Raw genomic sequence first — 72,089 nt, 5'->3', positions numbered from 1 at the left:
AATTACTAAATAATTTAATTTTTTTAAGGTAATTATATGTAACCCGTGATGATTTTAGTGTAATCAATCAAGTCAAGTTAGGTCATATTATATTTGATCCGTGTGTCTAAGTGTGCAAAAACTTAGGATCATAAGAAGTCGAGTGAAAGATACAGCTAGTGAAAAAGATGATATAGGAAAGAGTTGACGGGCTCGGTGTGTCCGAGGGATGAGGTGTTGCGGAAGAGTACGCTAACGAACGAGAAGGAAGCGCGCGACGTTTCCGAGGGACTACAAGCCGGAGCGAAAGATTACTCGAGGAGAAGGCCGGAGTTAGATTCGGGTGAGATAAACTGTGGAAGACCGGAGCATCACCCAATGAAGATCAGTTAAGGAGTTGATTTGTTGCAGGAAAGGCGCCTTCAATGGTTTGGAAGGCGCCTTCCATGAACAGTGCTGAAAACATCTTCCAGCCTATTGAAGGCGCCTTCCAGTGACCATTAGCCGAAGAAAAATTTTATCTTCGGCGCTAAAACTTGTCTAATTGAAAGCGCCTTGACCCATATTAAAGGCGCCTTCCAACTTCGGATAAAGTTTCCCAGGGGCTATAAAAACACCCCCTGGAGCTAGAAAATATATAACAAGTTATGTATTAACTTTTTAAATTATTTCTGAGCTGTCAACGCATGTATGAGGTTTTTTCGCCTTCAACAAAGAAGATATTTTTAGTGGAGCTTTACAATTATCTTGGATTAACAACCACATAAGTTATAACTAAGTAAAAATCTCTGTCTCTTTTATTTTATATTATTCATTTATTTTACGTTAGTTATCTAATATTTGTGTCCTTACTAAATTTCAAATAAGAGAAATTTCTAACTCTTTTTTTCTAGGTTATTTAACCCCGCACCTTTAGCCGGTCGCACCGGGTCCATCAGTAGTGTTCAACATAAATAAGACTTAGATTAATTTTAACTTTGAAAAAAAATTGCTATACTAATAGGTATGATCAGTAGTTGTCGATAAACAACCAAGAGCATCAAATGTTTTCAATCAACATTAAACATTTTTAGGTAAATTAAGCACTAGAAAATCAAACAGTAAATCCCAAGTTATCTCTTTATAATAAAGCAATCTATTTTGCACGTTAAAAAAACAAAGATCGGCTAGCCCTAGGATAATTGACCCGACTTGTATTTTTCCACTGATCGTCCGAATAAATCTATTTTACAAGTTAGATATTATGGCTAGTAGAAATGAACGCCTAACTATGGACCTTTAGGCTTTATTATCCGAACTGTAGTGGACATCGAACTAGCTAAGTCAAGCATATGAATGACCAATCAGATTGGATTTATTAAAATAAAATAGTTCAAAATTGCTACATAAAAATTACTACAAACAAACGTAAAATAACACCTCCACATATCTGAAATCCTTATAAAACACACGGAAGAATTATGAATACTCTCATGATAGATCATTTATAACAAAAGTACAGAAATAAGTATTGATCAATCAAAGAATTGTCATTTACTTGAGTAAGTTATTCATGGTCAATAAGAACTAGTATCAAAGAAACATTGTAAGCCTATACTACTTTTAAGACTAAATGAGATAATAAGATTGACCATGTAATACATGTACATAATTTTCAACCTTAATACGGCTCGTGTAAGACTAAAAAAAATTACAAAAGAGTACAAAAAAAAAAAAACAACACAAACAAAGACAATAGTGAAATTAAAAATTTCATGAAAACTTAAAAAAAAAATAATTTGATATTTAAAAAGATTAGCATTCTACTTCACGATGTATGATTAAAAAAAAATTTATTCACACTACAAAAAAATCTCGGATTTATCAATGGGAGTATCCGTCGGAATTCCGTCAATAAATCATTATCCCGACGGATTACTGACAGACAATCATCGGTTGTGAGAATATACGTCGGAGCCTTATTTTCCGATGGAATTATAATTTCATCGGTAGATCACCTACGGAATTATAATTCCGTCGGAGAAATTTGTCGGAAACACTGTGCAGCCAGCGCCAGCTTCTCCAACGGAATTTCAGTTTCCGTCGGTGACCTACTGATGGAAATAGACCATTCGTTGGGAATAAGGTTCATTACGGGTTACCCGTATCGAAACTTGCCGACGGAAATTGAATTTCCGTCGGTAATCACCGATGGAAATCGTAATTCCGTCGGTGATTACCGATGGAACGAGAACTTCCATCGATAATCACCGATGGAAGTTCAATTTCCGTCGACAAGTTTCGATACCCATTTCCAACGGAATTTGTTTTCCGTCGGTATTCCGTCACAAAATCAAAAAAGAACTGGCAGCAACCAATTATATTCGGAATCAACTGTATTTACAAATTACATATCCATATAAAACCATCACAATTGATGATATTTCATACATCAAAGCATCATATTATACAATCCATACATACAATCATATTTTACATGTACTAACAATTTATACAATCACATTTTACAAATCCTAACAATCCATATATACAAAACATCCATATATGAATCTAATCATTTCCATATATATGTCTAAACATATAGAAACAAACACTTTATAAACAAAACATCCATATATAGGTGCAGCGGAGGCCGGCAAGAGGGGGGTGAATTGCTGAAAACAAAAATAAATTATACCCTCCTCGTGCTTTCAACTCAATTAGTGCAATAGTAAATAAAGCAGTAAAGTAATAAAGCAGTAAACAGAAAAGAAGCAGGAATTTAACCTGGTTACAACCAAGGAGGTTGTTAATCCAGGGCAATGAGAAGCGCACTAAAAAAAATCTCCTTTACTGAAGGTGGAGAAACTTTTTACACTTTGGAAGCTTAGAACTATTGCTAGGAATGGCTGCACAATTGATTGCTTGAGTTGTTTTGAATTCTTAGCTCCAGGGGCCTTTAAATAGCCTCTAGAAATCTGATCTCGAAGGTCCAAGGCGCCTCCAATAGAGGTCCAAGGCGCCTCGAACTGAGTCAGCGGATAAAACTTTATCTGCGCTCAAACGGTCAAATTTGACCAGTTGAAGGCGCCTTAAGACTTGTTGAAGGCGCCTCCAACAAGCTTTAAGGCGCCTCCGGTACTTGTTGAGGGCGCCTTGAGCTTGTTTTCCAGCTTGTTTTTCCTTCGCTTTGATTTCCAAAGCTCCGTTCTTTTGGGTGATTGCGGTCAACCAGAATAGGGCTCACCTGAACCCAATTCCCGGCCTTCTCCTCGAGCAGTCTTCCTCCCCGTCTTAACGTCCCTCGAACTCCGCGCACGTTCTTCTCGCCCACCGGTGTACTCTTCCGCAGCTGTCTCGTCCTTCGGACGCACCGAGCCCGTCGGCTCCCTTCCCGTGCCGTCCTTCTCGCTAGCTGCGTCTTCCGCTCGACTTCCTGCGCTCCTAAGCTCCTGCACACTCAAACACAGAGATCAAACACAGCAGGACCTAACCAACTTGGTTGATCACATCAAAACACCCATGGGGACCAACACCATATATGAATCTAAACATTTCCATGTTCAAATATATAAATTCATATCATGAAAACAAATACTCCAAAAACAACTAATAGTGTAAAATCCTGCAAAAAGTAAAATACAATAGATTATAATCAAATTAATGTATGATTCAAAATATTGGATATATGTATAATGAATTTTACATGTAAAAAATAAATACCTAGATAGGATGATGATGATGACGATCATGTTGAATATGTACACCTTGACGCCTGAAACATATAATAATATAATATTTTGAAACATATAATAATATAATATTTAGAAATAAGCATATTAGAATAAAACAATCTAATATATTTTGCATGTAACTGATAGATCGTTTGAAGCGATAGAGGGGGGTGAATATCGCGCTTTTTAAAAATATTCTTTTCTTTTATATCAAAGTCGTGCACAACGAAAAGTAAAAAGAGACAGATTATTTACTTCGTTCGGAGCCTAGCTCGACTCCTACTCGAAGGCTCGCGGTCCTTGGCCGCACCGGTGAACAAACCACTATAACTCTTCTTTCTGAAATTCTTCGGAAAGAAGCAGAACGTACAATGGAGCAAGATAGTAACACCCTACTATCTTGCTTAAATGAATTACAAATGCAAGCTTTAAAATAAATTTTACCGACTAATAAAATGGAGATGTAGCTTAGGTCGGCACTTCCGGATGATGTAGCTTGCTGCACAGATGAGGACGAGACGATTACAGAGCAGGAATTATGATCAGAAAAATTGTTCTACTGGCCTCTGTCTTCGAGTCTGAATTTATAGGTGTACTGGAGGTTCGGTCGACCGATCCCTCTGTTCGGTCGACCGAACCAGCTTCGACCCCCTCCAGCTGGAGTCTGACGCTGGCTCAAATCTCTGGCATTAATTGGTCTTTAAGGGTTCGGTCGACCGATCCCCTTGTTTGGTCGACCGAACAGGCTCCTTCCCTGTTCGTCGAGATTTGCCATGTTCTGCATTTACTGCGTCATTAATATTGATGGTTCGGTCGACCGATCCATGGGTTCGGTCGACCGATCAGCTTAACTTGCTTTTGCTTCTGATCGTTGCTGACATAACTGATCTGTGCTGAGTCAATCTTGGTTCGGTCGACCGATCCCTCTGTCCGGTCGACCGATCCGGCTATACCTACAACACAGAGTTAAGCAAAGTATCCCTGCAACACAAAGGTTAGAACAGTAATATATAATGCATGAGTAATATAAAGACAGTAGAACTGTCTTGATCTCAACTTGGAAACCTTCCCGGTTTCTTCAGTTGGATCAGCGACCTTAGGTTGTTCCCTTTGGGAACCCGACCTCATTGTCGCTCCTCCAGTTGTTTACCTCAACTTACCTGCCAAACACAGTCCTCCAGACCTGCTTGGACTTTTGCCTGCTCAGTGTCTGATTGCCCGATCTACTAAGACTTTTCCTGCAATACTACATTGGCCAACAGTAATAATAGTAATACAGAATACAATGATAAACCTAAACCTAGATTTACAGAGATCTGCTGGTCCGGTCGACCGCGCGTGGTCGACCGGAAACCATCCGATCAACTTTGCTTGGAGTTCACTCCTCCAAGACTTCTCGTTACCTAAGGTTACCACCCTTAGGGTTTTCTCCACTTGGCTTCACTCACCAAGGCTCAGTATTCGGCTACCCAGGGATCAAGTCCTCTAGACCTATCCACCTGGCTTCCACGACATACCGAGATTTCCCTTACCTAGCCTACAACTAGGACTCAGTATTCGGCTACCCAGGGATCAAGTCCTCCAGACCTATCCACCTGGCTTCCACGATATATCGAGATTTCTCTCCTTGCCTAGCCTCCAACTAGGACTTCCCTTGCCTAGCTTACAACTAGGACTTCCCTAGATCAAACTCCATACTTAAACATACTTAAGCATACTTAAACATATTTGTCTGACATTAAAACCTTGGAGGTCGATTGCACCAACAGTAACTTGTATGATAATTAAAAATTTAAAGTATAGTTGAATAAACCTCAAAACATACTAATCACCACGGTCTGATGGGTATTTATTTATTTCATCAGAACCAGATTGAGATACTGGTAGAAATCCATAACTGTCTATTTGTTCAATGATTTCTTCACCTGAAGTATGGAATGTTGGAGGAGGTTTTCTGACTACAACATTTTTTAGGAAATTTTGTTTATTTCACCTGAAAAGGTGATCAACAAGTAAAAATTTTCGATGATTATCAAACCAAGATACTTTCTGACTACAAGATAAGGAAAATGCATCAAAATCTGTCATATAGTGCGGACAAGCTAATTTACCCACCGTGCTCCATCCTAACAACATTGAATATGCTGGAAAATCACTGATCGTCTATAATAATGCAGCATGTAATCTAAAATTAGTTTGACTTGCAACATCATAAGTCACCGACCCTACATTCCATAAATCTTTTAATTCTGCAATTAGCGGTTGCAAGAAAACATCTATCTTCTCTTTGGGATTGGTTGGACCAGGAATAAGTACAGTAAGGAACATAAATTCATCTTTCATGCACATCCATGGTGGTAAATTATACAATGTTAATATAACTGGGCAGGATGAATATTGCTATCCCGACTGACCAAATGGTTGAAATCCATCTGCAGAAAGTCCCGATCTCACATTACTTGGTTCTATTGCAAACGAGGGAAATACAGTATCAAGATGTTTCCATGCAGAGGAATCACAAAGATGACACATAATTCCTCCTTCATGCTCATGTTCATGATGCCATGTCATGTGACAAGCTATAGCGACAGATGCATACAAGCGTTGAAGTCTAATAGTTACAGGAAAGTAATACATCACTTTCCAAGCAATATTTTTTTCTTCTTCCCTGGTATGCGAGTACGATGCTTATAACGAGGGTGAGTACAGATTTTGCATTCATTCAGTTCGCTATCTTCATTCCAAAATATCATGCAGTTATTTACACAACAATCAATCTTCTCTACAGGGAAACCTAAACCTCTAACCAATTCTTTGTACTGTAAAAATTATTTGTCATTATGTTGTCAGCAGGAAGCAACTCTGACACCAAATGATATATATCATCGTAACATCTTTCAGAAAAATGATGTTATGCTTTCATATTCAATAATCTTGCAGTAGATGATAATTGCGAGTGACCTGAGGGAATGCCTTTCCACACTTCTCTTTCTCTAGCCTTTAACATTTCATATAGTTGTTGATATTCAGGTGTTGGTCTTTCGTTTATATTGGAATAATCAACTACGGCATTAATTGCATCGCGAACCATTGATTGCATTCCAATATCATAAGTTGATGAGTCAGGCGTAGTAAAGGTTGTGCCAGATGATGAACCAACAGAAGGCCCAATTGGTTCATACAAATAGGGTTCTCCGTGATAATACCAATTGTAGTAATTTGACACAAAATCATTTCTACATATATGCATTTTTACAATATCTTCATCAAGGAAAGCTCTATTTTGATATTTTTTATAATTGTATAGACACTTTAATTCGGCACCATTCATACATTCTGGATGACATTTAACAAAGTTGGCAAACTCTTCAACTTCAGCAATAAAATCATCTCTAATAAATCTATTTTCTAATTGATTGTACAACCAAACTTTGTTCATAGATATTATCCCATAATGAGAATATAATTTAAAATATTATTAAACAAGCATCCCTTACACAAGCAATCTAAAGCATGTCGATAACTAAGTAAGCCAATCAATTAAAATGTTTAATACTCACATTATTAAAATCAAGATGTTTACTATCTAAAGCATAAATTTACACAAGTATAACAATTATCATAAACCATAACAATCACCATAAAACATATATGCATTATTAACCTACAAATCTATTTCAACATGTCAACTATTTAATATAGCAAATATATAAATACATTGTTTAAGAAAAAAATACCTGAAGAGAGTGGGCTAATAGGAAAAGAGCAGCAGATGCAGTTACCTACAAAATATAAATTAACAATTAGCTAAACTTAAACTGAAACAATCATAATTAAAAATAGCCAAAATAAAAAATATAGCACGCGGTTGGCGGTCGGCACAGCTGCCAGCACGTGGCTGGCGGCCGGCACAGCCGCTAGCACGCAGCTAGCGGCCGACACATCCGCCAGCACGCAACTAGCGGTCGGACATGCTGCTGGCAACAGGATAGAGTGCCCAGCTGCCAGCCGCGTTCTAGCAGCCTACACAGCTGCTAGGCGTGTGATGGTGGCCGGAGACGGCGCCAGCCGTGTGCTGGCGGCCAGAGACAACACCAACCGCGTGCTAGCGGCTGAAGACGATGATAGCCGCGTGCTGGTGACCGGAGATGGCGCCAACTGCGTGCTAGCGGCCGAAGATGCCGCCAGCCGCGTGCTGGCGACCGAAGATGGCGCCAGCCACATGTTAGCGACCGAAGTCGCCGCTAGCTGCGTGCTGGCTGCTGGAGACGCCTTCAGCAGCCTGCTGGCGGTCGGAGACGCCGCCATCCGCGTGCTGGCGGCCGGAGATGTCGCCAACCACGTGCTAGCAGACGGAAACCCATGGAAGAAGCTTACCTGGAGAAAACGGAGCAAAACGCAGCATGTCGCCGCTGCCGTCGGATATCCACGCGTGCGCGAGAGAAGGAAAGGGGATCGGGTTGCCCTAATAATTTCGGGCTTACCGAGGGAAATCAAATTCTGTCGGTAAGTATTGACGAAATCAAGATTTTCGTCGGTAATTACCGACGGAATTTGATATCCGTCGGTACTTACCGACGGAATTTGATTTCATCGTCCTAGGATTTACCAACGGAAACCTAATTCCGTCGGTAAATCCTATTTGTTTCAACGGAATTATTTCCTGTCGATATATTCCATCGGTAAAAAAGAAAATTTTTGTAGTGTCATGTTCTTATCAAGAAAGAAAAAGATCAATGAGATAGATGAAAAACATATTATTAGTTAGAGCCCTAGAGCCAATCATTTGATGATTGTTGTATGGACCATTGTATCATATTCTTGTATATAAATAAAGGAATTTGTTTTTAGTTATTATACTTACTTGTATTGGTGCCAAATAACTAAGTATAATAGCGTCCTTGAGTAGAGGGTTCTTACCTATATCAATCGGTTAGTTGAATCGATAGTGAGATGATATAGGGAACACTACTCTTAATCATTCCTAGTCAAATATTAACATTCAGGGACAATGTTAATGCGACGAGACTAGCATGTAGGTCAACTCGATGACTTGATCTCACAAGTCATGGATATGGAGATATCAAGTTGACACATGAGTATGCATTGGAGAATGTATACTGAATGACCCGCCATGAAAAAGTATCATGGATCGTTATATGAGTGTCATATACTTTCTCATGTGGCTATTAGTATGACTACTAGTCCTTCGACTTGAAGTCACCATGGTTCCCTATATAAGGAGTTACGTACTTTGGCTTCGTCAAACGTCACCCGTAATTGGGTGGACTATAAAGGCGATTACTGGGTATGTAATAAATTATGCGGAGGGATGTGAGTGATGTAGATGGGATCTATCCCTCCTATATGACGGGAGTGATATCGATATTCTTGATAGAGTGAGACCACTAAGTGCATGACCATGCCCAAATGAGTCAATATGAGATATTGAGCTCATTTGATTGAGTGAGTCTACTTGGAGTTCAAGATTTTGATTGATTAGAGGATGACACGGTCTATGCCTCATATTGATCAATCTAGATGTCTAGGATAGAAGGACACTTGTCATATATTGTGAGGAGTCACAATTAGTAGTCACAAGGTGATGTTGGATCTCAACATTCTTGTAACTTGGGTAGTAATGATGTGTTGCTAGATACCGCTCATTACTTATGCTTCTTAAAGGGTTTAGGAGCATTGCCAACGTTACAAGAACCTATAGGGTCACACACAAAGGACAATTAGATGGAGATTAGGTTCATTTGATGAACCTAAAGGATTAGGTTCATGTGATGAACCAAATTGGATTAAGAGTAATCCAAAGTAGGTTAATTGAGTTGGACTCAATTTGGTTCATGTATTAAATGAGTCTAATTTGGACTTAGACTCATTGAATCAAGTTAATTCAATGAATAGAGATTCATTAAATTAAAATTGACTTGAACCAATGGTTAGATTAGATCAACCATGGGAGAGAAGTGGTCAAGTTTGACTTGACTTGAGAGGAAGATGAAAGATCAAGTTTGACTTGACCATTTGCCATCTCATTGGTGAGTTGGCATTGAGTAGACCAATGATGATGCTCCACATCATCATGGTTGCTTAAGTGGGATGCCACCTCATGGGAGTTACCAAGAGTTGTGACTCTTGGCATTCTATGGAGGTTACAACTCCTCTTAATGTGGCCGGCCACATGAATTGTATGGTGAGTTTTCATTTTGAAAAAGTAACTCTCATCTTCTTCCTCCTCTCAAGCTCTCATATTCTTCTCCCTCTCCTCCACCTCCTTGACCGAAACTTCTAAGGGTGCTAGCACACCTTTTAGTTGTTTTCTCCATCATTTGTTCGTGTGGATACACATAGAGGAGTATCTACTTTGATACTCTCGAGATCCGGCGAACCTTGGACGAGCGGGATTACGCGAAGGGCTTCGCATCAAGGGTAAACTCTTCTCCTTTGTAGATCTAGTGTAGATCTAGGTTAGAAAACTCATACTCGAGGTTTTTACGAAATTTTATTCTTCACACGGATCCGGTGGCGGGGGATTTCGGGATTTCCGTAACGCAAAAAATGATTTTTACGGCCCGAAAAACCCAACAAAACGTCCTTTGAGAGTATTAGTGACGAGAGAAAAGAGGAAAACGTTATGAGATCATCGACGATTACGATTTTTAAGAGATATTGATTGTTGGGATTGAAAGGTTGTAAACATAGTCCCACATTTAAAACACATGGGAAAGATCATGAGTTTATAAGAGAAAGGTATATCCATTCGCATGAGGCCTTTTGGGGAGAGCCTAAGAGAAAAGCTATGAGAGCTTAGGTCCAAAGTGGACAATATCATGCTATTATGGAGATATCTAAATTCTTTTCAATCCTACAATTGGTATCAAAGCCCGGACTATCAGAATGTTTAACCGTCGACTGTGCACAAGAGCTATGATCTGATTGAGTCATGTGGGTACAATATTGATCTCTAACAAAGAAAGTGGGGGCTCCTATGTTCGGATTAAGAGGACCAGACACCAGGTAGGAAGTCCTAGTAGGTCGGGTGGATCGAGCAGCAGGAAGACCTGGTGGGTCGAGGATCGAACATAGGAAGCCTATGATACTTTATTTGAGGGAGGATTGTTGGAATTGTAAGATTGCAAACATAGTCACATATTAAAAATATAAGGGAAATATCATGAATTTATAAGAGAAAATACCAAAAATAATAAGTACACAAAATCTAAGACAAATGAAATAAAAATAATTTAATATTAAAATTGATTTTTTTTAAAAAAAAACTCTAGAAATAAATTTAAAATGTTAAAAAGAATGATCCCAAATTAAATGTCTAAGGCCCTTTAAATATGCTTCTATTATAAATTATTAAAATATGAAAACTACATCATCGTATATCTTATCTCAAGAAATTTATATATTGATAGTGTAGTATTTTATTTTTTTATTTTTTATTTTGAAAAAGATAGACGTATTGTCATTGAGTCATTCATTTAATTCCACGTGTAATATCGTCATTGCATTAAATACTATGATTAAAAATAATAGACCTCAATAGAATTGGGCCTTGGGCATAAGCCGGGCCTGTCTTAATTATTTAAGTTTAATCTTTGTTCAAATAAAGAAGATACATAGAACGAAGATGAAAATAAAAATTATAATTCTTTGCTGATCGCTAACTGTCCGCCATTTTCTGTACCAACAATGTGATTGGTTCAAGCATGGACCCGTGGGAATAACGTCCGGGGATGCTTTGAAGAGGGATGCGTTATGTTTTGCATATAACAATTAACAAACACACTTTTAAGTTTTAGCTACTTTTGGAAATAACTTCGAAATATGCGGGTTAGGAGTTCTATAATTGTGTTACTTGAGTCTCTCATGATGCCTCAAAACTCATATTTGACTTCTTTATTTATCAAATATTATATTATATTTATTTATTAAAATACTTTTCTCCTCTCCCTCCTTAAAAAAACAAAATTTAAAAAAAATCCATATCGAGCAGAAGAGGATGAAATATAAAATTATGACTAGACAACTGCTGACATCGCGAATGATCATAGTTAGATAGCCGTGAAATCACAACCAGTTAGTCATGAACTTATGGCCATGAATAATCAAGGTTTGACTACGAAATTATTGATGTTGTAAAATTATGACTGTTGTGAGTTCCTCATCAAAACCCATTGACTTTGAAATCACACTTTGTTTTTAATGGATAATTGATCTAAAATATTAAATTAATGAGTTGCTCATTATATGACCGTTTTCGATTTATTTTAATGATTGATGAAAAATATTAATAAGATTGGACTAGTCATTTCAAAATTAGTTGGCGTAAATTAAATATCTAATACTAACTAAAATTAATAATAAAACAAATAAATAAATTTAAAATCACTACTAGCAATCTTGGTCTAACTACAAAATCACGACCATCATGAGTTCTCTAAAGTTACCACAAGAGGAGAGGGTAAAAGATAGAAATTCATATTAGAAAAATGAAGTAATACGTGGAAGGCTATTTTGGAAAATTATAAGTATACTTTTTCGGAAGTAGATGATCCCTAGAAGTGTAATTTAGGTGACAAGTGCACAAGTTGTTAATGTGATAACAACAGAATGTGGAGTCATGGGTAGAGATCTTATGATCAAAATTTGATATGTTCGAGTATATCTTTCCTCATGTCTTGACCACCTACAGTAATGATTAATAGTCATCTGTGATTTACTTTCTCGTGTTGACTTAGAGATGAATTGACAGGAGCAAAATCGCCTTTTATCACATGAGATAGCTTACTTTAAACACATGTGCTACCCCCACAAGCTAGCATCTTAATTAGTTCCTACAATAACCAAGACCACGACTTCTGTTAATATCTGAGTGTGTAGTCATTAGGAGGATTAAGTTTAGCATCGGCCTAATTATACGAAAAGGATGATCATTTTGTTGTTTTTTGGGGTCTCCTAATACTGGAGTTGAGGTTCTTGAGTATCACCTCCAACTCTCAAGTTAGATTTACCAAGCAATCCAAACAAAGACCTAAAAGTGAAGGATACAGCTCAAAGTTTCCAGCTTGCTGCTATCTGCCGGATTAGATTGGTACCCTTGTGAAAGGAATAGTTGCTGGCGGTGGCGCTACACTTCACATCTACATGTTCTTTTATATTGACAAATCATTCAATGAAAAAAATGATTTGATTTTTTGTTTCAATACAAAGTTTGATGGATTTTTTTTTCTTCAGATGTCTAGATTTTACTCGACTACTAATCCTAAAGGTAGACAATTTCCCCCCTGCTATATCTACCGGATAAATCTGGACTATGCCACTTTCAAAATATTTATCTCTATTAAAATTCGAACTATCTACTTCTTATTTGTTTCTCTAAGTGCTTTACCACTCCACTGCATACACGGGGACAAATTTTATAATTATTGTGATATGCTCATGTCCCTCCAAACACTTGCTTAAACTGGACCCCTTTCAATTTCATTCGCTTTTTTGCAAACCTTTTGTTTTTTGTAGATACCTCACTTATTTTGCTTGCCTGCCTGTATTTGACAATGATAGCTAGCAAATTCATGCCTTCCACAACCTACCTGATAAAATTTTCAAGGTCCAGTGCCTTTCTACAGGCTGGCCCTGGAAGGGCGAAATGCAAGTGTGACTGGAAATATGCTTGGGACCTTATAAGCTCATGCCTGTTATCTTACTTTACTAATTTTTTTTAAATATATAATTCTATTCAATTCTTCGAACCGAATAATCTGGGAGATAACCGATCTGTGTGATCTTATAAAAATCTTCCACCGACTACCAGAACAAATAAAAAAAACGCTTGTGCAGATAGCCAACATTCTTATATCCATTTCGGGAGAGAAAAATCTCTCATAATATGTCGTGGCTCAAACTCAAACCTTAATTTTTGAGTATTCATTAGAAAACCTAATCATATACCATTATACCATTGTCTGGGGTTATCTTACTTTATTAATGCTTTTATTAATGTATTTATTTCACATGGCTTTCCTTTTATCTGAGTCATCAGGCTCCAGTTTCCTTTTTCTTTTTTGGACTACTAGCTTCATGTCAAACAAATGGAGTTGCAGAATGTTTGCTTGGACAAGATTCAGCACTTCAATTAAATCAATGATCTAAGATGAACAAATTTTCAGCAGGCAAACTGGATGCCAAAAGCATAATCAGGAAAGCATCAGCTCAAAACCAATTAAAAATATCCCTCTACAATCAGCATAACAAATCAAAGAGCTGTTACCTTCGGAACTGCAACCGGAAAATTTGAAATTTCGTCCATCCAGGGGTTCTTCTCCTTGCAAGGGTTCACTTTCTTCAATGCTTTCCACACGGCGCTGTTGCATTTGAAACCAGAGCCGAATGCGATTTGCCAAATCCTGTCTCCCTTCTTGATCCTCCCTTTCCCTTCGATGTAGGCCAGTTCGTACCAGAGCGAGCTGCTTGAGGTATTCCCGAACCTGTACAGTGTCATCCTCGAAGGCTCCATGTGCCAATCCGAAAGCTGAAGGTTCTTCTCCAATTCGTCCAGCACAGCCCTGCCACCGGCGTGAATGCAGAAATGCTCAAACGCCAGCTTGAAGTCAGGGATGTAAGGCTTAATCTTCATCTTCAACACTTTCTTGGCCACCAGCGTAGCAAAGAAGATCAATTGCTCAGACATGGGCAGCACCAGCGGTCCCAAGGTGGTGATGTTGGTTTTCAGGGCTTCGCCGGCGACGCCCATCAGATCTTTGGAGAGAGAGACGCCTATGTTTCCGTTGGCGTCCTCCTCCTGCGTCACGCAGCCGAAGCACTTGTCGTCCGCACCCTTGTGAGTGCGAACCGTGTCGACGAGTTGATACTTGGAGCGCCTCCGCTCCGACCTCTTGTTGGAGAGAAGAATGGCGGCGCCGCCCATCCGGAACAAGCAATTGGAGACGAGCTTGGAGCGATCGTTCCCGAAGTACCAATTCAAGGTGATGTTCTCCATGCTGATTACGAGGGCGTAGGAGTTGGGATGCACTTGGAGTAGGTTCTTGGCGAGATCGATGGAGATGAGCCCGGCGCTGCAGCCCATTCCTCCCAAATTGTAGCTAACGATGTTTCCCCTGAGCTTGTAATGGTTGACGACCATGGCGGACAGGGAGGGAGTAGGGTTGAACAAGCTACAGTTCACAACTAAGATCCCAATGTCCTTGGGTTTCACGTTGGTCTTGGCAAGGAGTTCATCGATGGCGCCGAACATGACATCCCTGGCCTCCTTCCTCGCTTCGGCCATGCAGGGATTGGGAGGAACACTGAGGACGGCATCGGGGAGGTAGGTGTTCTCGCCGAGGCCGGATCTCTCAAGGATCTTACGCTGGAACTCGAGGTTCTCTTCCGTGAACGATCCCGTGAGCGTGGATCGATCCAGGAAGAGCCTCCGGGAGCACTTCCGGCTGTCGTCGGGTTTGTAGCAAGCGAAGTCGAGGAGGTAGACAGGGCGGGGGCGGGTGAGGAAGTAGACGGTAGAGAGGAAGACGAGAAGGGTAGAGCAGACGACGACGGAAACGAGGTTGAAGCGGAGGTGGTCCCAGAGGTCGCGGAGGTCCGCGAGGGAGAAGGTCGAGAGCTGGGCGGCGACGATGAAGACGAGCGGGGTGAGGAAGAGGTACATGCCATGGGTGATCATGTAGTGATACCCGAGCTTGACGTATTTGAGTTTTACGGATTGTTTGAAGTCCGGGAGACCGGAGGAACGAGATCGGAGCGGCGAAGCGTCGCCGCTTCGCTCTGCCATGGTCGGAGCCGACGAGATGCGATTGGAAGACTAAAAAAAATGGATCTTAGACCTGAGAACAAAGATTCCCAATGAGATCAAAAACTCCTGAAAAACTGGCAATGAACAACACGAATCTGCCACAAACCCTAAAAATGCAGTTCAAACCATAGGAATTTCTCAATCGAACATTTAGATCTCGAGAAAATCTTCAAAGAAACTAAGAACACAATGGCAAAGAGGATAAAAAACCTAGGTACCAGTCACCCATAAACCATCGTTTTTTTTCCCTTTCAAATTGTGAGAGACATCCAAACTTTGCAGAAAAAGAACAAATGTACAATCAAAAAAACAAACCGAAAAAAACTTATCACATGTATCGAGATCGAAACATAAAGTGAACTACTTACTGAGGTCAGGCGAGAAAGAGATTGATCCGGAGGAGGAAGAGAGCACATTCGCAGACGAGAAGCGAGAGCACCGAGCCGAGAAAGGATCGATTATAAAGAAGACGAGTCCTCTGATCCTCTCTCCCTCGTTTTCTCTCTGGTTCAAAACCGACACTGTGTCGATTACCCGAGCGTCCACCTCTCTGTCACTGGGCTCTCTTGTGGGGCCACATGTAGTGCAGGGGCAAGGCAGAAACTGCCAGGTTTTCTGGGATGGCGTTGATAATGACCAATCTGATTGCAATATTAAACATATTTTTTTTCTTGACAAAAATTAAAAGGGTGACCGTTAATATATTTCACTGTATTTCTTATATTTAAAATATTATAAAAAAATTTCATTTAGCCATCTATAAGCATGTCTTCTTTCAATTTTTTTGATCATTACATTAATGGCTATCTATCTATGATTTATTTTCTTCATATCAATATAAAGATAGATTATGAACGAACGAATTACCTTTGATCATATTAAAATTATTTATTTAGCAATCTACTAAATTTATTTACCATATTGAATAAGATAATCATGACACCAATCATATAGGACGTTTACCGTTAATATATGATCTTTTACCGTACTAAACTTATCAAATCATTTTAACTTAATAAAAATTATTTTAAAATAATTATATCAACTACTAAATAGTTATTACATTATTATAACAACTATTAAATATTATACCAACTATTAAATAGTTGTTTGAGTAGTTATTATATTATTATAGAAACTAATAAACAACTATACAATCGTTTTAATCAAATTTAAGTAATTTATATGAAATTATTTTATATAGAGTATTTTGATCAAATTAAATTTAAAAAATAATATATATTATAGTAGTTATTATAATAACGGTACAAGAAATATGAGGAAGTGTTGTTTTGTTTTTTTTATCTTTTTTTACGTTGAATTTAAATTAAACATGAATAAATTGGTTAAAGATTACAATCATTTACATTGCTACAAGTGACTATAACTGTAGTCACCATATACATACATCTTATTCTTATTTGTCTTCTCTAGGGCTAGTGCGCGGAGCCGGGAACTAAAATTTGATCGGAGTAAAAAATTTCAAAGAAAAACAACAAATGACATAATTTGATTTGGAAATTTAAAATTGAACAATTATATATAAAAAATAATTAAAAATGACTTAAAGGTGCCTCCGGACTAAAGCTCAGATACACTTATAGATGACTTCGACCTCGTCTACGCCAAGCCATTTACATCAATATCGACTTGACAAATTAAATTAAGTGATAATTTTTTAATCATGTTAAATTAAGCAACTCATAAGTTGATTCAGGGAGGTATATATGTGTCTTTACTAATAATGGTTGACCATCAAACTTCTTCCATTAAATTACGGCAATCAAACCTGGCCACGCCGCTCACCCATCACTATTTTTTTTTTAAAAAAAAATTGCCACGGAATTTCTAAAATTAATTAAAATAATAGCCTCAAGGATCATGAAAATTTAATTAACTTACGCATGTGATTTCTAGAGAAATAAAATTAAGAATCGTTTGTTTGTACCTTTTTGTTTTAAACATATAGTTTCTTAATATATATATATATATATATAATTTTCACCCAATAGAATAATGGCAGCTGGCAAACGCGCCCACAGTAGATTGGGACCCTTCATAAAAGTATATTATTATATATTGTGAATGTGTTTACAGATATTATTGAAATTGATTACAGAATAAAAGTATAAATTGAGTTCGGTTGCCCTGCTGGATGATAATTTCTTCGTAACAAAGAATTTGATATCCAATCCGAATAAAAAGGGATTATCAATATCTAATCTGAATATTTAATTATATATGTATTAAAGAAATATTTTTCTTCCAAAATTTACAAACTAAAATTTTTATATTAAAAGTAGGCTAGCTATATATATATATATATATATATATATATATATATATATATATATATATATATATATATATATATATAATCTTATTTTTAATTATATATATTTAATATGATATTAATTTTAATATATTTTTTGAAAGGTGATAATTAGATGAAAAAAAATATTAGCATAGGAAATATTCAATTCTTTAATCTTATGAATATCTGATATTTGATAAATATAAAAATAATGAATATAAAATCGGATCCAAACATAACTCATTATTTTTCCTATCCACTAGTGTGCTTAAGTTGACCTAACACGACTGATAAGATTTGCATCATCTCATATTTTGATCAAATTTTTTATATAAACTAGTATGATAGTGCACATGCATTACTTGTGTAATATAATAATATATAAATTATTTAGGTCTTTGAAAATCCGAATTGTTTAGATTTTCTAGTGTCACCCTTATGAACCAAGAATTAATTATTTGGGTAAGATTCGTCAGACTCATATAATAGTAACACTCATATAATAGTAATGCTAGAGAATCCACAAACTATCGTAACGGGCTTCCCTATGTAAAAAAAATTATTTTAATTTAATATTATACTTGTCTTAGTAAAAAAAACTAAGAAAAATATATTTTTTAACAACATCGGTCTAAAATACTTATAGAAGTTTCTTTGATCATAGTGTTGTCAATTCTAAAATATGGGACTAAAGAGAACTATATTTTTTTTATATAAAACAATCAGAGAAAATTAATGATTAGAAAAATTCATAATAATACGCTGTAGCTGAGTCTCAAATTCTAGATCACTGGTTGTTTCGCTTGTGGAATTATTTTTAGTGTAAATAGAAAAAATGACATTAACGTAAGTGCATTTTAGGTTTCACCAAAGTTAGTTAGTAAAGGGGGGAGATTTTTAATAAAATAGTAAAATTTAAAGTAGTCAAAAAAAATTTAAAAAAATGATTTAATAGATTCTATTTATCTTGTGAAATTTGATTGTTCCTGGATATGTTTTGGTAAAAAAAATTATTGTTTGGACTTGAGGAACTGAAAAATATAATCAAAATCTTAAACCATGCCAAATTTTATTTTTATTTTTATTTTTTAACATTGGAGAATCATCAACAATTTTAATATCGTACTACTGACATTGGAGATTAAAACAGAAAAAAAAAAAAATGAAACATAGAAACTAGACATTATCTCAATTGAGTGGTACGGGAGAATCATCAATTGCGTGTTTGTCTCTGTTTTTGCTTGATTAAGAAGTTTATGGAATTGAGATCATGAACTGGCTGTTCACATGCTCCATGTGAGTTGCTGCTGAAACACCCACATGGTCCCTCCTATCTGTTTCCTAGTGAAGGTTAGGATTAGAGAAGCCTTGATGTTTAAATTTATTTATTAAAATAATCAAGTCAAATCTAAAATGAATTAGGTTTTCAAAATAATTATTCAAGTTTAATTTATTATTTAAAATTTTTATATTTTATTAATATATTTGATTGATTATTGACTTAATAATACATGACTTAATAATACATATTTGTTTATTTATTTTAAAAAATATTTATTTATTTATCCCATTAATGAATATTTATTAATAAATATGATCTATAAATTTTATTCATAAATATTATTCATAAACACTTCATCTATTTATAAATATTAACGAGTTGAATATATATGATTTTAAACTTATTTATATAGTTGACGAATTATTCAAATTTATTTATTTAGTTGACCTTATATATATTATATAAATATAAATAATTCTTATTAAATTTAAATTTATTTATATAGTTTGACGGGTTATTCATATTTTATATATACTAGTGATTGTGCACACACGTCGCATTTGAATTTTTGAAAATCCAAATTGTTTGAATTTTTGAGTATCACCCTTAGTTGGATAAGATTCGTTAAACCTATGTAATAGTACAATAATGCGAGAAGTAACGGACTTCCCTATGAAAAAAAATTAATTTAATTTAATATTATACTCATCAAAATTAATTATTTGAGTAAAATTCATCAGATCCATACAATAGTACAAGGGTGACGTTAGAGAATCCCAGCAACAAATTACTATAACGGGCTTCCTATGAAAAAATTTAATTTAATTTAATATTATAAAAAAAATTAAGAAAAGTATATTTTTTAACATTGTCGACTTAAAATATTTATAGAAGCTTTTTTGATAATAGTGTTGTCAATTCTAAGATATAAGACTAAAGAGAACTATATATTTTTTTTTATATGAAACATTCATAATAATACGTCAAGTCTCGAACTCTAGATCACTGATTGTTTCACTTGTGAAATTACTAATAAACTTTGGAATTATTTTTAGTGTGAATAGAGAAAAGGATATTAACGTAAATTCATTTTAGGTTTCATCAAAACTAGTTAGTAAAGGAGGGAGATTTTTAATAAAATAGTAATATATATATATATATATATATATATATTTCTTATCAAAATTACTCACAGAAATTTGATTCGTCATGCGATCCCATTGAACTAGCATCTTGCTTCCAAATGCTCATGAAGTCCAATACAGACATACAGTAGACTGCAATAGTGTGGTTAAAAGGCTTTCCAACCTTGTAAATTGTATATTTACTCCAATACTTGTACATTATTATGAGATCATATTGAGCTTTGTATACGATGAATTTGTTGTCGTGTTTTTTTTTTAAATAATATACTCTAGATTTTAGATTTAGTAAATAAAAATAAAATATATAAAATTTATATTTATGAATATTAAATATAATAAGATAATTATTAAGATAAAAAATAGTAAATTATTATATATAATTTTGATTTTAAGTATTTAAGTTTTTTTTTAAAAGGAAGGAATTGACAATGTCTTATATAGAACATGGTAAAAATTTTTTAAAAAGAGTTTAACAAAATGATAATTAGACCTATGTTATATATAATTAAATATTACATTAAAAAGAGTTTAACAAAATGTGAGAAGTGCGATGAAAATATAATCATATAAGAATGAATAAGATAAAAAAAAAATAAAAATATTAAAGAAAAACCAATTAAGTTGTATCTATTAAAAAAACTCGGAAAAACATACTTACTTGAGATGGTACAAAACATTAGACAACTAATAAATATTTCAATTAGACGATATAAAATTATAATAAGTATTCAAATTAAACAAGGAAGATGAAAACTAAAAACAATCAGTTAAAAATAATAAAATAAAATAAAAATTAAATATACATGATGATATAATAAAAAATAAATTCTAAAAGCTTAAAAGATTCATAAATTATTATTATTATGCTCATTCATTGTAGCTCAACAAAATCATCTACTATTTACCTCTTACGTAGAGTAGTTACAATATTAGACATAATGACTTGATTTGGCTCCAATATAACGAACAAGAAGAATCCTCTACCATCCAAGACATAAACCATTCTAGATCTAAGGGAAGAAAGTTTCAGATTATTAAAATAATAAAGTTTAACAGAGCCAAATGCAAACTAGTATCTACCTACTAATGTAAAGTCGTCATCATCGAGAACCTGCACATCCTTGTCGCCGACAAAATTCTCACGTCCGAGTGCTTCAACAATTCGCACAAATTCTAGTCTACTTGCAAGTGGAAGAGGAACATATGGTAACCTGAAAACAGGTCTAATCACACCTAGCTGGGCAAGAGCAGTGTTGAGACCTATGGGATTAGGCTCCTTGAACAACCATTTCATGAGAGGCATCAGCTTCGAATTCAATGAAAGATTTTGCCCTTGGACCATCAGCTCCTTCATCAATCCTGGAACAAGATTGCTAGTCACGGATATTACTCCCGTAGCCCCAAATGTCCACCTAGAATCGTGACATTCATCATCGTTTCCGCTCCATATTACAATCCCTTGATCTACGTAGCCTTTGATCCTCTCATTTCCCATGCATTCCTTGACGCCTGCCATGTTGGGATTCTTTGTGATTGTTTGTATCACCGAAGGAGGAATGTCTTGCCCAGTCCTCGAGGGTACATTATATATGATAGTTGGACCCATCGAAAGAACTGATTCAAAATGTGAGACCAATCCTTGCATGGATGTCTTCCCATAATAAGGATTAATATGAAGAGCTGCATGCATGCCGACTGCAAAGCCTTGTTCGGTCGCATGGATTGCCTCTCCCGTTGAGTTACTTCCTGTGTTTCCAATAACTTTGATCGTTGTACCAAAGCAGTTGACGGTATGGGCGATGAGCATGATATGTTCATCCCAGCTCATTAGTTGGCCTTCTCCGGTCGTACCTCCAACTATCACACCTTCAGCACCATTGTAAATTTGCATTCGCATAAGGGAGTCATAAGCTTCAAGGTCAAATCTTCCATCAGGTAAATAGGGGGTTTTGACGGCTGTTATCAACCGTAAGCTTCTAATGCCGTCCACTGAGGTCCTGGAAATGACAGTAACTCAAAATAACATAGTACAATAATGAAACAGAAATAGAAAATTGTGTTTGACATAAACAGAAAAAAAATTGATAGCATTAATACTAGAAAGATACTATAGTATAGATTTTAACATGAAAAGAACATGATGAGAAAGAAGAAACACACAAGTATAAAAGGTGGAAATGTGCACCTAGGCAGGTTAATGCTGAAATAAATGGAAAGAAATATAAAAAAAGGAAAAGAAAAGGAAATCAGCAAAAGGGATATAGAATTCAGTAAATTTTTTCACATCCATCATGCGTATCACAAGAGTACAGATTCAAGAAATGTACTGTGCATTGTATCATACTGTTTTTGTAAACTTGTATGAATCTGAGGTCATGAACCCTTCTGACTTACACAAAAATAACCCACTGTGGTAACTAAATCATTGGCTGTATTTCAACAAAGCAATAATGCAGGAGAGGCTTATACCAATGGCCAATGGTCAATGGCAGCAATTAATAGCAACCATTTCACTTAGCCTAATGAGAGGAGAAGGAAAAAAAAACCTGTTTTTAACTTCTAGACTACGCATAGGAAGATGAAAGTTTTGAACAAGAGCTGCTACTGGAGACCTCCATCTTCTAGTTCTGCATGTTAACACGGATTGAGTATTAGGGATGATTTGCATCCAAGCCAAGAGTAATTTACACAATTGCAAATTGGAAAAACAAGAACTCAATTTTACTTTGGAGGGATGCAAACACCCTACTAAGCAGCACTGAACCATATTGCTTTAAGAATAAAATGATTTAAGATTCTTTTTTCTAGAAAAAACTTCATAGTGACAACACTTTCTGGCATTTAAAGCCTGCTTTAGGAGCAAAAAAAAAAGTAGACAACACTCACAAGTTACAAGCACTTTGTTAAGAATGATGCAGATCAAACAAGAACGCGATCAAATGTTGGCCAGTGTGGCTAATTTAAATTAAATTACATAGGATCTGCATGTTGGATATAAGTGAATGGAAAAAAGGTGGAGAGGAAAAATGTTTCATTGTGAATGGTACTTTAATTCTATATTGGGAATTTAAACACATTGGTTGAGATTTACATTGACTCACAAGCATTGATGTTATGAATAAACGCATAGGAAGAGACTCTCTCTCAGGGGGTATAAATCCGAAGCTCGGATTGCACTAAACTAAGTTGACTTGGAGGCGAGTACGACATACGCGCGTCGAATGCCGGACCGATCAGGACAAAATTTGCCTAAGCGAATGAACTAATATTTTGCCACCTGAATCATTTTATTTGCTGCTCAAATGTCATAGATGCATTAATTGATGATTAATGGAGAATCCGTAACTGCTGATTTCAAATGGTCACTATTGATGATCGAGCGGGAGGCAATGAATGCCCATTACTCGATCATTCAATGTAGCAAAGACATGGAGCTCCTATAAGAGGAGGCCATGACCTTGAGAGCAGATGGTTGCAATAGCAAAAAGAGAATCCGCCACCTTCGTTCTCCATCTTTCTTCTCTGTAGTGCACTCGCTCTATAGCTCTACTCGTGATAACGTTCAGGTACTCTCTTAGTTCGCCACGAACTAATGCTTGGTTGTCGACGTGGTCTTCCTATTGTATCCCGAGAGCAGGCGCCCATCGTAACCTCGAAGCACTACCGAGGGGGACAAATCTGTTTTAAAGGCGCAGGCCTTGATAGTCATCTCGGCTTCATGCCTTGGCAGACATCTCAGCCTCATGTCTCGATGGACATCTTAGCCTCGTGTCTCTGCAATGATCTCGGCCTCGTGTCTCGGCAGATATCTCAGCCTCGTGTCTTGACAGACATCTCGGTCTTCTGTCTCAGCAGTCATCTAGACAGATATCTCGGCCTTAATTCTCGGTAGACATCTCGGCCTTGTGTCTTGGCAGACATCTCAGCCTCGAGTCTCGGCCAAGTCTTCTAAGCAGCCCAACCATCTAAGCAGTTCACCCTTCCCTGCTTGACAACCTAAGATTATTAGCTCATGTCATCTCAATAGGTCAAAAGTTGAATTTGAGTTTATTTTAATTTAGCAACTAATCCTATAATCTCTGACGAGCAATCTTCATTGTGGAAGTTGTCTAACAATCTTAAAACAGATTCGTTTATATTAAGATGACCATAAAAAATATTAAGGTGCAACAAACTCATCACACAAAGGCCCCTCTGCCCGTACTAGAAATGTTCCAATCAACTAAGGGGGAAGACAACAGAAGTTCACTGGGTTGAACTTCAAAAGGTGGTAGCAAAAAATACTCTTCTACTTGACCATTCTAAATCTGGTTCGGTTCTTGACCAAGAAACCTCCCAAGCATGTGCAGTAGAGGCATGGACTCATTCTAAGTTTCTCAGCCGAAACTACATCCTCAAATGTCTTGCCGACTCGCTATATGCAGTGTATAGCACGAAGAGAACAACTATGGAGATATGAGAGTCGTAGGATAAGAAGTATAAGACGAAGGATGCGAGGGCCAAGAAATTCATTGTGGGTCGATTGACATATATGCTACAATAAGGAGTTGATCGCATGATCCACAACTTTGAAGAAATTTAGGATGAAGAAAAATTGTTCAGGGGAAACTCAACAACCTCAGACATTATTGGTCAAGGAAGAATGGTGTTGATGATGATCTTGAACAAGGAGTTGACTCTCAATAATATATTGTATGTTCTAAAGATTCAGAAGAATCTAGAGTCTGAATCACTATTAAGCAATAATGACTTCCACATTATTTTTAAGTCGGACAAAGTTGTTTGGTTTAAAAATAAACTGTTTTTAGGAAAGGATTATGTAACCAATGGCTTATTCAAGCTCAATATAATGGCTATTAGGCCTAAGTTTAATAAAATTGAAAACTCTTCCGTTTATATGCTTGAGTTTTCGTGTTTGTGGCATGGTAGACTAAGACATTTAACTATAATATGTTGTGTACATTAATTAGCATGCAAATCATACCTATATTCCATCTTGACTTGAAACACAAGTATGAGATTTGTGTTAAAGCGAAAATGACAAGGTTATTATTTCAAATGTTAAAAGAAGCAATAAGCCACTAAGTCTAATTCACGCTAACGTGTGTGATCTAAAAGGTACACCGACATGTGGTGGGAATAAGTACTTTATCACTTTTATAGATGATAACACAAAATACTGTTATGTGTATCTTCTCAAAAGTAAAGATGAAGCTATAGGAAATTTATTCTTTATAAGAACGAGGTTGAAAACTAACTTAATAAAAAGATTAAGGTGGTTCAAAGTGATCGAGACGATGAATATGTATCATCGGTCATACGTGAAACAACATCTTTTTATACTCAGTAAAATGGAGTTGCTGAGCGAAAGAATCACACTCTGAAGGAGATGATGAATGCTCTTCTATTGAGCTTTGGACTGTCAAAGTTTATGTGGGAGAAGTTATATTAACAACTAATTACCTTTTAAATAAGGTACCCGGAAGAAAATAGATAAGAGCTTTTATTAGTTGTGAAATGGAAGACAATCGTCCTACAAATATTTGCGAATGTGAGAGTGTTTTGCCAAAATTTTGGTGTCTGATCTAAAAAGGATTAAAATATGACCAAAAATTATTGATCGCATATTCATTGGATATGCACATAATAGCAATGTGTATCAAATTTTGAGTAAGAGTCACAAATACCAGATATACATAAGAACTTGAAAAATAAAATCGAGAAATATCTTGTTTTTCGAATATGTGTTTTCGTATAAGACTCGAGAGAAAGCAAGTTCCTTAAAATGGGCATTTGAAACACTAGAGAAAAAAGATGATGAACCAATTAAGGTTAAGCTCAAACGAAGTCAAAAAGCTCGGGTGGAAAAATCCTACGGAATGAATTTTATTACTTCCATATTGGAAAGTGAGCCCTAAAATTACTCAAAAACAATAAGCTCTGCAATTACATCCAAAATAAATTCTATCATGCAAAATTACACTTGGCAATTAAATCAGACGACACGATTGATAAATACAAGGCTAGATTGGTAATTAAAGATTACCGACAAAGAGAAGACCATGATTACTTTGATATATATTCTTTGGTGTCGAGAATAACTTCCATTAAAATATTATTAGCTATCGCTGCTCTATAAAATCTAGAAATACATCAGATGGATGTAAAAATAACCTTTCTAAATGAGGATTTAAAAGAGGAAATTTACATGAAATAACCTGAAGGGTTTTTATGCTAGGACAAGAAAACAAGGTTTGTAGATTGGTGAAGTCGTTATATGGCTTGAAACAAGTATCAAAGCAGTGACATGAAAGATTTGATAATGCCATGAAGGAAAGTAGGTTTAAAATCAATGAATATGATAAGTGTGTCTACATGAAAGCCACAGAGAATGACTATATCATCTTATGCCTATGTGTAGATGTCATACTTATCATTGAGAATAATGATAAGATAATCAAATTCTCTAAAGAAATGTTGAACTCAAGATTTGACATGAAGGACATTAATGTGATTCTATGAATCAAAAGTCTCATTGACAAGATTCTTGAGAAATTCACTAAGGGTAATACTACGTTGGCACAAACGTCGATAGATACGAGCCAACATCTATCAAAAACTCGAGGGAAAAGTATCTCTCAGATAGAGTACTCTCGAGTGATTAGAAGTCTGATGTACTTAATGAATTGTACACGACCAAACTTAGCCTATGCAGTAAGTAAACTGAATAGATATACGAGTAATCCCGGTGTTGAGCACTGAAAAGGAATAACGAGAGTACTAAGATACTTGAGGTATAATTGTGAATATATATTGCACTATACGAGATATCTTGTACTATAATCAAAGGATACAACGATGCAAATTGGATATATGACATGAATGATTCGAAATCTACAAGTGGATATGGATTCACTTTGGGAAGTGCAGTCATTCTATGTAAACGGTCATAACCAGATCTACAATGGAATCTGAGTTTGTAGCTCTTGACAAATCTAGTGAAGAGGTTGAATGACTACGATAATTCTTAAAAGATGTTCCTAGATGACTAAAACCTATGCAAAGCCATCTGTATAATAGTAAGTATAGAAATATATATCGTAGAAACAATACTATTAGACAACTATTCTCAACGGGAGTTATCATCGTTGACTATTTAAAGTCAAAGGATAACCTAGCGGATTCGCTAACTAAAAAGTTAAATCGAGAGTTAGTTCCAAGCTCATCACGAGAGATGAGCTTGATACTAATAAAAAATATTGGTGCACATAAAATCTATCCTATACAGATTAGAGATCCTAAGAACTATGTTCAATGGGAAAATCTAACTGTACCGACTTAATGAGGGAACTACCTAATGAAAGGATAGAGGTTAAACATACAGCTTTTAATAATCTAGTGGAGTAATATGGAATATTCCTACAAGATCATCTATATGAGAAAGAAGTGTGGTCGCTTCGAAGAGAATTGAATGTATAATTCTTAAAACTTCTCACTAAACTAGGCCATGGCTAAGAACGAACACACTCGTGAGAATTGAAGTATATCAGGAAAGTCCTGGGTGAGATATGTCAATCCTTACACAGACGACATAACATTGTAGCAATAAAAGGTGGAAGCGGCTAGGGGTGTAATCGAGCCAAGCCAAGCCAAGCCAAGCCAAGCCGAATTCTTAAATGTTTGAGTTTGGCTCGTTTATAATTTGAGTCGAGCTCGAACTTTATTTAACGAATATATTTATGGCTCACGAGCTTATTTGAGCTTTTATCGAGCCTAAACGAGATTAATAAATATAAATTATAAATTTAAATATTCATTAAAAAATTAAATTATATATTTAGAGAAAATTATAATATTCTTATTAAAATTTACAATTTTATTCTAATAAATAAATTTAATATATTTGTTTATATTTTCATAAGTAGAGTATAAAAATCTATAAATTCAATATCAAAACTATTATTTTTTTCATTTAAAAGTTGATTCATGAGCTTACTAACAAACATGTTCACGAACTAACAAGTGGAGTATTGTGAAGCTTGAGCTTGGGTTGTTTATCTTAACGAGCCTCATTAAACGAGCTCAAACGAGCTTTTATCAAATCGAGCTTTAAATAGCTTATGAGTGGCTCGGTTCATTTACACCCCTATTAGCGGTTCACATGGCCGACCCCAAGGCCATCTGTGAGGAGGTAAATCGGAAAGCTACAGTTGACCACTGCAAGAAGGGTGTTTTTCTAGACTTTGCTGAGATTCGACGCCTTGCCCATTGTAGCAATATTTATCCTGCAATAGCCACACAGACAACATAACAGTTCAAAGACATCGTGTTTACTATCAGTCAATAAGTAAACATATCTTCACAAGGGAAGGTTCAAAGGGTAAAACAACAGATCTTCACAAGGGAAGATTCAAAGGGTAAAACCTAGATATCCTATACTGGACTCAACTGTTGAATACTATCATATACCCTGGTTCTATTCATGTGGGGATTATTGGATATAAGTGAAAAAAGTTCCATTGTGAATAAGACTTTAATCCCACATTGGGAGGTTCAAGGTATATTGGTTGGTTTATGTTAATTCATAAGCATCGATGTTGTGAACAAATGCATGGGAAGAGGATTTCTCTTACTCATGGGCACGTAGGGGTGCAAATCCAAGACCTGGATTTCACTGAACCAAGTTAACTTGTGTACAAGCACGACCTGCGCACGTCGAATGTCGTTACGGTCAGGGCAAAGTTTGCCCAAGCGAATGAACCAACATTTACCACCTGAATCTTTTTATTTGCTGCTCAAATGTAACGGATATATTAATCGATAATTAATGAAGAATCTGTAACTGTCGATTTCAAACGGTCACTATTGATGATCGAGCGGCCATAGGAAATTGAGAGCAGATGGATGCAATAACAAAAAGAGAATCCTACACCTTCGTTCTCCGTCTTTCTTCACTGTCATGCAATCGCTCAGTAGCTCTACTTGTGATAGCATTCGGATACTCTCTCAATTAGCCATGAATAACCTGTGATTGTTTGTCGACGTGGTCTTCCCATTATATCATGAGACACAGACGCTCATCGTAACCTCGAAGCACTGAAATTGCATCTAATGTAGGCCTCGACAATCATGTCAGCCTCGTGTCTCGACAATCATCTTGACATATATCTCAGCCTCGAGTCTTGGCAAACGTCTCAGTAAGGTGGAAGTAGGTCCAACTATAGCTACTATGGAACGCCAAGATTATGCAGTTGGAATCAACAACGGATATAGCTCAAAGAAAGAACATTTTTTTTTTGCGATCGTCGACAATTTATAAATAACTTGAAGATTTCTGAGAAATAAAGTTCTAACCTGACGCAAGCACCACCAGCATGACGAATAGACTTAAGGCGACGCCCCAGCACCGGCGGACTGGGCGCCGCAAATGCGTCAGGAGACGAAAGTATCTGATTCATCAGCAGCACGGAGGACGCCATAAGCTCGGGATCCGACAAGATTCAACAAACGGAAAAGAGGCGAAGAAACGACGCAAGGAGGAAGAAGGGAGGCGAGGAAGAATCCATGGGAGAAAAAGGGCGTGGACGAAAGGCGGCGCGAGTCTCCCTTCCCAACGGTCGCATCAACTCCAGCCTAATTTCGTAATAAGATCCAACCGTTGATTCCTCCATCACTTTCAATCTGGGACGTCGAGGTTTTAAGGTGGAAGTTGTTTATAACCCTAGCCCTAGAAGGCATTCATAGAATATTCTACGGACTGTTTTATATAAATTTTGTTCCGATTGAACAGTCGAGTCCACTTTGATTTTAAATCTGGATTAAAGTTGATCTTTCAAATCCACTTTGATTGACATGAAGAAAAGGGTTAATAACAAAGAACCGTTGAACACGCATGATGAAATTGCCAAACAAATGCATCCTCCCTTCGTTGGGTTTGAGTAGTCAACTCAAGATCTTAACTACGATTTACATGATAAGTACTCTGAAGTTTTAAATATATGCTTCATAAATTGGGGATTTTATTGTTGAATAAAAGTCTGTCAGAAATCAGATTTAACAAACATATCGAACTACTGTTTTAAGTAGCACCACAAAACATGATCAAATAGAAGCAGCAAGTGGAATTTTCAGATGCAAGTACTGTTCTTCTCTCATGCAGACAACAAATTAACTCATAGATGATAAATGATAGAAGGTTCAAATGTATTTTATTTAAGAATGTAAAGATTTCAGACAATGTCAGGCATTACAAGAATAATATCGTGCAGTAAAGAAACAAAATGATGCAAAGTACAACGATGATCAATAGCTCTAGTATCGCCGAATAAAGCTCATCTTAAGATGCCTCATATAAGCTTTACTTCTGGATAAGAAGAACCACAGTGTGTGCTGCGATGCTTCTGTTTTCTCCGAGACTGTCAACCTTCTCATGGGTTTTTGCTTTCAGATTTACGACTGAAGGGTGTGCTCCGAGTAGCTTACATAAATTTTCCCTGATAGCTTCTTTGTGTGGGCTTAGCTTTGGCCTTTGAAGAATTAAAGTAGCATCCAAGTTTCCTAGCTCATAACCAGCTTCATGCATCAGTTTCACCTGTATGGAACTCGTATTAGTTATCTAGTAAAAATTTTCAATTAGTTATTTGATTACTCCTGAAATGAATAGAGGTACTACAGGATACACTCCCTTTAGCTACATGTTATAACATCTATTTTTAACAGGCCGTCCATCATGGCAGAAAATGAAAATAATAGCCGAAATTTAAATGAGACTAAGCATATAAAATTGGCAATGCTGAGCATAGTGACGAAAAAGGTTGAGGATTGTGTTGGGCTAAGATAACCAAAGTTGAAACATGAATATTACCCTATTCTTTGTGTAACCCTACTTTTGGTGATGCTAGGTCATTAAGTGTTGTGACCTCGCATGGAGTTCAATGGAGAAGTAAGATTATTGTAGCAATCCAAACAGTTGGAACAAACATGCTTAATAATGACGACGACAACGATGATGTTAAAAATATTTGTTTGTGATGGCTGGAATCTATTGTTAGCAAAAATATAGCAGGAAGAATGAAAGGTGGCTCATACTCAAGAAGTTTGGGCTTCAACAATCAATTGTATTGAATCAAACTATCTTCAAATGCTTGATGCTCACATACATCGCAAATCTATCTATACAAATTTATTTTGGGGATAACATTGCATGTAAATTTGAAATAGCTTTTGGCAACAATCTATGTGCGTGGCCCTGTTGTCACTCCACTCCATATCCAGTGGGTAAATTCATCAAGGCACAGAAACTAAATAAAAATATGCCCGGCGCTTACGAGCTTCCTTGACGATAAGAAGTTGGCTGATCTCCAGGCCGAAAGATCACAGAGTAAGTTGCAACAATGGGTATGCACAATACCCATCACAAGGATAGTCATGAACACCATCCATAATGGAAGCCTTAAACCCACAGGTGTGCATTTCTTTGTCGACAAACAATTTTGTAAGCTAAGTATGACCTAATAAGTTAAAATAGAACCCTGACATTAGGTGCCAATCAGATATTATATATCATTCTGTCTTCAGGAGATAAAACAAGGGTGCAAAGAATGGGTATATGGATGCAAATGATCATCAGAAGATGATATTCAAGGAGGAAGACAAAGGACAATGGGAGAACAGATAGGGAAAGCAAACAAGGTGATAAGCAAATTGTAAAACGAGAGTGAAAATAAAAACAATTTCTTATAATTTCCATCTCAACAAGAAGGCAAGTTAGATCCACCTAACTATAACTTTTAGAATCCACTATTTATGTCTGGTGTAGTCCAACGTAGCCAAATTTTACATCCAATCATCTTAAGTTTCACAACTTTTCTTGAGTGAAAACAACCAAATCTAGATAGTCTCATTCAACACAATTGGTAATCCTGAGTTTGCTATAAACCCAAAATAATGGTAGTCACTGATATTATAATAATATTACAAGATAGATCTTTCTCATGTTATAGGAAAAGCAACAATTCCCATTTTTGAGGTCCTGTTTCTTCAGTGTGAACTGGAAAAGGAAAATGGTAGGTAGCTGGAGGATTCAAAAGAGAGAGAATAGTCTACAAGAATGAAACAATTTGAATGAACAAGTAATTAAGTTTTAGGCAATTTTTCATCTAAAAAAGCATATAAAATATAGGTTTCTGCAAGCATTAAGTTTTAGGCAATTTTTCATCTAAAAAAGCATATAAAATATAGGTTTCTGCAAGCATGCTGGACTTTCTGTCTGAGAAGGTATGGCACTTCCCTTATTCAGAACAAAAGTATTTCAAGATGAAAAGGGATGTTGCATTTACTTGGAGAGAAGAGAAATGAAAAGAATGAGGGAAATAAATGAAGAGGGAAGTTTGGTGCTGCTTCCTATTTTTATTTCCAACTAGATTGAACTGAATGAGAAAACAAAGTGAGGTTGGCTTACAAACTTCCCTAATCTTTCAACTTCTAATCGGCCTCCCAGGAAGTATTGCTCTGAGTAATCAAGGAACTGAGTCTTTTTTTTCCTTTTCCTTCTATTGATTTTCCTCAATTTAAAAACATTTCCTTTCTCTTCAATTGCTCTCCAAATAAACACAGCATAAAATAATTTTACATAAACACCAAACATGTCTATATTGTTGGTGCAATTTTCCCTAGGTCAAGGTTGACCAGGTTGAATAAGCTTGAGTTGGTTCAAGCTTGAGTCGTAATGTTTTGAGTTTTGATATTTGACAATATATGAAGATTGTTGGAGTAATTCCCCTCCGATCAAAGTTTGACCAGTTTAATGTGAAGAAGAGTCAAGTAGGTTAAGGTTGACCGGATAAAACCCTAGTGAGTAAAGCTAGGCAGAAGGAAAATCTGGGTGAGTGAAGTTAGTTGAAAGTCCTAGTGAGTGAAGCTAGGCAGAAGGAAAATCTTGGTGAGTGAAGTTAGGTAGTGAGAAAGTTCTAATAAGTGAAGCCAGGCAGTAGAAATCCAGATGGGTTAAGGTTGACTGAACATCTAGTGTTTGGAAGTCCAAGTGGGATAAGGTTGATCAGACACTTGGCATGTAGGGAAGAGTCCAAGTGGGTCAAAGGATTGACCAGACATTTGGTGATGAAGTCCCAGCAGGTCAAGGTCGACTAGATGCTAGGCAATGAGGAGTTCCAACATGTCACGGTTGACCGGATGTTGGATGTGGAACCCTAGGCTTGTGTTTTGCAAGATAGGGTTGGACAATCGATCAGTTGATCGATTGGCCAAAACCCAATCGATCGGTCGATTGATTAAGAGGTTATCGCGTAAGCACAGAGGGTTTCCCAATTGATCAACCGATCGATTGGGACACTCTAATCGATCAGTCGATCGATTGGGGAAGTTTTTTTTTCTTTTTCTCTCGCGAGGACCCGAGAGTATAGCATAGAGGTGCTCTGAATTGATCTGTCGATAGATTAAAGCCTCCCTAATCGATTGGTCAATCGATTGGATATGACCATTGTGCAGGTTGCGAGGTTTGTATCAATGGCAGATATTATGGCCTATCAAATATGGAATTTACTTTGCTATAATTATGCTAATTAGCTGTGTATATATTATTACCTAGAGTAGATTATTTGTAATTAGTACATACTTAAATTAGATTATCAGTAATTAATATGGTAGCTATATTTACTTTGTTACTAAAGATAAATTGTAAAGCAATTCTATTTAATGAGAAAGCTCCGGAGAAGAAAGGGACACTTTTTTCTGGAATTTCAAAGCTGTTTTGTCATGGTATCAGAGCCAAAGGAAGACTGAAATTTCTTCTGCCCTTAAAGCTCTCTGGTTTGTTTCTTTTGGGTTGATTTCCAATCAACAATTTTTTTTTTCTCTCGGTTGATTGACTTGTGATTGAGAGTTTGGATTAAGATTTCTGTTTTTCTGGATTGACTTGTTTTTCGGATGGCTAATAAGAATTTTTCTGGAAGAATACCTACGGAGACTTTGGCAATCAAATTTACCGGAAAGAATTATGCAACATGGGAATTTCAGTTCCGGATGTTTCTGAAAGGGAAGGAGCTTTGGGGTCACATTGATGGGTCTTTAATGGCTCTTGAAAACGCTAAGGACCTTGGTCAATGGGAGACAAAGGATGCCCGAATTATCTCTTGGCTTCTCGGATCCATCGAAGCTCATATGGTGAACAATTTACGTCCTTTTAATACGGTTAAGGAAATGTGGGATTACCTGAAACGAATATATCATCAAGATAATACAGCAAGGCGATTCCAACTAGAGCTTGAGATTGGTAACCTCAGTCAAGGTGATCTTTCTATTGAGCAATATTATTCTGGATTTCTTAATCTTTGGGGTGAATATTCTAATATTATATATTCAAAAGTACCAAAGGAGGCCTTAGCTAGTATTCAGGCAATTCATGAAGTTAGTAAACGCGATCAATTTTTAATGAAATTGAGATCAGACTTTGATGTTGCTCGGGCTGGATTGCTAAATAGAAATCCAGTTCCTTCTTTGGATATATGTCTTGGAGAATTGTTGCGTGAAGAACAAAGATTGGCTACCCAAGCTGTTCTAGGTGCATCACTAGAAAAATCTACAGTTATCAATGTTGCTTATGCTGCTCAAGGGAGGAACCGTGGTAAGGATCAACTGCAATGCTATAGTTGTAAGGAGTTTGGGCATATTGCTCGCAACTGCAGTAAGAAATTCTGCAACTATTGTAAGCAACATGGGCACATTATCAAGGAGTGTCCTACACGTCCGGAAAATCGACGAACCCAAGCTTTTCAAGCTACTATTCCAAATCTGAATGTTATTGGTCCTACATCTACAGTCACTGGCACCAATCAATTTGTTCTTACGCCAGAGATGGTCCAACAGATGATTCTCACAGCCTTTTCTACTCTTACTCTTCAGGGCCAAGGTATGAATATTTCTTCTTCATGGATTGTTGATTCTGGGGCGTCCAATCATATGACTGGGTCACCTGATCTGTTGCATAATGTACGACAGTATAATGGCTCACAAAATATCCAGATTGCTAATGGCAGTAATCTTCCAATTACAGCCATTGGTGATATAGGGTCTTCTTTTAGTCATGTATTTATCTCTCCTGGGTTGTCTACAAATCTAATTTCTGTTGGTTAGATGGTTGATAATCACTATGATATACATTTCTCTCGTGATGGTTGTATTGTACAGGATCAGGTGTCGGGTCAGGTGATCACGAAGGGGCCTAAAGTGGGAAGATTATTTCCGTTGCAGTTTTCTGTTCCTAGAAATTTGTCCTTCTCTTCTATTGTTACTGCAAATAAAGCTGATATTTGGCATAAACGATTGGGCCATCCGAATAATGTGATTTTATCTAATTTAATGAAGAATGGTTTTCTTGGTGACAACATTCAGTCTTTTAAACATCTATTACCTCTTGCTTGCACTACTTGTAAACTTGGGAAAAGTAAAGTTCTACCTTTTCCTACTCATGGTGGTCGTGCTAAAACATGCTTTGAGATAATACATAGTGATGTTTAGGGCATTACTCCAGTTACTTCCCATGCACAATATAGATATTTTGTGACGTTTATTGATGACTATAATCGATTCATGTGGATATATTTTCTACGTAGTAAAGTTGATGTGTTCACTGTTTTTCAAAAATTTCTGGCTTTTATTGAGACACAATTCTCTACGGGCATTAAGATTTTACGGTCTGATAATGGTGGTGAATATCTATCACATGAATTTCAAGCCCTTTTGCAAAACAAAGGTATTTTATCACAACGGTCATGTCCTTATACTCCCCAGCAAAATGGGGTGGCTGAACGAAAACATCGTCACTTATTGGATATGGTACGCACACTCCTCCTAGAGTCCTCAGTTCCGCCTACATTTTGGGTGGAAGCCTTGTCTACTGCTGTGTATTTGATTAATCGGTTGCCCTCTCAACAACTGAATTTTGATTCTCCTTACTATCGTCTTTTCGGTATGCATCCTGATTATCACATGTTGCACACATTTGGGTGTGTTTGTTTTGTCCACTTGTCGTCTCATGAGCGTCACAAACTTACAGCTCAATCTGTACGGTGTGCTTTTATAGGTTACAACAATGTTCAAAAAGGTTTTCTATGTTATGATGCGATTGCTAATCGTTTGCGTATTTCCCGAAATGTGATTTTCTTTGAGCATGAGTATTATTTTCCGCAACATGTTTCTCCTTCTGGAAGTATTCTTCGTCCTCATTTTGAGAATACCTCTCCATCAACTGATCGTTTTATACCTGGAGTTATATATCAACGACGAAAAACCTCACCATCACAAACTCTTCCCGATCCTAATCCAATGGTTCTTCGAAAATCCTCTCGCACTCGTCATCCTCCTGATAAATATGGTTTTTCTGCCACTTTAGCTGATACTACAGTTCCTACCTCTTATTCGCATGCGACTAAGCAGACATGTTGGGTTAAAGCTATGCAGGATGAACTTCAGGCTCTTCAGGAGAATCACACTTGGGATATTGTTCCTTGCCCAAGTGGTGTTAAGCCCATTGGTTGTAAATGGGTATATTCTATTAAGCTACGATCTGATGGCTCAATTGATAGATATAAAGCAAGGCTGGTGGCACTTGGTAATCGCCAGGAGTATGGAGTGGATTATGAGGAGACATTTGCTCCTGTAGCTAAGATGACGACAGTGCGACTTATCCTTGCTATTGCTGCTTCCAAGGGATGGTCATTATGACAAATGGATGTGAAAAATGCCTTTTTGCATGGAGATCTTAAGGAAGAAATTTATATGACTCCACCATCAGGATTATTTTCTACACCCTCTTCTGATGTTTGCAAACTAAAACGTTTACTCTATGGTTTAGAGCAGGCTCCACGTGCTTGGTTTGACAAGTTCCGCTCTACGCTTATTAACTTCTCTTTTGTCCAAAGTCAGTATGATTCTTCTTTATTCATGTGCAAAACTGCAAAAGGAATCGTCTTGCTCCTGGTATATGTTGATGATATTGTTATTACAGGGTCCGACTCTGTCTTAATTTCTCAGCTTCAAGAGCATCTTCAGGGGTCTTTCCATATGAAAGACTTGGGATCTTTACACTATTTTTTGGGGCTTGAAGTACACTCTACTCCAGCTGGAATTTTCTTACACCAACATAAATATCTTCAGGGGATAGTGGCTTTGGCTGGTCTAAAGGATGGTCGTTCTGTTGATCATCCTTTAGAGGTGAACGTTAAATATTGCCGTGATGAGGGTGATTTTCTCCCAAATCCATCTTTATATAGACAACTAGTGGGGAGCTTGAACTATCTGACTATTACCCGGCCTGATATTGCCTTTTCTATTCAACAAGTTAGTCAATTTCTACAAGCACCTACACATCTTCATTTGGCTGTAGTTCGACGCATTGTTCGCTATTTGCATGGCACTTCTTCCCGGGGACTTTTCTTCTCTGCGGGCTCTCCTATTCGTTTGGTTGCATATAGTGATGCTGATTGGGCTGGTTGTTCTGATACTCGACGCTCAGTTACAGGTTGGTGCATGTTTTTGGGTACCTCTCTTATTGCGTGGAAAAGTAAGAAGCAAAATCGAGTGTCTAAGTCTTCCACAGAATCAGAGTATCGCGCTATGTCCTCTGCTTGTTCTGAAATAGTTTGGCTTCGGGGACTGTTGGGTGAACTTGGGTTTTCCCAACTTGAACCTACTCCACTTCATGCAGATAATACTAGTGCTATTCAAATTGCTACTAATCCAGTATTTCACGAACGCACCAAACACATCGAAGTAGATTGTCATTCTATTCGTGAGGCATATGATGCTTGTGTCATCACTCTTCCACATATAACCACTGAATTCCAAATTGCTGATGTGTTTACTAAAGCTCTCTCCCGACATCGTCATCACTTTCTTATTGACAAATTGATGCTTGTTGATCATCCAGCATCAATTTGAGGGGGGATATCAATGGCAGATATTATGGCCTATCAAATATGGAATTTACTTTGCCATAATTATGCTAATTAGCTGTGTATATATTATTACCTAGAGTAGATTATTTGTAATTAGTACATACTTAAATTAGATTATCAGTAATTAATATGGTAGCTATATTTACTTTGTTACTAAAGATAAATTGTAAAGCAATTCTATTTAATGAGAAAGCTCCAGAGAAGAAAGGGATACTTTTTTCTGGAATTTCAAAGCTGTTTTGTCAGTTTGGACACAGGGATCGCACGGATCTGACGTGATTGAGAACAAGCCCAATCGATTGGGAGCCCTAGAAGCGGAGATATAAAGGTGACGACAAGTTCAAACGAATAGAACTCTTGACTCCATCTTCTCCGCCAGTTCTTAGAAGCTTAGGGTTGAGATGTTGCTGCAATTCCAAGCTTACAAGAGGCATTCACAAGCGACAAGAGATCAAGCAAGAAGGGTTTTCATTTGTATTTGCATATTTACTTCTTGTTTTGAGTTGCATTGCTTGTGTGAGTTGTAAGAGGTTTCTCCACATTCGGATTGTTTCCGAGAAGGAGTGTTTTTATTAGTGGAGAGTATGCTCGGTGTGGATCTTTGAATCAGTCACCTCTTCTTGAGGTGGATACCAAGTAAATCCTAGTGTTAGCATTGGGGAGTTTGTCGCTTCAAGTTTATCCGCTACAACAACATCTACGAAGCGAGCAAGCAGGCGAGAAGAGCTATTCACCCCCTAGCTCCGGAGTGTCCCAACAAGTGATATCAGAGCGAAGTCGCTCTTCACCGGACTCATCGCTGGAAGGGCAATGAGCTAGATGAAGAAAAAATTGAAGCCCCAATTTCATCGTGTCAAAGACTTCATCGAAAGGTTCAACTTTAAGATGGATTTCCGAGATGGACTCAGATTCAACACAAGGATGCCTCCACCATTCACATCTACAAGCTTCAATTCTTGGAAATCAAGAATTGAAAATTTTTTTTTTATGATGGAGATAAAGCAATGGTTTACAGGAATACTTTGAAGCTCCAAAAGGCAAATTTTTTAAGAAAAGCAATTGGAGCAAAGAGCAAATGCTAAGAAGCAAGGCTAACGACAAAGTGACAAAATTGTTGGTCAATTTATTGTCGAGCAACATCATATATAAAATTGGAGATTATTAAGATGTTAAGGAGCTTTGGAGCAAGTTGACAAGAATCCATAAAGAACCCTTCACTACACTAAATCAAGAGAAATCCAAAGAGGGCAAATCATTGGATCAAGAGGAAGAAGAAGGAAATTCGGAGGTTGTGAGATGCTTAACATCTGAAGAGGAAGAAAATGAAGAAGAGTCATCCTCAACAAAATGCAATGATAAAGGCAAAGAGGGAGCATATTCTTTGTTTCATGTGTATGAGGATGAGGATGAAGAGACCTCCACCTCTAGGATTGAGGGGGAGCGTCATTCATTGACACTGGAGCAAGAAGAGGCTTATACTTCCGGGTTAAATGGAGAGGAAGATGGTGCCACCTCCACAAGTCAAGAAAAATCAAATGGAGGATCATGTGACATCCCTACAAGCAAAGGTATAACAATTTCAATTGCTAATAATAAAAATTATATCATTTGCTTTGAGTGTATGAAAAAAGGGCATTACAAGAGTAAATGTCCAAAATTGACCAAGAAGAAGAGTCAAGTGACACCAAAGGCTAAGGAGAAGCTTAAGAAGATTGGCCTACAGAAGGGCAAAGAGCAAATTGTGTGCTTCTTGTGTAGTGAAAAGGGACATTATCGAAGTCAATGTCCTAAAGGGAGGAAATCAACCAAGAGCTAAGGAGGAAACTCAAATCAAGAGGAGCTCTCAAGAGCAAACCCAAGATATTTTTTATTGATGCAATTCCTTTAAGTAATGATAAAAAGCATGCTAGGAATAATCTATATTACTTTCATGCTATTTATCATGAAAATAGGAAGCATGATACAGTTAAGGAAAAATATGTACCATATCATGCTAAAACAATTCTACCTAAGGCTAGAAAGATAGATAACAAATTAGATAAGAACTATAAGGATTTTAGATATATGTCTAAAAATAAAAATGCTTAAGGAAATCAAGAAAAATCCAAATCTAAGAATTTAAGGATTGAAAACCAAGCCTTGAGGTCAAGACTTGATAAATTAGAAAAGACTCTAAAAAAAATGAAAAATATTTTTAAAGGGTTAAATGAGCATAACCTAGGAATAGATAGGCAAGAGTCATTCTATGACCATAGAGGTTTGAGATACAAACCAAAAGGCAAGAAGGATGTGACTTCATACCATAGGATTCCATATAGCTATGAAATTAACCCTAGGTCAAATTGTCAAGTCAAGGGTACAAGGAAGGTCATTTTTAGAGTTAACCTTGAAGAGACTAATGTGACTAAGGCTTTTAAGAAGCCTAAGGTCACAAGGAAAGGACTTAGAGGAATCTAGTGTAACCAAGGCTTCTAAGAAGCCTAGAAAGATCAACTAGGGAAATTATCCCTAGTGAATACCTAGAACACCCAAGGAGCACCAATCAATTTTGGGTTCCTAGGAGTGTGTTCTCTACACCCTAGATGAGTCTAGAGAGTGTCAACTCAATTTGGAAGGGTAGTTAACCTAACCTAGAAGAAGTTGATACTTGAAGGGCATTTTCAAGGTAGTTGTACTCCTTAAAAATGAGAAGGTTTAAATGCTTATTCTTTGAAAGAGAAAAATGTGTCGAAATTTGAGGAATTGGACTTAATTAAAATTGACATCATTAAGATAGAGGTAAAAAAATGCCAAGTTGGGATTTTGACATTTTTCTTGAGAGAAAAAGGGGGCAACTTAGAATTAATTTTGGTTTAGCAATTAATTAGGGATATTTAGATAGATAATCTAGATATATTATTTATGCCAAATTAGCTTATTTTGTTTGCCGATCATATGCCATGACATCATAAATTTACATTCATACTTGTTATGAAAAACAAAAATACCATATCATATCATCCATACATCGTGTAGTTAAAATAGCTTTCTTTTGAAAAATATTCATTTTGATGTTTGTCATAAACATTTTTATGCATTATTTTAACTTCTTGTAATTAAAGACAATAACGTTAATCAATAAGTGACATCCTAAGTGGATGATCAATTTTAAAATGTCTAGATAGAAATGCATGATCCCTTAGTTTAAGGAAAAACCAATACTTACATTTCACGAGAACTATAAGTTGGCTTGTATGTGTTTTAGTACACATTAGATACAAGTAAGATGTTAAGAGGATTAAAATAAACTCAAGATGTTGATTTAGTGCATATTTTTGAGTTTTAATTTCATCAAAACACATAGATTATGTGTTATCCAATCATTGGGAAAGCTAGTGTACAAGTCATGTGCATTTAACCCAAAGAACATGGTTGGAAATTGACTTTAAAAATCATTTCAAAATACTTTTGGAAAACCTTGGTGAAGGTTGTCATGCCCATTTAGCCCAAAGAACATGGTTGGAAATTGGTTTTGAAAATCATTTCAAAATACTTTTGGAAAACCTTGGTGAAAGCTATCTTTTGATAGAAATCATCTTTATATAGTTAGACACAAACTAGAGCAAAACATTGAAGTTTTCAATAGTTTCCAAGTTTGTGTCAATCTTTAAAAATGAGATGTGTTTTCATAGAAAACTATTTTTCCTTGATAGTATATGACATAACTAATGTTTACACAATTTCGTGAATTTTAACTAATTTTTGATAAATTAGTTAAAGATTTCTAAAATTCAGTCTGATTTTGAAATCAGAAATTTTAGAAATCCAATCGATCAGCCGATCGATTGAACTGGGTTTTCCGCAAACAGTAACTCTTGGAATCGATCAGTTAATCGATTGACCCCTGACTGAATCGATCAGTTGATCGATTCAAGTGTTTTTCCAAGGATAGAGAATTATTGAATCAATCAGTTGATCGATTGAAAGACTTCAATCGATTGAGTCCCAACTTCAATCGATTGGAAAAACTATTTTTGGTTGAAAATGTCTAATTTCATTCATTTAAGCCACATTTAGTCAGATTAACCATTCTTAACCCTATGAACCTTATTTACAAAAATTTAAGGGTAGTTTTCTCGATGAAAACGAGAATGAAATGGTTAAGGAAACTAATTTCAAGTTTAGAATTTCAAGTTTAGAATGAGGTTTGCATTCAATATTGATTCTTGAACCTCAAAACTTTAAATTTTGGGTTTTCTAAGGGTTTAGGAATTCCAAGTCGTTGTTGGTGCAATGACTGAAGTTTAGAACATGTTTTGAGGGGGAGCTGCTCCTTAAATATATGAATTTATTTTTAACGAAACCATGGAAGGTTATAAACCTTCATTATTGTGAAGGCTCAAGGTTGAGCACTAGATGATGGAAATATGCTCTAGGTTGAGCATGTGGGTACCATGAAGGGTATGAGACTTTCATTGTAATGTTGTGAACAACAAGTGAGGTTGTGAATAACATGTGGATAACTCTTAATGTATGGTTTAAGTTAGACTTTCATTACCTAAAGGAGGAGTTTGCCCTCTTAGAAAGGGGGAGAATGAAGGAAACTCTCATTCATGCTTTCACATGAAGAAAAAGTTGAGGCTATGAGATTAACCTAACTTAAATGCATGGTCAAACATCAAAAAGGGGGGGATAATTGGTGCAATTTGCCCTAGGTCAAGGTTGACCAGGTTGACTAAGCTTGAGTTGGCTCAATCTTGAGTCGTGATGTTTTGAGTTTCAATGTTGGATAATATATTGAGATTGTTGGAGTAATTCTCCTCCCGTCAAAGTTTGACCAGTTTGATGTAAAGAAGAGTTAAGTAGGTCAAGGTTGACCGGATACTTGATTGGGAAAATCCTAATTAGAGATTAGGCAAGGGCAAGTCCTAGTAAGTGAAGCTAGGAAGAAGGAAAATCCTGCTGAATAAAGCCAGGTGAAAAGCCCTAGTGTGTAAAACTAGGCAGGAGGAAAATCCTGATGAATAAAGCCAGGTGAAAAGCTCTAGTGTAAAACTAGGCAGGAGGAAAATCCTAGTGAGTGAAGCTAGACAATGAGAAAGTTCTAGTGAGTAAAGCCAGACAGTAGAAATCCAGGCGGGTCAAGGTTGATTAGACATCTAGTGTTTGGAAGTCCAAGTGAGTCAAAGTTGACCGGACACTTGGCATGTAGGGAAAAGTCCAAGTGGCTCAAAGGATTGACTGGACACTTGATGACGAAATCCAGTAGGTCAAGATCGATCAGATGTCAGGAAAGTTCCAACATGTCACGGTTGACCGAATGTTGGATGTGGAACCCTAGGCTTGTGTTTAGCGAGATAGGGCTGGACAATTGATCAGTTGATCGATTGGCCAAAGCCCAATCGATCGGTCGATCGATTGGGCGGTTATCGCGTGAGTATAGAGGGTTTCTCAATTAATTAGCCGATCAATTAGGACACTCTAATTGATCAGCCGATCGATTAGGGAAGTTTTTTTTTTCTTTTTTCTCGTGAGGACGCGAGAGCACAGAGGCACTCTAGATTGATCAATCGATCGATCAACGCCTTCCTAATCGATTGGTCAATCGATTAGGATATGATCGTTGCACAAGTTGCAAGGTTTGGACGGCTGGGATCGCAGGGATCTGACGCGGCAATCGATTGAGAGCAGGCCTAATCGATTGGGAGCCTTAGAAGTGGAGATATAAAGGCGACGACGAGTTCAAACGAATAGAACTCTTGACTCCATATTCTCTGATAGTTCTTGGAAGCTTAGGGCTGAAGTGCACACTTCTAAGCTTACAAGAGGCATTCACAAGCAACAAGAGATCAAGCAAGAAGGTTTTTCATTTATATTTGTGTATTTACTTCTTATTTTGAGTCGTATTGCTTATGTGAGTTGTAAGAGGTTTCTCCACCTCTAGATTGTTTTCGAAAAGGAGTGATTTTGTTAATGGAGAGTGTGCTCAGTGTGAATCCTTGGATTAGTTACCTCTTCTTGAGGTGGATACTAAGTAAATCCTAGTGTTAGCATTGGGGAGTTTGTCGCTTCAAGTTTATCCGCTGCAACAACATCTACGAAGCGAGCAAGCGGGCGTGAAGAGCTATTCACCCCCTAGCTTCGGAGCATCCCAACATATATCAACTCGAGTGTTCTAAAAGTGCCGCCTAGGCGGTGAGTGGCCGACCACCTTCCCGCCTTTTGCAAGGCACCGCCTCTAGGCGTCGCCGCATTAATCGGCCGCCTAGGCAAGGGCAGCCGATTAATTTTTTTTTTTTAAATTCTGATTTAAAAAAATTAAAAGATTAAAAAATTAAAAATGGGAGAAAATGAAATCCCTAAAATCTGCATCTCCTCACATTTTATTTAGCTTAGTTTTCAAAATATCTCTTTTCTTCGCCGCCTCAACTTGTTACTATGTTTGATGCCTTTTTTTAGGTTTTACTGATTAATTCGTTCTAAATACTCATTCTCTGGTCCTAAATTCTTGAAAGATCCTTTTTTTGGTCGCATTATACCAGTTTTCTCGTTGAGAGATGCTCATTTTATGATTATGATCCATTTACTACAAGAACCTGAAGCTTACATTCTAAGTTATTCTATGCTTGGAATGGTTGATGACAATTGTGGCAAGTGATCTCCAAGCAAGTAGAGCTGACCCTTCTGGTTGCTATCTCCTTTCTGCTTTCTCCACCTCTTCTCTTGCTTGCTCCCGTACTAGCTTGGCTCGTGCAAACTCTTTCTTTGCTAAGTCCAGCTCCCTCCTTGTTAGCTCCCTTGTTCTCTCAATATAAGCCTTCTCAACAGCTGCAAGTCGGATCTGCTCAGCAGTATGCTGCCTTAATAATTGTAGTTTTTTGGCATAGCTGTTTGGTTCCTCTTTCACAGATGTCCATGGTGTCCTAATACTCATCGATAGATTAAGGTCAGGCAGAGAATGGGTAGTAAGATCACATCCTACCATGGAGGTTGGCGATTCAGAAGGAAGAGAGACTGCACTAGTAGTTGCAGTTCTCTTGGACGATTATCTTCCATGGAAACCTAGAAAGGCAATTCAAGAGAGTTCTGAATTATGGCTAGTCACTAGTTGAACTCTTTATATACTAACTTCCCTACGCCCAACCTTTGTCAGCATCCACCACTCCTGTTAAGATGTAAATTTTAAATTTGTAAAAATTGGGTGTATTCTTGTCAGTTGCTTTCCCCCCTTGTTTTTACAGCTCAGCAACTATCCTAATGGTTTGCTGTTTGTTAACTACGAAAGTGACTTTGGTGTTTTTTCCTATTTTTTTCTTATGCTAGCAAGTAAAAGGTCATATTTTTTTGGCTATTGATAAATTACTGCTTTGATAGATTGACCTCTCCTTTTTCGAATATACTAATAAAAAAATGTCATTGGCATTTTTTGCTTCGAGACTAACAGTAGGAAGATCCTCATTTCAATAATTTTAATTTTGCCACCATTGTTACTAGTCTTAGCCACAGTTTTGTGCCTTGTTTACAACTTTATTATCTTGAAAATTGAAAGACACTTACATTGTAGGTAATATGAGGCAATTTGATAGAAATGCAATCTTAGCCATAGTTGCTTATGTTGGTTATTTAGCTTGCATGCAATATATGATTCAACATGTGTCTCGTATTGAAAGACCAACTACCCAATCACAACGATGTAATGGAAATCAAGTGCGCCGAGAATTGATGGCTCAATTAGAAGCCCATTATAACGCACGCTCTGTAATACGCATGAGTTATGATGCTTTCACTCGATTAGTTGCAATACTTCGTGGAAGAGGACTTCTGAGGGATAATCAATATAGTTTTGTTGAGGAACAAGTTGCTAAGTTTCTACATATTTTAAGTGGTCAAGGACGTGTTCGATCAGAAAGTTTTTTCTTTCGTCGATCTAAGACCATTAGTCGTCATTTCCACAAAGTTCTTAGAGCTTTAATAACACTTCAAGATCAATTTTTAGTCCAACCAAATGGTTCTATTGTCTCACCACAAATACTCAATAGTGGAGGAAGATTCTATCCATACTTTAAGGTATTTTTAAATATAAATATTGTTTTAATTTTTTTTTTGTAATGTCACATGATAATGATTACTGGTTTATGTTGAAACTTTTAGAATTGTATTGGTGCAATAGATGGAACACATATCCAAGTGAAGGTTTCAAAAGAAGATGTGTCAAGGTATAGAGGAAGGAAAAACTATCCTACAATGAATGTCTTGGTAGCTTGTACTTTTGACTTTAAATTCACGTACGTATTACCTGGGTGGGAGGGCTCCGCTTCAGATTCAAGAATTTTAGATAATCCGTTAAGTAGAGAAGATAATCTAAATGCCCCTCAAGGTATTAAGTTTTTCCATAAATGTGTTTCATGTCTATTTAAGACTCCTGAATTTTTTTATATAAATATTTTAAATTCTATTTTTTAGGTAAGTTCTACTTGGTCGATGCTAGATATATGTTGAGGTCAACATTTCTCACTCCATATCGAAGCACTCGATATCATTTGAAAGAATATTCTCAACATCCGCCTGAAAACCCAAAAGAGTTATTCAACTTAAGACATTCCTCATTACGCAATGCAATTGAAAGAGCTTTTGGTGTTTTGAAGAATAGATTTCCAATATTAGCAGAAATGTCTAGATATGATGTAGAGACAGTGAGTGAAATTGTTTTAGCATGCTGCATCTTGCACAACTTCTTAGTGGATTTTGATCCAGATGAAGAAATTATTGCACAAGTTGATAGGGATCTCATGAATAATGAGCCTGATCATGGACTTGCTAATGGAGCAATTGCTAGAGGAGAAGATGGACGAAGGGGGGAAATCTTAAGAGACTCTATTGCCGCACAAATGTGGAATGATTATATAACTAGACATTGATTTTTTTTTTTGTGTATTATTGTTGCTCTCAAACATGAACTAGAGTTGATGTATGGTTTGATTTATTAGTTGTTATTGGATGTGACATTATAATGGATGATTAACTTTCATGTTTTATAATTTATTATTGTGTTATTTTAATTTCAGTACATTATAGGTGGTGATATGGATGCTGAAAAAGTTTTTGAAGTGGGAGGAAATGATTGTAATGCATACTTTAAGTGGACCACAGAAATGGATGGTGTAATGCTTGAAGTTCTTAGGGAGCAAAAGAGTAAGGGTCAAAAGGAAGATAGAGCTTTTTTTGCTGAAGCATATAGGAAGGTGGTAGAGGAAATTAATGATAAATTTTCTTTGAACATCAACAAAACCAAAGTGATGAATCGTCTCAAAACTCTTAAAGAACAAATGGTGCTATCAAAAGAAATTGAGTTGAAAAGTGGAATAGGATGGAATGATTCTTCTAAAATATTTGAGGCTCCTCTAGAGGTGTGGAAATCTCTAATAAAGGTATGAGTATTATATTTCATTTCCTATAATATAGTTGGTAGCATCTTCCTTGCATATGCTTGTTTACGAACTTTCTTATTGTGATTTCCTTTTGTTACTAGGCCAATCCAAGGTACAAAAATATCAAAGGAAAATCCCTTCATCACTTGGAGATTCTCAAAGAGATATATGAGAAAGATGTAGCAACTGGAGCTCAAGCTGAGAGTGCTAGAGAAAAAGTACAAAGGTGGGAAAGGGAGGAGACTCATATTAGTATTGATGAAATTGATGAGATGCAAGCAAACAATCATGTTTATTTGGATAAGTTTTCTACCTTTGATTTTGAAAGTGTGCCATCAACACCGGGATCACAATTTGGAATATCAAATCCTTTTGTACCTAATGCTTCAGTTGTGAAAGGTAAAAAAGAAAAGCACCAATGACAAATGAGTACTCATCCCAATTAAATGAGGTGTCTTCGGCAATGAAAGATATTGCACAAGCTATTTTAAATACAAACACTCAAGTTTGGAAGCCTGCAGAAATATATGAAGCAGTAGCTAAATTGGGTTTAGAGGTTGACAAACTTTTTGAAGCTGTTGAATTGCTAAATGAACATCCTAATCTTATTGGAGTTTTTTTTGGTTTCCTAGAAGAGCTACGCTTGCAATGGTTAGCTAAAAAGTTAAGTTGGTGATTTTATATATGTATTTTGGGGAGTTGTTGTGTTCATACAACAATTTAACTTGGTACTTTGGTATATTTTTGGGGGGAGAAGTTAGGTTTGCAATGGTTTGTCTGTGAGAATTTTATTTTGGTGGCATCTATTGAATCTGATGAAGTCATAAGACTAGATAATGCCTGAGAATTTTATTTTGGTGGCATTTATTTTGGTGAATTATTCTTTGGAAGACTAATTAGAGAAATTCTGTTTATATAATCCTTTTCATTTCTCTTTTAGTTTCTGTAATCGAATTGATTTGTCACTGTTCCTGTTCCTAATTTGCTCTACAATATGAAGTATGAATTCCCAAAATATTGAAGACAATATTACACTTGGAAGGATTGGATGGTGACCTCAAGAGGACCCGAAGACTCAAATTCTGGCCGCCACTAGACGAGCTACTAGTTGAGAAATACAAGTTTCCTGAGGCTGATGCCTGCAAGTTTACCGAGTTCCTGTGCCCCCTACTTGACATTGCTTCAGAAAATCGGCCAACCGCAGCACAGTGTCTGCAGCATCCATGCCTTAGGATCAAAGATGCAAAGCCCCGTGGCGAACAAAATGAAGCCATTGTTGGAAAGCTGGAGGTTGGCATGACTAAGCTTAAAGTTCAGGTGAACTAAGAGCCTTTTTCTTCGTACTCGGCACACACATCAAGCATTCTCTTTGCGATGTTTATTCCTCCACACATTACTATGATGCGGTCGACATTGGATCGCTACGACATTATAGAAAGCAGTTTCAACACTGCAGCATGGTGGTGATGACAACATCAGCCTACCATAATTTTGTGTAAAATATATCTTTTTTATTGTACAATCTATTATCTTTATTTTATATATTTTATTTAAGAAATAAATTTCCTTCTCTAAATTTAAAAAAGTATTATTTATAAAATTTAAATTCCGTGAATGATAGAGTAGCAGGTAAAAATTTATTAAATAGAGAATGATAGAGTAGCAGGTAAAAATTTATTTTATACCAAATGTAAAATTTAAAATAAATTTTATATTTAAGGGAGTTGACGCGCATGCTCTTGCTGAGCTTTGCCTTTCAATAAGCTCATTGACGGATTGACCTATTTGTTGAGAATGCTTTGTTTGACCCTGTACTCTGCTGTATTAGAAATTATGCAAGTCAACTTCTTGATGGTGTTCTGGGTTTCTAACAAGCTACTGTACGAAGTCAAATTATAGTTTGAAGCTTTGCTAGGGTGTAATCGAATGGAAGAATAAGAGTATGAGTATCTTACAGAGTTTGAAGCTTTGCTCGAGTCATTTATGCTGACAATTTAAAACTGATATGCTGCCATCTGCTCTGGAACAATGAAAACTGGCGAATCTTACAGACATGATCTTAAAGCTGGTAAATCTTAGACTCGGCGATCGGAGGAGGCAGGGAGGCATGCTGCCATCTGCTCTGGAACAAGAGTGGTATGCTAACACTCTTTTTATGGAGTTTTTGTTATTAAATGGTTAGTTATGAGGATAAAATGGTAAATGTATAAGAATGGAATTCAATTCAAATAGATTCCAAATTAAGGAATTCAATTCAATTCTGTTATTCACTAATCCATTCCAAACATAGGAATTGAATTGAATTTCTGCTGGAATTCAATTCTTAATGGAATTCAATTCAATTCTTTCAGTTAAGTTGTTTCCAAACAGGGTGGTAGTAAAATGTTGAGTATTATATCTTCTAAAGCATCTAATTCAATGTCGAAGATTGACACCCCTTTGAAGCATAATTTGAATGATGTTGGATGGAAATTTACGGACTTGGTGGATCCTAAAAATTTGGATAAGTTGAAATATGAGTTGTGTGGAAAAAATACTAGTAGTGGAATTTAAAAAGATTAAACAATCTGTTGTAAATGTTGCCACATGTAAGAAGTATTCAAATGAGGATAAAGTGAAGTGCAAGAATGTCATTAAAGAAGCAAAAACAAAAAAAACAAAAGAATATAAATGAAATATAGGTGAAAGAAGAAGTTGTTCTTGAAGAATATAAGGAAGACGAAGGGAGTCTAGGGACCAGAAACCTGCTTACTTTTGGCCCTATAGATCGATTTGCATCCACTATTGATCCTGATTCTTCATTGAGTGGAAGTAAGAAGGCAAAACAACAAAAAATATTATTAATGCACTTTGGAAGCAAAGGACACATAGTGTGCACCAATAGTTAGCTCGATGGGTGTACGAGTTTGGTGTTCCTTTTCATGCCATTGACAATGATAGCTTCAAGAGGTTTGCGGAAGCGATTTGTCATTTTGGCCCTGGTTATTGTCCTCCAACTCAATACCTATTAAGTGAGTCTTTATTAAAGGAAGAGGTAGATAGAACTAAAAGTCTATGAATGAGCTTTGAATGATTGTTCAATTTTGATCGATGCTTGGACTGATCAGAAAAGAAGAAACATCATAAATTTGTATAAAATACGGCAACAAATATTAATTAAATAATAAGGTTAAATAGACGAATAACCTTAACGGAATTTTTCGAAATTTTTAGAAATTTTCTAGAAAATTTTCGGAGCTCGTATGACGAGTTTAATGGGGGCAATTATTGGGCCATGGGAAAGCCTGTTTAGGCTACCCCATTGAACGAGGAAAAATTTTATTTTTCTTTTCCTTTTATTTTTCTTTTTCTTTTCCTCCATTTCTCCCCGACGTCGCCCCTATCTTCTCCTGATTCTCTTCGGCTCCTCTAACCGATGACGCTGCCTCGACGTTTCCCCTTCCTCCTTGCGAACAAAAGTCGTGCCAAAGAAGCCGGACACAACTCCTCTTCTTTCGTCTTCCCTCTCGCGAATTCTTTTCCCCCACCGAGCCGTGCCCTAATCTTTGCTTCGCCGCCCCGTTGGGCACCGGCGCCGGGACTCCTCCTCGCCGTCACAAATCCACTGATCGACCACCTGATCCAACCCATCGCTTCGAGCAGCGGCCCTCGCGCTACTACCTCCGCCCTTTCTCCCTCACTGCGGTCATTCTCTCCGTGGCAACCCTGTGCCCTACAAATCCGAACGCTTGTCGCCACCCTCTTGCATGGGACGATCTTCGATCAAGGGTAGAGATTCGAGACTAGATCTCTCTCTACGCGCCACTGCCGACCACCGACTTGCACTACTCCAGCCCCTGAGCCCTAGCCGACGATCCACCATTGACAATTTTTTTTTCTCCTTCCCGGGTCATAGCCGAAACAGATCCGTCGTAGTCGAGCATGAGGGAATTGATCGACCATCCTTCTCCATTCGGTTGGATCCCCATTCTTTCCCTCGTCGGCGTAGATCTGCTGCCAATTTCTCAAGTAGGACAGACCGCCCAATTCTTGTTGTTGTTTCCTAATCTCTCTTTTTCTACTGTCGGGTTGATTTATTTCTCGACTAACAATCTTTCAGCCACCTTCCATTTGATCTCCAGCAAAGGAAACGCTGGCAGCAACGTCTCTTGGGATCTAGCTATTGAAATCCGGCAACAACACCTCTTAGGACCAGCTACTCTGCCCTATCTAGCTGTGATAAATCGGAGAGGCTTGGTGTTGAGGTAAGGAGTAGAGGAATTATTTCTGTTGTTATAGCGCACACAGATTTGAAGATAGGAAAGGTTAGGAATTGAATTTATTATGAGTTGAGGTAATTAACAGATGAGTTAATTGATGATTAGTTTGTATTAGATTGATAAATGAGTATGTGGGATCCAATTTGGGTTAGTTAATTTGGTTGGATTGTTTAGGACAATCCAAAAGAAGGTTCCTAATGAAATTAGGAATTTAGTTTAGCTTGTTACATTTGGAATTAGCTAAAATTATATGTTTGATATTACATGACTTTGATTCGAGACGGCGTCTCGACGTGGGGTCTATTTCAGAGACGATCTCCATTTTGAGGCGAGTACCTTGACTTATCTCTTTTGATAATGTCATGTTGATATGCGTAGTAGGTTATAGCCGCTAGTAATAATTATGTTTATCTTTACTTTGGTATGTCACTACATGATACCTGTTGCATGTTTTTATCTGTCTGCATTTATGTTTTATACCCTCTTGTTTATTGCCATGATTATTTATGCTCATAGAGGTAGTGACATACCATGTCTTATGATACACCAGACTAGGCATTTACCATATCTGACCCGTGTACATAGATCTGTTTATTTGATCAATTTATTTTTGGTACATGTTTTATAGAGGTAGATATGGTCAGGATTTTTATGCTTAGTGTCATGCACCATCTCGCATGATTGCATGTTGAGCGATTGTCGGCTCCATTATTGTTGAGCACATCACCAGTTACATGGATCTGCACACACAACCACTCATGTTGCAGCAGATTGCTTGGCTCCGTTGGTCCGCTCATGGGTAGTGGTGACGCAGCGTGGTAGCTTACAGGGATCCCTCCTCTGGACTGGCTCAGGGAGATGAGAGCATTGAGCTCCCCCACTTATGATTTGGGGTAGGAGGATAGGTGTACTTTGACAGTATCCTGTCCACTCGGTCACTCATAAGGAGTAGTGATGGCAGAGTGCACAGTTGTCATAGCCCTACCCACTCGGTCTCACCATCGTGTGTGAGATGGATGACTGGCGTCAGGGGTGACTAGGACATGTCATTGTTATCATATGCATGATTGCATTTATTGCTTGTGTTTGCTGCATTTTATTTGCTGCATATTGGATGGATGCATATGTTTGACATGCATACAGGGACATGTAACCTTTGGTCTAACGACCTTATTATTTTGATAGGAGGTCCTGGTAAGTACAGTTTCTCCTTTTCTTACGGTTTTGCATTTTCCATTACTTCAGGAGACTGTACACATATTTATTACTACTAGTTATTTCTTATTTTATGCATGTCAACTTGGTATCCGCTGAGTGTTGGACTCACCCAGTTGATATTTTCTTATTTGAGGTCGTTAGGAGGTTCCAGTTGCTAGTCCCCCATCACTTTGTTTCGCGACGATTTTCTACTCTTTGGATTTTTGGTTCCTTGTTATGTATTTATATATACTTGTGATGTAGGATTGTACTCGACGATCTTTTATCGAGTTTTGTCTACTACTTATGCTTTCCGCTGCGATGGTTTCTCTGTTGTCCTTTGTGTTTTTCCGTCGTTGTAGTAGAGTAGGTTTTCAGATTATATAAACTACGTGGTTGCGTCAGCCGGATGCTGAATATATAAACTACATGGAATGATTATATTTTATTGTTATCATTCCAGCCGTGTTGGCTGATGAGTGTGAGCCTTGAGGGCAATGTATATAAGTCTCAGATTGTCACCCATACAGGGGAGATGCTGCCGAAATTTCTTTTGGCAGGGACTACATGGGGCATGACAATTTGTGTGTCAATTGTAAAGAAGGCATAACTTTCCTTTCTTCTATAGAAGCATCGGATGAAGCACTCAAAAGGAATTATATATTTGAATATGTGGACAAGTGCATTGAAGAAGTTGGGCTCCAAAGTGTAGTTCAAGTGGTAACAGGCAATGCTTCGAATAATATGACGGTAAAAGATTTGTTGAAGGAGAAGAGGCCATATATATTTTGGACTTTATATTCAATTCATACCATGAATCTCATGCTTCAAGGAATTAGGAACCAACCTAAGTTTAAAGGGGTGATTGAGAAGGCAAAGAAAGAGCTTGACAATCTTTATTTATGCACTGCACAAGACATTGTCAATGATCAGAAAGTTTACCAAAAAAGGGACATAGTGAGGCCGGGAGTAACATGATTTGCAATCGCTTTTCTAACTTTGCAAAGCTTGATATAGAAGAAAGGTGAACTAAGAGCTATGATTGCTAATGAAGAATGAAATGCATGCAAATATTCAAAGAGTGCAAAGGGGAAGGTGATATATAATACCGCTTTGAGTTCGTCTTTTTGAAATGGGGTAAGTTTTTGCTTGAAGGTGTTTGCCCCTTTAGTTAAGGTGCTTTGTCTTGTTGATAGAATAAGAAACCATATGTGTTTTGTGTATGGAGAATTACTTAAGAGCGAGAGAGGAGATTAAAGTGACATTCAAAAATCAAAAACTTCACTATCATCCACTTATTAATATTATTGATGAGAAAAGTTGTAATCAACTTGATAGTCCACTACATTTGATGACCCACCTCTTGAACCCTTATTATTCCTTCAATGACCGGAGCATAGAAAGTGAAGAAGTGGTCACGAATGGATTTTTCACTTGCGTTAAAGCATTCTTTTCCGATGATATTGATAGCAGATAGTAAATATGGAGTTGTTGAAGTATATCAACAAAGCAAGGGGATTTGGAAGAGCATTAGCTATGGCGAGATGCACAAAAAATGATAAGTAATAATTGCTTACTTTATTTTGTAATTTTAATTGTTTATTTCTTGATTTTGCTTATTGTTATTGTTTGATTTGATTTTATTTAGTTGGATGGTGGTATCTTTTTAGAAATGGTGTACCCAAATCATAAAAGATGGCTAAAATAATCCTTTCTTTAACTACAAGTTCTTCCGGTTGTCAAAGAAATTTGAGTACTTTTGAGGGGGTAAATACTTAATTACTTATTATATATAGTATACTAACTACTAATTACTAAATGTCTAAATATGTATTCAATATTAATCTTTTCTTTAATGTAGATCCATACAAAAAAAAGAAATAAACTGAATATCGAAAGGTTGAAGAATTTAGTTTATGTTCAATTCTATGTCAAGATTATAAATAAAAAGAGAAGACAAGAAGATAAAGGAGTTGATTTGCTGCTTGTTAGTGAAGCAATTATAACACAAGAATGGATTGTTGACAGTGGAGATGAAGATGTTGAGACAAATATTAAAGATGTAAGAGAACTTCACGAAGAAAATTTTGTTTCGGATGAAGAAGAGGAAGATGCCATGGATTATGAGTTTGAATATGATACAAGGAAGTGTTGGAGAAATATGAAGATGAACTAAAAAAAGAATTAGAGATATAGGCTTATATGAGTTATTTTGTGTACTTTTGTTGTTTACATTGTATGTTGAACAAATTATGCATATTTTGATTAATTTTAGATATTATAAAATATTTTATATATTTTCATAATTATTTAAATATAAAAAAAAAACCACCCAGGCACCCACTTGCAGCCTAGCACTTTTTAGAGCACTAATCGACTCCAAACCTAAGATATGGAATTCCAATTTCTATTTTAGCATTTAAATCCAAACATAAGAATTGAATAATGATCCTATAAAAAAGTCATTTTTTTATTATGGAAATATGATACGGAAAAAAAAGATGAAGAAAATCAAATGGAAAAACCAACTCACAGCTTCTTTCATGAAGACCCAAGAGGCGGCGCCTTTCCACTTGGGGTCAGAGTCCGGAAAGATTTGTCCGATGTCCGGAAGCCCCAACGCCCCCAAGATCGCATCGGTCACGCAGTGCAGCAACACATCCCCTTAGATCACCACGATCAAAACCAAATAAAACAAACCTAAAAAAACCGCAAATCAGACTAAAAAATCTCTGATCTTATTCAGATTTACCATCAGAGTGCGCCTCGCAACCCCGATCGTGGGGAATGTCAATCCCTCCGATGATCAAAGGAAGGTTCGGCTCGAGACGGTGGAGGTCGAACCCGTGCCCCACTCGGAAAGGAAGGGACGGAGGCGTCGAAGAGGGAACGGGTTTCACAGTTTCCTGTTGCCCTACCTGGAGGGCGGCGGCGACCGTCAGACGCCGCAGGTTCGATGGCGACGCTCGGGGATGAATGCGGAGTGAAAAAGGCAAAGGCGACGCAAAGCGAGTAGCGAGAGCAGGTGAAGACCTGGCCGATTTGGAGGCTGCGACCGGCGATGAAAAGAAGGCGGTGGACGAAGCCATGGCCAGAAAGGAGAAGAAGCTGTGCGAATGCGGCAAGCGAGGTGGCGCAAGGGGTTGAGTGCAACTATAACGAACGGTCTTGTTAACCTTCTCAGACCATTCAAAAATACACGATTATCTTACCTGATCGTCTATTGCTGGAATAGCGGGATCCACCAATTCTCGAACTAATGATAAGGCAAGTTGGAAAGCGTATGCTGATTTAAACAGCCGGTTTAGTTTATTTTCTTCAACTGTGGAGAGCGCCGTGGAGGGCCAAGCATTGCAGACGTTCTGCGACGCCGCTCTGCGTTTGATGACGTGGCAAGCGATGTCAAATTTGTCACAATTTTCACGCCATGAATAAAGTAGGAATTAAATTATTGTAACTTTAATGGGGAAAATAAAAATTAAAGCAGCGCCCCTAATTGTCAAACGAAATTAAAAAAAAACTAAAAGGGTGTTTTTTAAAAAACAACAAACACTATAACAATCATAATTAGCTAGTATAATATTCTTTATTTTTGTTTCATTACTTCATTTCATGACATCAAAGTGATTCAAGACAAATAAGAAATTGATTTTCCTTCTGTTTGCTTTATATTCTTGTTTAAGGTTATTCACAGAGCAATCTATACAAAGAGTTCACCCCAAAAGTTTTAAATAAGATGATTAAAAAATATTTTTTATTTAATATATTGAAATAATTGTATATGATTAACTAATTTATGAGATTGTACCATAATCTAGAAAGAAATACACAAGAAATATATACTGGATAAAAATTTATAGCATTCAGAGATCTTGAAGTTGAGACCAAATAAAATATAGGGAAACCATTAACACTTATTGATAAGTACTTTATTCCAATACTTTTATTTGAATGGTAAATGATCCGAGCTGAGTTAAATTTTATAGTATTCAAGTTTATTTGATAAAATAATTGAATCAAGTCAAATTAAGTTGAGTCTAAAATGAATCAAAGTGCTAAAATGATTGTTCAAACTTAATTTGACTTTTTTAAAAAGCTTGAGTTTGGTTCAAGTTTGACTTGAGTTTAGTTCGTTTAGATATTATTGAGCTATCAATTAAATGTTTAATTTATTATTTAAAATTTTTATATTTTAAGATTGTTTGGTTGGTTATTTGGTTTGATAATACAAGTTTATTTATTTATTTTGAAAGTTTATTTGTTTATTTAGCCAGTTGATAAATACTTTTATTAAAGAATACGGTTCACGAATATTATTCACTGATATGACGTATAGTAGGTGGCCCCAGGGATAGGGTGGGACAAATAGTAAAGGTGAGGTGACGGTCAAGATTGAGGAGTACGTGTCCTAGCGGACCATTGCCCCCTGAACAGGGCCTAGCCTCTTCTCATGAATACGACTCTCAATCTACTTCCGACCTGTCAAAGTACCGGTTGAATCCCTAGAGCTCAATCTTTCACTTTTCATGGGCGCGACTCCCAATCTACTCCTAGCTGGTCAAAGTGCTAGTTGGACCCTAGGGCTCAATCATTCACTTCTCATGGGCATGACTCCCAATATACTTTCGATCGGCTCAAGCACCAGTCGGACCCCCAAGGCTCAGTCCCTCACTTATCATGGGCATGACCCCTAGTCTACTCTCAATTGGCTTCTGCACCGGTCGGACCACAAGGCTCGGTTGTTGTGCCACTACCCATGCAATGGTCACGTTGTATGCAGGCCCATGTAGCCGCCCGACGAGCTCAACAATAATGGAATCGTCAATCGCCCAGCATGCAATCATGCGGGATGGTGCATGATGCTATAGTATGTCATACCTAAATATAGCCTCCTCCATATATGTGTGTGCCAAAAAGGTAAACGCATATATATACAACCATGACATAAGCAGCATAAATCCAAGAACATCACATATAACAATGATATAAGTATCATGAATCCAAGGACACGTATCAAACGTGTAAAGCAACTAATCCAGTATAGTGAAGCACTATAAATACATCTATCTCTATGAACACAGATACGCATGGCAAGAAATAAAAGTATACCAGACTAATGTATAGCAGATAACAGTAGAAGCATGTATCAGGTATCATCTAAGCTAAAACTAGGGAAGTGCTAAATCTATTAATTACTACTAGTTATATGTATACTACACATATCATAAGACAATATCGAAAAGATAAGTCAAAGGGTACCCGCCTCAAATAGAAGGTAGTATCAATTCAATCCGAAGTCGAGACGCCCGTCTCGAATCAGAGTCCTGCGTCAAACAATAATACATATATTTTATTTAGCTAAATCAAATGAATAGCTAAATAAAATCCCTAAAACTAAATTAGGGCAAAACCCTAATCACATCCATCTTAACCTACCTAATAAATCTAATGGTCAATTAGAATTAGTTACCTAATCCCTAATCAACAATTATATTAGTAATCTAAACTCAAATCAATCTAGTCATTAACCCTAGCTAATCATAATCCAAATAATACCTAATTTAACACATAAACCTAATTCATCTAATAATCATCCAATCACTCATGAACAATCTACTACAATATGCAAATCAATCCATAATCTATAGCGAAGAACAAATTATTACACCTTACCTCACTGATCGATCACTGTTGATGCTGGAAGAAGGGAAACTGTTGATTGGATGGCTCACTAGAGTAAATCGGATCACAAGAGATGAGATCAGGTACTAGGCTTCACTCCCAGTGAACATTTGGTGATCACGGCCAAGAATCAGTAGCCGACAACCAAGATTCCTCTCCGATGATGGCTCTAGGGCATAGATCAGAGAGAGCGAGAATAAATGTAGAGAAGAGCCCTAATCTAGCCAATACACAGATCCAGCGACACCTTACCTCCAAGATCGCTCCTCGGTGGCGTCGCTCGATCCAAATCCGGCCAGTGGAGAGGGAAATCACACTGTGAGCAAAGCGAGGAGAGGAAAGGGAAGGTCAATTGGTTGGGAGACGACACGAATCAAGCCTCCACCATGCCCTAGCCGTCGACGATCGGCGCGGAACTCACCGGAACAGCAATCCCTGGACCAAAGATAGACTGGACTCTGCCGGCTTCATCGAGCTCCGGCGACGTGGTCCTCCGGCGATGCGATGTGGACGACCCCAGATGGAGATTTCCGTCGGCGTCGGTTTGCCCGCGAGAGAAAGAACGAGAGGAAGAAGGGGGAAGCAGAATCGGGATCGCAAGGGGTTGGGGATGAAATGGTTCAGGATCGACGATGGGGGAAAAGAAAAAGAAAAGGAAAGGTATTTATATGATCAAACATTTCCTTTCTTAAATGGTATCCCAAACAGGCTTTATCCGTGCCCGCCAATAGATCCCCTCAAAACCCTCCGTACGAGCTCCGAAAAATTCTCAGAAAATTTCTAAAAATTTCGGAAATATTTTATAAGGCTATTTCTCAAATAACCCTATTTATTAAAATTTTTCGATATCTTACATTCTCCCATACTAATAAAAATTTGGCTCCCAAATTTCGCTATAACCAACAGCAAACACTCAAATATAACCAAACCTATAAATGCTAAAAAGAACTCTAACCCACATACCTTAAGTAAAAAGATGGGGGTATCGAGCTCGGATCGTCTCCTCAAGCTCCCAAGTAGCCTCCTCGTCAGCATGATATTGTCATCCGACTTTAACCAGCCGGACCGTCTTGTTCTGCAGCTGACGCTCTCTGTGGTCCAGAATCCTTACCGGAACCTCCTCGTAAGTAACATCAGGTTGAATAGGAACTGATATATCTGACAGAACATGTACTGGGTTGGATACGTATCTCCTCAGCATAAATACATGGAATACATCGTGAATGCCAGCTAGAGATGGTGGTAGCACCAGATGGTAAGCTATTGCTCCAATCCTCTCTAAGATCTGGAACGATCTAATATTGTTAGAGTATATACTAAAAGCCTAGCTTTTGTATAAGCATTTATTTAGAAATAAGAATCACATTGGTCAAGTATCTACATTTATATATATTGAATGTAGTCGTTCAATTAATTTATATTGTAGATAACACGGTGTATGGTGTCACACGTAGGAGATCATGTTATCGGTTCTTTATAAATTATAAACAGTAGCTCATGACTAAGATGGAAAGGAACAAATCATTGGAATAGTCGTAGTGTAATTAGATATTAGTTTATCTTGACTAATAAATAACACTAGTACACTCTAAGTGTATTGAGCAGGACCATTTAAGGAAAGTTCTTTTTATACTGACTTAATAAAAGAACAAGTCCTTAGTTATTATGGAAGTGTGTGCTCTTAATCCTAATATAATAACAAGCACATATATTTAGTATTCATTTATTTAACTTATCAAAGGGTGAGATTTAGCTTGATAAATCAAAAGACCCGATAAGTTGGGAAATGATATTACTTATAGTATGTGTTGTTGATTATAGAAGGAAACTGTGTCTTAGTAATCTAGGTTGATAATGTCCCCAAGAGGAGCTCATAAGGATTGTCATGTTAAACCCTGCAGGTGGTCTTAGTCCGACATGACAATAAGGTTGAGTGGTACTACTCTTGGACTAAGATATTAATTAAAGAGAGTTGTCGGTAACTCATTTAATTAGTGGACATTCGACATCTTAAACACAGGGAGACTAACACACTCATAATAAGAAGGAACCCAAAATATAATTTGGGATTGGTGCGGTAGTTCAATAATAATTCTTTAGTGGTATGAATTATTATTGATGAAGTTAAGTTGTGTGTTCGGGGCAAACACGAGAAGCTTAATTTTATCGGGAGACCAAAACCAATTCCTCTTCTCAGTCTATATCGTAGCCTCTTGTATATAGAGATTTATATCCACCGCATACTTACTTCTTACCCAACCCAAGGGGGCCGGCCAAGCAAGCTTGAAGACCAAGCTTAGGTCGGCCAAGCAAAGGGTTAAGCAAAGATGGAGGGGCCGACAAATGCTTGGAGCCCAAGCATGATGTGGTTGGCCCTAATAAAATTAAAAGGATTTTATTTAAAATATTTTCTTGTGTGGATAACATGGTTTTATAAAAGAGAGTTTAAAATTTAAATCTTTCCTTTTATAGTGTCTACAAAAGATTAAGAAAAGATTTGAAATCTTTCCTTATTTGTACATTGAAAGAAGATTTTAATTTTGATAAAACTTTCCTTTTTTGTAACCATGTTCATGATTTAAAAAGAGAGTTTTAAAATTAAAAATTTTCTTTTATAAATATTTACAAAAGATTAAGAGAAGATTTGATATCTTTCCTTATTTGTAAATTGAAAGAAGATTTTAATTTTAGATAAAACTTTCCTTTTTGAAAATCATCCATATGTTTAAAAGAAAATTTTTAATTTATAAAATTTACTTTTATAACCCACCATGAAGGGAAAAATTATTGGAGAAATTTTTTATAAATTTTCGGAAACAAATTAGGAAGTTTTAATTCTTGTGTTAATTAAAACTCTCCTTGTTTGGAGCTTATAGGTGGCCGGCCATTATAATTAAGAAAAAGGAAATTATTTTTTAAATTAATTAATTTTTCTTTTCATGGAAAAAGAATTAAGGAAGTTTTTATTTAAATTTCCTTATTTGCCAAGGCCAAAGATTATAAAAGAGGGGGTAGAGATGCCTTTATGGGTGCTAACTCTATTCTATTTTTCTCCCTCTCTTCCTTGGAGTGGCCGACCCTTCAAGTTCTTCTCTCTCCTTTTTCTTTCTTCTCCTTAGCCGAATATCTTCAACCTTTGGAGCTTGGAAGGTGGTCGGATCTTGCTTGGAGAAGAAGGAGGAAAAGGAGGCTTTGTTTCTAGCATCTCTTTGAGCTTGGTGGTGGTGGCCGAACCTCATCTATTCTTGGAGTACTTGTGGTGGCCGAACCTTGCAAGGAGAAGAAGGAGCTTGGGTGGTTCTCATCTCAGTAGATCGTTGCCCACACAACATCCGGGATAAGAAGAGGAATACTGTAGAAGATCAAGAGGTTATTTGCTTACAAAGAAAGGTATAATTAGTAATTGTTTTCCGCATCATACTAGTTTTTCTTTATATGAATTCCAAACACAAGAGACATATGATTCTAGAGTTTCGAATTTGTTTCGAGTTTATGTTTTTTTTTTGTTTTTTGAATTTGTGATTCGATTGTTCCTTTTGGTTAAACCTAATGTTATTTTAGAAAATTAAATATTTAATTTCGTTAAGAGGTTTTGTCGAGGCAGTGGTGGATACTTCCATACCCAAGAAGGTCATGTGCCTCACCATGTTTATCTTAGGAACCAATTTTCGAAATAGATATTTAATTGAATTTGTAACATAGGTTGATTTGGATCAATAGTGTTAAGTTTCACTTGCGATCCAAATCTAAACCATTAAGAACAGATAAGTTAAATTTGGAATCAATAATGTTAAGTTTCGTTTGCGATTCCTAATTTAATTTCTAAAGAACACAATATGTAGTTTAAGAAATGTTCGACACTTGTATAAAATTTTTGTACAGTGGAGCCGGTATGATCTTCCTAGGACCAACCAACAAATATATCGTGGAGCTAACTTACCTCGAAGACCAAATCTCTTCACCCTTTCATGGGTGAAACTCTCAGAAATACATGATCATCAATAGAGAACTCCAGGGGTCTCCGTCTTCGGTCAGCATAACTCTTCTGACGGTCCTGCGCCTCTGACATCCTCCGTCTGATAGTACGAACCAACTCTGCCTCCTGCTGAGTTCTCTGAGGTCCTAGCAGCTGGGCCTCCCCAACCTCCTCCCAGAGGATGGGTGTCCGACAAGGTCTACCATACAACGCCTCAAACGGTGTCATCTGGATAACCAAATGATAGCTGTTGTTGTAGGTGAACTCCACCAATGGCAGGTGATCCTCCCAACTGCTTCTAAAATCTATAACGCAAGACCTCAGCAAGTCCTCCAAAGTCTGAATGGTCCGCTTTGACTATCCATCTGTCTGCGGATGGAATGTCGTACTGAAACAGAGTTGCGTGCCTAAAGCTTGCTGCAGACTCTACCAGAGTCGGGATGTGAACCGTGGGTCTCTATCAGATATAATGCTCAAAGGAACACCATGCAACCTGATGACCTCACGACAGTATAACTCTGCTAATTGATCCAGAGAATCAGTCTTCCGGATCGCTAAAAAGTGTGCGGATTTGGTTAATCTGTCCACGATTACCCAAACCACATCATGGCCTCGTCGAGTCCTAGGCAATCCTACCACAAAATCCATAGTAATGTGCTCCCATTTCCACTCTGGAATAGGGATCCTCTGAAGTAGTCTAGCAGGTCTCTGGTGCTCAGCCTTTACCTGCTGACACACAAGACATCTAGCTACAAACTCTGCGATGTCTTTCTTTATGTCATTCCACCAATAAGAACGCCTCAAATCATGATACATACGGGTTCCACCTAGGTTGATAGCAAATCTAGAGTGATGAGCCTCCTGAAGTAACTCCTCCATGACCGGGTGAGACTGAGGCACACATAATCTACCTTGGAAATAAACAACACCCTCGTCATCTCGTGTAAACTCAATCTGCTGCCCGATAGCTATCTGGCTGCCAATGAACTGTAAATGCTGATCTTCGGCCTGGGCCTCTCGAATCCTCATCCTGATCGACGACTGAGCAATCATGGTAACAAGAATACCCTGCTCTATCCGTCCCTACTCCTCAAAGCCCAACTTGGAGAAACCCTTAATCAAGTCTGTGACTAAAACTCGGTGACAAGCTAAAGTCTCTCTGGACTTCCTGCTAAGTGCATCAGCAACCACATTAGCTTTACCCGGATGCTAGCTAATAGTATAATCATAATCCTTCAAGAACTCCATCCACCTCCTCTGTCGGAGATTGAGTTCCTTCTGTGTGAAAATATATTTGAGATTCTTATGATCTGTAAAAATCTCAAAAGTAATACCATAAAGATGATGTCGCCAAATCTTCAAAGCAAAGAAAATAGCGGCTAACTCTAAATTATGTACTGGGTAATTATTCTCATGCTCCTTCAACTGACGAGAAGCATAGGAGACTACCCTGCTGTGCTGCATCAAAACAGTGCCCAAGCCTTGTAGAGATGCGTCTAAATAAAGTACGAATCCGCCCTCTCCAAAAGGTAAACCTAAAACTGGTGCCGATACTAATCTCCGCTTCAGCTCCTGAAAGCTGGTCTCACAGGCATCTGACCAAGTGAACTTCACGCCTTTTCTGGTCAGGTGTGTCAACGGCATAGCAATGCTGGAGAAACCTTCAACGAATCGTCTGTAATATCTAGCAAGTCCCAAGAAACTACGGATCTCCTGAACTGACTTCAGCTGCTCCCAGCTAGTGATAGCCTCGATCTTCTGAGGATCTACTGAAATACCTCTGCTAGAAACTATATGTCCCAGAAAACCAACCGAAGATAGCCAAAAAGCACACTTGCTGAACTTCGCATACAAATGATGTCGTCAAAGAGTCTCCAAGACTATGCGAAGATGCTGTGCATGTTTCTCCTCAAAACACGAATAGATCAATATGTCATCGATAAACACAATCACGAACTGATCTAGATACTCCAGAAAAATACGGTTCATCAAATCCATAAATACTGCGAGAGCATTGGTAAGCCCAAATGGCATTACCAAAAACTCGTAATGTCCATATCTAGTGTGGAATGTTGTCTTTTGAATATCAGAATCTTTGACTCTCAGCTGATGATATCCAGACCGCAGATCAATCTTAGAATACACTGATGTATCTCCGAACTGATCAAACAAATCCTCAATCCATGGCAAGGGATACTTATTTTTGACAGTCACTGCATTCAGCTGCCTATAATCGATGCACAACCTCAGAGTCCCATCCTTCTTCTTCACGAATAATACTGGAGAACACTAGGGCGGAATACCATGGGGTTCTCCATAAGGACATCGGAATGCTCCTGCCCGTGCATGTCATATTCAGCTACTGTAGGGGAAGCTGTCCTCTGCTGAAGATGCGAAGATTGGGCCTTCGACCCTCCTCGTTGAGTCCCTGACTGACCAAACTGTCCTCCCGAAATAGAAATCCTGGAGGCTACCTGCTGAGCCTTCAGTGAACAGTCTTAGCTTATGTGTCCAGGAAGTTTGCAATAATAGCAAACTGACTACCCCAAGGTGCATGCAGAGGTGATGTGTTCTCAGGATCCACATCGGGTACAGTGAGGGTCACCGATGGACTGTTTCCGGTTTTGCTGAGAAGACCAGGAACGTCCAGATAAAGATCGTCCTGACTTCTGGGGTCAGCCAGATGACCCAGAGTACCCTGACCCGTCTGTGTTCGACTGCTCTGCTGCTGTCCCGTAGTATGTCGCTGCTGGATCTGTTCGGAAGTCTGATCAGTCTTCTGTTGGTGCGGGAAGCATCCGACGATCGAACTTGAGTTTTGATAATGGCAAAGGATTCAAAGTTAAGGTGTGTTGTGATCTAACGTGCTTGACTAAGTGTTTCAGGAAAGTCCTAACTGTGGTTAGGCAGGTGAAAACCCTAGGGGGTGGTAACCCTAGGTCATAGGGGGTGGTAACCCTATGCGGAAAGTCTTGGTGGGTTGAGTGCTTCAGGCAAAAGTCCTAAGGGGGGGGGAGTAACCCTAGGTGGAAAGTCCTGGTGTCGCGAACCAGGTGAAAGACTGGACCAATCGGGAAGCGGAAGTCCAGCAGAAAGTCCGGAAGCATCGAGCACCGAGCAAAAGTCCAGTCGATCTGGAGGATCGCACTGGCATCAGGTAAATCTTCTGAGTGAAGTAGGTGAGGACGTGTTCCCCATGGAGGGAACAGTAGGCGTCGGGTCGACCTAGGGTTTCCGGTTGGAAATCCGAAGTCAGACCCGGACAGTCCGAAGACTGTCATTATATTCTGTTATCATATTTACTGTTGTTTTGTGCTAACTTTGTTTTGCAGGGTAAGTGTTTGGGACTAACACTTTTGCAGGACCAAAGGAGCACAAGTTAACCTCGGATGAACAGTATCCGAGGCGCCTCCATGGAGCTTGGAGGCGTCTCGGGTGCAAGCCGAAGCCAGCTACCCAGAGGGGTTGGAGGCGCCTTGAAGGAAGCTCAAGGTGCCTTGGATTGGAGGCTGAAGGCGCCTTGGAGATCAGTGAAGGCACCTTGGAGTGATAAGGTTCGACTAGTTCAGCTTTCTTCTCCGCGACTGATTCGGCTCACTCAAGGCGCCCTGAATGGGCTTTAAGGCGCCTTGAGCATGCTATAAAAGAAGGTCACGAGCAGCTCTTCAAAACATCAATCTTCCAGAGCTCTTTCTCCTGTGCGCTGCTTACGTGACGACCTCAACGTGCTGTTTCAAGATCCCGACGACCCAGAGCGCCATTTCTTTAGATTCTATCGTTCAGTATATTTTTCTTATTGCACTAAATTGTATTAAGCTTGTAATATTTTTGATCTTATAGTTGTTGCCCACCGAAAGCGGTCAACGACCGCGGGCTTTCGAGTAGGAGTCGAGATAGGCTCCGAACGAAGTAAATCCTCATGTTCATTATGTGTGTTTGTTACTTTTCTTTTCCGCTGCTTTACTCGTACGATTTTACGATTCCGAGAAACGAACCGAGTGAAAGCCGCGAGCGCTATTCACCCCCCCTCTAGCGCGTCTCGATCCAACAATTGGTATCAGAGCGGGGTCGCGTTGATTTAGTGCAACCACCAATCACGCAATTTTTTCGCAGTGTTTTAAATTTTTCGGAGTCAACTGAAATTAGTATTATTACTATATTCCAGTTTTTTTTCGTTCGTATCGATCTCACTCGAGGTTGGTGCAACACCACTCGAGTTAGTTCTTTTTCAATTCTTTACTCCCGCACTACTAATCCAAGACTTAGTCTTGGGACATATTATTTTCCCCTTATTTCTTTTGCATATTCTCTCAATGGCCCAACAAGAGGGTTTCAGCACCGTTCGTCCCCTACTCTTCTCCAGAGAAGATTTCGGGTACTAGAAGGGACAAATGGAAACCTACCTGAAAATCCAATTCGAAACCTGGATGATAATCAAGACTGGTTTGGATCTGCCAACGGATAAAGACGACAAGCCTACACCCTGCGAGAACTGGGAGCCATCTCTAATCAAGAAGGTGGAAGCTGACGCCAAAGCTACCTGCACCCTCCAGTGTGGTCTTACCAAGGAGGAGCTCAACAGAGTCGGTCCATTTTCAACCGCAAAGGAGCTGTGGGAGAAACTGATAGAACTCCACGAGGGCACCTCCGACACCAAGGTAAGTAAAAGAGATCTTTTACTTAATAAACTATATAATCTGAAAATGCAGGAAGGTGAGACGACAAGTTCTCTACACGCAAGAATTCAGGACATCCTCAACTCTCTCCACGGAATAGGGCAAAAGGTAGAGAATCGGGACGTCATAAGGTACGCACTAAATTCGTTTCCGAGGAGCACATTGTGGGCATCAATGGTAAATGCCTACAAAGTCTCCAAGGATTTATCTTCAATAAAATTAGATGAATTATTCTGTGAGTTTGAATTACATGAGCAGACTAATGCACAGCCAACCGAGAAGGGGGTTGCTTTGGTTGCAGGTACCAGTCGAACGCGTGAACCGAGATCACGACGAAGAACTGAACCAGAGTCAGAAGAAGAACCTGACTCAGATGATGAAGAACTAACAACGGGACTAATGAACCTTGTGAAGAGACTCTACAAGAAGAAGAAAGGCTTCAACAAGAAGGACCTAAAGAAGGCAGTCCAATCCAAGGAGGCCCAACCAAGTTCTAAGGTAAAGTTCGAAGTGATCTGCTACGGGTGCAACCAGAAGGGGCACATCAATGCCAACTGCCCTAATCAAAAGGATGCGAAGAAGCAAAGAAAGAAGAAGGCCCTAAAGGCGACATGGGACTAGGGGTGAGCAGTCAACCCGCCAAACCGACCAACCCGCTTATACCGACCCGAACCGAACCGAACCGAAAAAACAAAATCCACCGGATATAGGGCCGGATGTAGGGTCATGATATTACATTATCCGATCTAGTAGGGCCGGATAGTTTTTTATCCCAATAATCGAACCAACCCGATCCGTGATCACCCCTACTTGTAGCAACTACTGCCGATAAGTTGTTACACGTTATAGTAGCTACTGCGGATAAGCTGCTACACGTTATAGTAGCTACTGTCGATAAGTTGTTACACGTTGTAGCAGCTATTGACGATTAGCTACTACAACGTGTAATGAGTAATGTCTATTATCATTTTAAAATATTTTATTTTTTATTATTTTATATTTTATATTTCATTGGATATAGGGTCGGATATCCAAATAACTGACAACCTGTCGGATATTTAATACATAATAACCGCCGGATATAGGGCCGGATGTAGGGTCATGATATTACATTATCCGATCTAGTAGGGCCGGATAGTTTTTTATCCCAATAACCGAACCAACCCGATCCGCGATCACCCCTACGTGGGACGAATCATCAGAAGAAGATACCGACGATGAACTCGATCAGACGAGTTTACTCGCACTGATGGCCCGGGACCAGATCAACGAATCCGAGAGCGAGACCGAGTCGGAGGCCGAGTCCGAGCGAAGCCACGAATCCATATCCGTTTCCAAAGGGCCTAATCCCTATGAATTGAATCAATGGATGTTGGATAGTGGATGCTCCAGACATATGACTGGAGATAAATTGAAGTTTACTAAACTCAAACTAAAGAACCTAGGATCAGTTGCATTCGGCAACAACGGTAAACTTAAGGTAATCAGAAAAGGTAATATTGAACTTAGTTCCGATTTTATTATTCGAAAACTTCTACTAGTTAAATATTTCAATTTTAATCTTCTAAGTATAAGTCAATTGTATGATAGTGGATACTTAGTTACCTTTGACAAATCTAGGTGTGTAGTTAAAAATATTGAAAACCCTGAAATCACTCTTAAGGGGCTTAGGAAAAATAACATCTACACAATTGACCTACTCACATCCTCTACAAAGTGTTTTCTAACACAACAAGAGGAAACTGATCTGTGACATAGAAGATTGGGCCACACTCACACTAGACTCATTTCAAAACTGAGTCAAAATGGTCTAGTTAGAGGTTTATCCAAACTAAAATTTATTGAAAACTCAATCTGTAATGCTTGTCAACAAAGAAAATAAACCAAGTCAACCCACAAGTCAACTAATCTAGATAGAACCAACTCCTTACTTGAGCTCCTACATCTAGACCTATTTGATTCACATGGAGCCAAGTCACTAAGCAAGAACCAGTATTGCTTAGTTATAATTGATGACTATTCTATGTTCACTTAGGTAAAATTTCTAAAAACAAAAGATGAAACCTTTGAAGTATTTAGCAATTTTTGCAATTTAATAGAAAATGAAAAAGATACTAAAATTAAAAGAATAAAAAGTGATCAGGGGGGGCGAAATTTGAAAATCATAGGTTTACCCAATTCTGTAGAATCAATGGGTATAAACATGAATATTCTTGCCCTAGGACCCCTAACAAAACGACCTAGTAGAACGTAAAAATCGAACCCTACAAGAAGCCGCTGGGACTATGTTAAATGAATATAATTTAAATCATCAATTTTGGGCTGAAGTAGTAAATACTGTAAACTATATCCAAAACCGAATTCTAGTTAACAAACTTCACAATAAAACCTCTTATGAAATATATTATAATAAAATTCCTAACTTAAAATATTTAAAAGTTTTCGGGTGTAAAGTTCACATTTTAAACACTAAAGATTACTTAGGAAAATTTACACCCAAATCAAACCAAGGAATCTTTTTAGGGTACCCTACAACAAGTAGGGCATATAGAGTCTATAATCAAAATACCCTAAAAGTTGAAGAAACAACTAATGTAATATTTGATAAAGAAAATAATCTACCAAATATAGATGAAAGTATTGACATTAATCCAAAAACTGATGAAGATGATGAAATTCATCCCAACACTAATAAACCAGAGGAACCGATTTCTGACCCAAATATAAGACCAACTAGAGCAAGTACCTCTCACCCACCTGACCAAATTTTGGGTGATCCAAACCTAGGAGTCAAAACCAGATCCTCATATAGGAACCTAAGTCAGATTGCCCTTATTTCAAAGATTGAGCCTAAGACTATAGAAGAGGCCCTACCTGACCCAGACTGGATCATTGCTATGCAGGAAGAGATAGCACAATTCGAAAGAAACCAAGTCTGGGAACTTGTACCTAAACAAATGGGTATTTAGGAACAAATTGACACCAAATGGGTATTTAGGAACAAATTGGATGATCAGGGTGAAATAGTTAGAAACAAGGCCAGGCTAGTAGCCAAAGGTTTTAGTTAGGTTGAAGGTTTAGATTATGATGAAACCTATGCACCAGTAGTTAGACTCGAATCCATTAGGATGCTGCTAGCCTATGTAGCACATAAAGTGTTGAACCCCGCGGTAGTTTTGATGTGATCAACCAAGTTGGTTAGGTCCTGCTGTGTTTGATCCCTGTGTCTGAGTGTGCAGGAGCTTAGGAGCACAGGAAGTCGAGCGGAAGACGCAGCTAGCGAGAAGGACGGCACGGGAAGGAAGCCGACGGGCTTGGTGCGTCCGAAGGACGAGAGAGCTGCGGAAGAGTACTCCGGTGGGCGTGAAGAGCGTGTGCGGCGTTCGAGGGACGTGAAGCCGGGACGGAAGGCTGCTCGAGGAGAAGGCCGGGAATTGGGTTCGGGGGAGCCCTATTCCTACTTCAGGGCGTCAATGAGCAGCACGTTGAAGTCAAGAAGCACTTCAAAATTGATTATTAGAGGCGCCGCTCGAGGCTGCTTAAATAAGATGCTTAAGGCAGGTTAGATTTGACTGTTTGCGTTGCGGATGAAGTTTTATCCGCTGACCGAACTGGAGGCGCCTTGAACCTTGTTGGAGGCGCCTTGGACCCTCGGGATAGACTTTCCAGGAGCTATATAAAGGCCCCTGGAGCTAGGAATTTAGAAACAATTCAAGCAATCAATCTGTACTCAATTCCTAGCAACTAAGTGAGCGTTCTAAGTGTAAAAAGGCTTCTCCGCCTACAGTAAAGGAGATTCTGATAGTAGAGCTTTTCATCGCCCTAGATTAACAACCTCCTTGGTTGTAACCAGGTTAAATTCTGTTTCTGTTTCTTTTTTCTGTCTCCTTAATTTAGTTGTTATTTTATTACTGATTTAAATTCTGAGTTGAAATCCGAGGAGGGTGTAGTTTGTTTTTGTTTTCAGCAATTCACCCCCCTCTTGCCGGTCTCCGCTGCACCAACAAGTGGTATCAGAGCCTGATCGCCTCAGAAGGACTAACCGCCAACTGAAGCACTACGATCAAGACGATGGCCGGAGCGAACATCAAAGTTCGACGAGACTTCGCCACATGGAAGCGAAAAATGGAGTTTTTTAAAAAAGATATTACAATGAAATATGGTTTTGCAGCGCCGAAAAATAAAGAAGAAAACACATGGAGCAAGAAGGAGCAAGCCGATTTCGTCGCCAACGGAAAGGCTGAGTTCCATCTACTCAGTGTACTGCCACCGCAGGAGGTAAATCGGATCGGAAGCTACGACTCAGCGAAAGATCTCTGGGAGAAATTCCTGGAGCTTCACGAAGGTACTTCCGAAGCGAAGCTAGCGAAGCGCGACATCCTCCGAAACCAGTTAACGAACCTCCGGATGAACCAAGGCGAGAAGGTAGCGCAACTCCAAGAGAGAATCAAGGAGCTGATAACGCAACTAACAAACCTTGGAGAAGAGGTAACCAACCGGGATTCCATCCGATACGCGCTCAATGCATTCCCGAGAACTCCAGAGTGGGTCTCCTTAGTAGATGCGTATTACATCTCTAAGGACCTCGAGGTAAGTACTTTAGAATAATTATTTTCCACTTTTGAACTTCACGAATCTCGAGTTTCAGAACCCAACGGAG

At 37.8% G+C, this 72,089-nt stretch overlaps 3 protein-coding genes across 3 annotated transcripts; all 3 read right to left on the bottom strand.

The window, feature by feature from the left end:
• Window positions 1-13,840: 13,840 nt before the first annotated feature.
• Window positions 13,841-16,062, bottom strand: LOC122001895 (3-ketoacyl-CoA synthase 11-like). Its single transcript, XM_042556873.1, has 2 exons — window positions 15,888-16,062; window positions 13,841-15,550 (listed from the first exon to the last, which is right to left on the bottom strand). Exon 2 carries the CDS (start codon window positions 15,496-15,498, stop codon window positions 13,966-13,968), a length of 1,533 nt encoding a protein of 510 aa, XP_042412807.1. The 5' UTR covers window positions 15,499-15,550; window positions 15,888-16,062; the 3' UTR covers window positions 13,841-13,965.
• Window positions 16,063-21,134: 5,072 nt separating this feature from the next.
• On the bottom strand, window positions 21,135-29,913 carry LOC122001893 (4-hydroxy-tetrahydrodipicolinate synthase, chloroplastic-like). Its single transcript, XM_042556870.1, has 3 exons — window positions 29,615-29,913; window positions 22,807-22,887; window positions 21,135-22,257 (listed from the first exon to the last, which is right to left on the bottom strand). The coding sequence occupies exons 1-3, from the start codon at window positions 29,737-29,739 to the stop codon at window positions 21,330-21,332; spliced, it is 1,134 nt and encodes a 377-aa protein (XP_042412804.1). The 5' UTR covers window positions 29,740-29,913; the 3' UTR covers window positions 21,135-21,329.
• A 529-nt stretch (window positions 29,914-30,442) lies between these two features.
• On the bottom strand, window positions 30,443-56,242 carry LOC122001894 (2-C-methyl-D-erythritol 2,4-cyclodiphosphate synthase, chloroplastic-like). The gene is made up of 3 exons (XM_042556872.1): window positions 55,848-56,242; window positions 55,629-55,759; window positions 30,443-30,851 (listed from the first exon to the last, which is right to left on the bottom strand). Exons 1-3 carry the CDS (start codon window positions 56,182-56,184, stop codon window positions 30,618-30,620), a joined length of 702 nt encoding a protein of 233 aa, XP_042412806.1. The 5' UTR covers window positions 56,185-56,242; the 3' UTR covers window positions 30,443-30,617.
• Between the last annotated feature and the right edge of the window lie 15,847 nt (window positions 56,243-72,089).

This window comes from Zingiber officinale, chromosome 7A (genome assembly GCF_018446385.1).
Source record: "Zingiber officinale cultivar Zhangliang chromosome 7A, Zo_v1.1, whole genome shotgun sequence".
In the NCBI taxonomy this organism is placed as follows: domain Eukaryota; kingdom Viridiplantae; phylum Streptophyta; class Magnoliopsida; order Zingiberales; family Zingiberaceae; genus Zingiber; species Zingiber officinale.
Note: the sequence above shows the minus strand (reverse complement) of the source record. Positions and strands in the feature narration are given on the sequence as shown.

Coding starts and splice junctions, on each gene's coding strand:
- LOC122001895 (XM_042556873.1), bottom strand. CDS start 15,498: ATGGCAGAGCGAAGCGGCGACGCTTCGCCGCTCCGATCTCGTTCCTCC.
- LOC122001893 (XM_042556870.1), bottom strand. CDS start 29,739: ATGGCGTCCTCCGTGCTGCTGATGAATCAGATACTTTCGTCTCCTGAC. Junction 22,888..29,614: donor GCTGGTGGTGCTTGCGTCAG/GTTAGAACTTTA, acceptor GTTAACATGCAG/AACTAGAAGATGGAGGTCTC. Junction 22,258..22,806: donor AGTCTAGAAGTTAAAAACAG/GTTTTTTTTTCC, acceptor TGTCATTTCCAG/GACCTCAGTGGACGGCATTA.
- LOC122001894 (XM_042556872.1), bottom strand. CDS start 56,184: ATGGCTTCGTCCACCGCCTTCTTTTCATCGCCGGTCGCAGCCTCCAAA. Junction 55,760..55,847: donor TTGCGAGGCGCACTCTGATG/GTAAATCTGAAT, acceptor TGGTGATCTAAG/GGGATGTGTTGCTGCACTGC. Junction 30,852..55,628: donor GGGTCTTCATGAAAGAAGCT/GTGAGTTGGTTT, acceptor AGTTCCATACAG/GTGAAACTGATGCATGAAGC.